This window comes from Oncorhynchus masou, chromosome 6, assembly GCF_036934945.1.
Source record: "Oncorhynchus masou masou isolate Uvic2021 chromosome 6, UVic_Omas_1.1, whole genome shotgun sequence".
NCBI lineage: Eukaryota > Metazoa > Chordata > Actinopteri > Salmoniformes > Salmonidae > Oncorhynchus > Oncorhynchus masou.
Window position 1 is genome coordinate 52237616 of NC_088217.1, and position 53183 is coordinate 52290798.

At 42.6% G+C, this 53183-nt stretch overlaps 2 protein-coding genes across 3 annotated transcripts in view; both read left to right on the forward strand.

Moving 5' to 3' along the window:
• The first annotated feature begins 23715 nt into the window (after positions 1-23715).
• Positions 23716-46894, forward strand: LOC135542256 (CTTNBP2 N-terminal-like protein). Its single transcript, XM_064969088.1, has 5 exons — positions 23716-23951; positions 35877-35984; positions 42267-42500; positions 42692-42799; positions 42887-46894. The coding sequence occupies exons 1-5, from the start codon at positions 23913-23915 to the stop codon at positions 44156-44158; spliced, it is 1761 nt and encodes a 586-aa protein (XP_064825160.1). The 5' UTR covers positions 23716-23912; the 3' UTR covers positions 44159-46894.
• Positions 46895-52614: 5720 nt separating this feature from the next.
• The window catches only part of LOC135542257 (protein Wnt-2b-A-like), a 15344-nt gene continuing 14775 nt past the window's right edge, over positions 52615-53183 (forward strand). For both annotated transcript variants that reach the window (XM_064969089.1, XM_064969090.1), the window contains exon 1: positions 52615-53183. This exon is cut by the window's right edge and continues 540 nt beyond it. The gene's annotated coding sequence lies outside the window, so the exon portion shown is untranslated.

The window sequence follows — 53183 nt, forward strand, 5'->3', positions numbered from 1 at the left end:
CCTACCTAGCTCACAAAGAAAATGTTTTCTCTTCAGCTAGCAGTGTGCTATCAATAGCTAGGCTATTAGCCCATGAGGTGAAACCTAGCTAGCTAAGACCAGGACTAGCTAGCGACATAGCTAAGTGTTGGCCAGCACATGCATAGCCCAGATTTTTACTAGCTTGAGCTATGGCTACTACTACTATCCCTTCACAGGGTGAACCCAGCAGACCCTCTATTCATCCTCACATGTGCCTGTGTGGGTCCTAGATGTCAGGGAGGGACACCCATTCCATTTGTGTTGAATGCTTGGGACTGGAGCATGCCCAGGCAGCACTTGCTAACTCCAAGTCCTGCAAGCACTGCAACGAGTTGCTGAATCCAAGTCTCAAGGGTAGGGTGCGCCAGGCAACAAGGCTCTTCTTCCTCTCAGCATTTGAGCGAAGAGGCAACCCAACAACTCCCAACTGAGACCAGCTGGGCTGAGGTTATGTATGGTTTCTGCCCGAATTTGCTGTTTGTCGAACTAGCATTGGAGGGAGACATGGGGATGGATGAGGAAGAGGAGGACAGTATTCTGTGTGTTTTCCACAATGAGGATGAGGAAGGGGAGGAAGAATATGGGCTAATCCATGTGTTCAAACAGGCTGCAGCCAAACTGAAGATTGAGTGGCCTGCCCCGCGGAGGACAAAAACACTGAAAGAAACTGCTTCAATAGGAAGAGACGTCCATCCTGTACCGACCATGGGAAACAGTGTGTCCCCTCGATACCATGCTTGGCGGAGGCCAAACGCAACTGGGACAAGCCCTTGTCTGGCAAGGTCTCAGTCGAGGACTTTGCTGCCAAGGATATGCATGGTATGGAGGACCTGGAGTTCTGTGACCCAGCAGTGGAACCCTCTCTGGCTAACCACCTGCATCCCGAACGATGTGCCTCCTCCTACTCCGGTGCGTCTCTCTCTGGCAGGATGGAACTTTTCTCCTCATCTATTTCCATAAGGTGTATGCTGCTGGCTGAGATGGGAAGAGATCTGGGTCATCTTGGACCTCACCCTCTACGCCTCCAGGGGCACTATCCAAGGCTATGGGTGCGCCATGAGCCTTGCAGTGGTAAGATAGAGGGCCCTGTGGCTGAACTTGTCCATAGGCAGAGGGTTGAATTCTGCAGGACAGAACACAAGTCTTTCAATTTCTGCCTGACCCTGCAATGAGCCAGCATAGCTTCACTGCAGGAAGAGAGCAATACCTTAATGCCAGGGGCTCCAGGCCCCCGCCATCGCAGCAGACTGTGAACCCACAGTTAAGGTCTCAATGCAGAGGCAGGGCCTGGGGCAAGCTGTCCTTCATCACAGCCATTTCAAAGCTCTGGCGATTCCCCTGGATGGAAAAGGGGAGGCAGTCCTACGTGTCTGTACCCAGAGGCAGAAGGGTGCAGGGCACAGTTCCTATAGTGTCTAGCCGCATCTGCTTTTCAAAAGCCCTATCCCCTTGCACCGACCCATCAGTTTGTGTCCGCGCACAGGGAAGATGGAGGAAGTCCACTCTCCTCCCGAGTGTCCTTCATACTGTAGCTCTCCCCTTGGCACCCTTTTTAGTTGTTAGTTGAGGCCGGAAGATAAAGTACCAGTTGCCACAAAGCACTGCCCCCGTTTTGTGTGCAATCAGTGCCAATTCAAAAAAATATAACTCTGTTGCACCCAGGCGTTTCACAAAGGTCACAGAACAAGTGTATAACCAAAGGCAGATGCCCTATAACACCACCAGAGGGCGCTACGGCACCACTGATGAGCGAGTCATCAGTCCTGTGGGTAATTTGCCACAAAAGCGGACAACTGGCATGCATACACAGTCCATCTCTGGGTCCTGTCCACGGCTATAAGGAGTTACAGGCTTTAGTTCATCATGAAACCACCTATATTCAACGGTTTCAGTAGTGAGCAGTCAAATACTAGAGCAGAAGATCTCCTCTGTGTTGAGCAAAGGGGCGATCAGAGCAGTACCAGCAGCAGAAAGCCAACTTGGCTTCTACTTTCTATACTTCCTGGTTCCCAAGAAGGAATTGGGGACAATGCCCCATCTTCAACTTACAGGTCCTTAACAGCTATCTGAAAAAAATATATATTTCCAGATGCTTACGCACAACCTGTTGTCTCACTCCATTCGTCAACGCGATTGTTTCACTAACGTTGATCTGCAGGATGCTTATTTTCACATAAGCATTCTACCAGCACACAAGAGATTTCAGGTTCGCCTATTAGGGCATGGCCTACAAGTGTCTAGCTGTCCCTTTCAGACTAGCACTAGCCCCTCTGACTTTTATCAAGTGTGTGGAGGCGGCATTAACACAGGTGAGGTGCAGGGGACTCAGGATCTCTGACTACATAGACAAATATTTGCTCTGCTCCGACTTGCAGGAGCAGCCATTGAGAGACACAGCTATCACAAGAGTGAACTTGTTGTCCAGAGGGAATCCCCTATACAGGGATTGGAGACTCCATCCCCAAGTGGTGGCCCAAGTGTGGGAGAAATATGGACATCTCTTCACATTGCGCAAAGACACACACTGTCCTCTGTTTTTTGCACTAGCAAGCGGGCGACACGCCATTAGGGGTGGTACTGGCACACCCATGGCCAATGGTCCAGCTCTACGCAAGTTCTCCTCCCAGTCTGATCCTTCACACTCTATCCAGAGTGAGGGACCAGGGCTTATCTCTCATTCGTATAACCCCTTGATGGCCAGGACAGCTATGGCTGGCAGAGATTATTTCACTCCTCTATGACCAGCCGTGGCAGCTGCCGGTTATGCAGGGACCTGTTGACCCGCTTTTGAATCTTAATGCAACCGGCCTACTGCTCAGAGTAGTTAAGACTATTCAGAGTGTCAATAAGTGCCATGTGTTCGAGCGAAGATGCGACCAGAAAACAGATCATTCCCTTCAAAGGCTCAGTTTCATAGGTGCTATGCTTTTTTGCATGACTGCCACCTCTGCTTGTCATATCAGCTTTGACAATAATACAGTGGGAAAACACCCCTGATAGTGGAGGCTATTATACTGGCTATTATACTGTACTTTATACTGGAGGCTATTATATTGCAAGGTTCTGCCCACTCCACCAGAGGGATGGCTACATCATGGGTATTGTTCAAGGGCAACTCAGTTCAAGAGATGTGTAATGCAGCATGTTGGGCTACCGTCAGCCTACCGTCAGCCTGAAGCTATAGCCTTTACATACAGTGTGGTCACCCGGCAGTCCTGCAAAGAACAGGCTTCACACAGCCACAGACATACATGAAAGTAGTTTGATAAAATGTCATGCTTGAACAAGATACCAGGTAGTATACAGTAGCCTAAAGCCTGGCCAGCAACCCAACATGAAGCATCCCTGTGGTAAAGGAGCAGTTTGTAGATACAAATCACATTTCTGCGAAAATAGGCAATAAACTTGATGTAATCTCTTTAACAGGCTTGACACAGACAGCTAGAGTGAAATTAGTTTGAAAAAATTCTAGCTAGTTTAAAAATACTAAAATTAGATGCCACAGGGAAAAACTAAACAAAAACAAATGTAGGCTACAACTGAAACAATGACACAATGTACGTGGACAACTTAAAGTGACATGCTTTTAGTAAATAGACCAAATGGTCATTCATTTTATACCGTAAAGTTATCTGATCCTACAACCTCATGTGTACAGTATATTATCATATGGTAATATTAATAAAAGCCTATCTTTTATCTACCTCAGCGACATCTGCATGTTCTTTCATGTTTTTCAACTTTAGGATTACTGCAGTTGATATTCGCCAAATCTGGGCAAGGGAGATAAGATGGGAATCTCTGTATGATATTCCTGAAGCTGCCAGGGGTACTTATTGTCACGCCCTGGTCTAAGTATTTTGTGTTTTTCTTCATTTATTAGGTCAGGCCAGGGTGTGGCATGGGTTTTTGTATGTGGTGTGTTTTGTCTTGGGGTTTTTCATAGGTATTGGGATTGTAGCTTAGTGGGGTGTTCTAGATAAGTCTATGGCTGTCTGAAGTGGTTCTCAATCAGAGGCAGGTGTTTAGCGTTGTCTCTGATTGGGAACCATATTTAGGCAGCCATATTCTTTGAGTGTTTCGTGGGTGATTGTCCTTATGTCTGTCGTGTATTAGTTTGCACCAGTATTAGTTTGCACCAGTATTAGTTTGCACCAGTATTAGTTTGCACCAGTATTAGTTTGCACCAGTATTAGTTTGCACCAGTATTAGTTTGCACCAGTATTAGTTTGCACCAGTATTAGTTTGCACCAGTATTAGTTTGCACCAGTATTAGGCTGTTTCGGTTTTCGATATTTTCATTGTTTTTGTAGTATTTGTATTTTGATTTGTGTTTCTTCAGTTTATTAAACATGGATCGTAATCTACACGCCGCATTTTGGTCCGACTCTCCTTCACACATAGAATACCGTAACACTTATGAATGATTTATAGGAGTGAGAGGAGAGGCAAGGCCAGTAATGTTGAGGAAATGCATTCTCTTATTAGCGGCCCATGTCATTTATAGACAGAATTACTTGAAAAGATATCGCCCCATGCTTTGGCGAAATGTTTACTTGAACTGTCTGACTACCTGAAATGATTGTTGAGATGTGGAGGCTGCTAGCATCCATATGTTTTTAGCATGAAATTAGATCCGGGGGGGGATGCGTGTTGATTTGAAAAGACCATCTGCAGCTCAAGTTGTAGTGAAATATTATAATTACAACAGATAGATATGTAAATGGCAACGAGATAACAGTGCTATCTGGATCCACATTCTGTGCTCTGGTAGAAAATCGAATGGTTTTCAAAATACGGAAAATATCGACTCGTGGAGAAAAGGAATTTCCATATGTCTGTACAACCTACTGAATATACGGACTGATTAAGAAAGGGGAATTGTATTTGTCTACACGTGACAACCCTATTATATAGTACCAGTATGTTTTTTAATTTTTTTAAAATTTTTACTATTAATAGGAACATACATTTTGACATACGTTAGTCTACTGTACGTTAGTCTACTGTTTATATTAACCACCATTGTTGTCAGGGTAATATATGAATGCCAGAGTCTCAATTACCAAAGAGATGCAGTCATCATTTGGTTCAGTGAACTGTCACCCATTATGGGTGACGAGACTCATTCATTTTGAAAAGACTTCCATATTAAAGCAGCAGCGACAGCAGCAGCTTACAAACTGTTATCCCCAGCCTCTGCCTTGTGTATTGATCTTGCATATGACATGTAGGGGGAGAGTTTAATGGCAAATGTTGGGACATTTTCTGTCTGAATAACGAAGCATTCAGCATTTAACTCAAACAGCCTCTCTTTCCATTCCCTATGAGGAAAGTTTAATCAACTGTCTCCAACATCTCCTCCGATTACCATCATGACAAAGAACACTGCTGCTTCTAGGTCTAGTGACACGAATGAATCAACAATATAAAAAAACTATTCTATTGACTGAATAGCACTAAAAGCCAAAAGGTATAAAATTGGCTTCTCCGACAAAATAGTCTTGACTTACCGAGACACAGAATCGAAATGTGCTTTTAGTCACTAGGAAGAACGATCTTGAAGAACGATCTGGCCATGAACTCTTATAATGTCACGCCCTGACCTTAGAGAGCCCTTTTATTTCTCTATTTGATTAGGTTGGGGTGTGTTTTGGGTGGGCATTCTATTTTTTTCTATTTCTTTGTTGGCCGGGTATGGTTCCCAATCAGAGGCAGCTGTCTCGTTGTCTCTGATTGGGGATCATACTTAGGCAGCCTTGTTTCCCACCATAGTTTGTGGGATCTTGATTTTGTATAGGTGCTGTATGGCCTGCAGAACTTTACGGTCGTCGTTTTGTATTTTGTTGTTTTCGGTGTTCATTTTAAATAAAGTAAGGTGTACGCCTACCACGCTGCGCTTTGGTCTGATTCTTCCGTCAACGAACGTAACATATAATCTCCATTTGGCACAGCCAGAAGAGGACTGGCCACCACTCAGAGCCTGGGTCCTCTCCAGGTTTCTTCCTAGGTTCCTGCCTTTCTAGGGAGTTTTTCCTAGACACCGTGCTTCCACATCTGCATTGCTTGCTGTTTGGGGATTTAGGGAGGGTTTTTGTGTAAGCCCTTTGTGACATCTGCTGATGTAAAAAAAAAAGGTTTTATAAAGAAATGTGATTGATTGATTAGTTGATTGAAGCATTAGTCCTCTCAGACCCTTGAAACAACAGAGGAAATCATGAAAAACATTACTAGGTTTATGTATTTAGTATAAGATTTTACTATAATCTATGTACACGTGCTGATATAATCCACTGGGCACAGACGTCAATTCAACATCTATTCCACATTGGTTCAACATCTTTTAATTGAAATGACATGGAACAATGTGGGAAAATAGGCCAAGGCTAAGTAAGTAATGTGTCTAATAGGCTATGGTTATGATGGTTATATATAGTTTATTTTGATATTTCAATGTATTGAGTCTGGCATGTCAAGCCTTGAGCCTGTGTTTGCTTTATTGTAAGATTTAATTTTATATTTAATAAACAATACAAGACATACAAATGACAACGTCATATAAACATCAACTACATATCACACCTGGCCAGACCCACTAGCACACACACCCCCATCTCCAACGCCTGCATCACTTCCCACCACATGGCCTGAAACCTCACCATTTTGTTTCTTTTCGTAGCCCACGCACTTTCAATATTTAAATAATAAATTGTGTTAATGATAGCGGATTGATTTCCAACATTTTTGTGTACTTTTTTTTCATCATGAGTAATGAGAAGAGAATGGTCATTCCCGCTTTAAATTACGTACAGCTTATAAAGGCTTTATATTTTGGTTAAACTATCCCCAATTCAATGGAATTGCAACCCTCTGCATACACAGTGCACTCTTCCACCACATCAAATCAAATTGTATGTCACATGCGCCGAATACAACAGTGAAATGCTTACTTACAAGCCCTTAACAAACAACGCAGTTTTAAGAAAACACCAAAAAAAGATAAGAAAAACAAATAATTAAAGAGCAGCAGTAAATAACAACAGCAGGGCTATTATATACAAGGATACCGGTACAGAGTCAATGTGCGGGGGCACCAGTGTCGAGGTAGTTGAGGTAATTATGTACATGCAGTTAGGGTTATTAAAGTGGCTATGCATAGATGATAACAGAGTGTAGCAGCAGAGTAGGGGGGTGCAAATAGTCTGGGTAGCCATTTGATTAGCTGTTAAGGAGTCACATGGCTTGGGGGTAGAAGTTGTTTAGAAGCCTCTTGGACCAAGACTTGGCGCTCCGGTACCGCTTGCCATGAGGTAGCAGAGAGAACATTCTATGACTAGGGTGGCTGGAGTCTTTGACAATTTTTAGGGCCTTCCTCTGACACCGCCTGGTATAGAGGTCCTGGATGGCAGGAGGCTTGGCCCCGGTGATGTACTGGGCCATATGCACTACCCTCTGTAGTGACTTGTGGTCGGAGGCCGAGCAGTTGCCATACCAGGCAGTGATGCAACCTGTCAGGATGCTCTCAATGGTGCAGCTGTAGAACCTTTTGAGGATCTGAGGACCCATGCCAAATCTTTTCAGTCTCTTGAGGGGGAAAAGGTTTTGTCGTGCCCTCTTCACGACTGTCTTGGTGTGCTTGGACCATGTTAGTTTGTTGGGGATGTGGATGCCAAGGAACTTGATGCTCTCAACCTGCTCCACTACGGCCCTCCTTTTCCTGTAGTCCACACTCATCTCCTTTGTCTTGATCACGTTGAGGGAGAGATTGCTGTCCTTGCACCACACGGTCAGGTCTCTGACCTCCTCCATATCGGCTGTCTCATCGTTGTCGGTGATCAGGCCTACCACTGTTGTGTCTTAATGATGGTGTTGGAGTTGTGCCTGGCTGTGCAGTCATGAGTGAACAGGGAGTACTGGAGGGGACTGGGCACACACCCCTGAGGGGCCCCCGTGTTGAGGATCAGCATGGCGGATGTGTTGTTACCTACCCTTACCACCTGGGGGCAGCCGTCAGGAAGTCTAGAATGCAGTTGCAGAGGGAAGTGTTTAGTCCCAGGGTCCCTAGCTTTGTGATGAGCTTTGAGAGCACTATGGTGTTGAACGCTGAGCTGTAGTCAATGAATTGTCCAGCTGGGAAAGGGCAGTGTGGAGTGCAATGGAGAATGCATCATCTGTGGGTCTGTTGGTGCGCTATGCAAATTGGAGTGGATCTAGTGTTTCTGGGATAATGGTGTTGATGTGAGCCATGACCAGCCTTTCAGAGCATTTCATGGCTACAGACATAAGTGCTACTGGTCGGTAGTCATTTATGCAGGTTACCTTAGTGTTCTTGGGCACAGAGACTATGGTGAAAATGTCAGTGAAGACACTTGCCAGTTGGTCAGCGCATGCTCGGAGTACACGCATCCTGGTAATCTGTCTGACCCAGCGGCCTTGTGAATGTTAAATTGTTTAAAGGTCTTACTCACATCGGCTGCAGAGAGCGTGATCACACAGTCATCCAGAACAGCTGATGCTCTCATGCATGTTTCAGTGCCATTTGCCCTGAAGCGAGCATAGAAGTTATTTAGCTTGTCTGGTAGGCTCGTGTCACTGGACAGCTCTCGGCTGTGCTTCCCTTTGTAGTATGTAATAGTTTGCAAGCCCTGCCACATCTGACCAGCGTTGGAGCCGGTGTAGTACGATTTGGTGTAGTACGATTTGGTGTAGTACATTTCGATCTTCATGTGCAGTGCACTCTTCCATCACATGTACTGTACACTAAAGAGATGCTATTGATCCCATACTACTACACTGTCTGAGCCAAGGACTGCATGCTTTCTGGTAAGTTTTGATTACAGTACTGGGTGGGGTGAATATATTTTATTTGACATACATGAGTTTTTGTTAGCTAGTAAATAGTAGCATACAGCAAAGTGTGTTTACTTAATTTCTAACTTGTTAACTTCTCTAGGGTAGGGGGTAGCATTTGGAATTTTGGATGAAAAGCATGCCCAAATTAATCAGCTTTCTACTCAGGCCAAGAAGATAGGATATGCATATAATTAGTAGATTTGGATAGAAAACACTCTAAAGTTTCCAAAACTGTTACAATAATGTCTGTGAATATAACCAAAATGATTTGGCAGAACAATGGAGGGATTAAGAGCAGTCTGAATGAGTGGACCCTGCCGTGTCACAGAGCTTTTTCATGCGTGCGACCAGAGAGAGTGCCTTTCTTGTTTACCTTTTATATTGACAACTTTATTGTCCGGTTGAAATATTATAGATTATTTAGGCTAAAAACAACATGAGGATTGAATATAAACATCGTTTGACATGTTTCTATGAACTTTACGGATACAATTTGGATTGTTTTGTCTGCGTTTGTGCCTGTGGATTACTGAAGAAAACACACGAACAAAACTGAGGTTTTTGGATATAAAGAGAGACATTATTGAACAAAATGAACATTTATTGAATAAATGCATGTCTTTGAGTGCAACAATATGTCCTGTGTGGCTCAGTCGGTAGAGCATGGCGCTTGCAACGCCAAGCGTCGTGGGTTCGATTCCCGCTGGGGCCATCCATATGTAAAAGTAGTGGCTCCAGCCGACTTGTAAGTCGCTTTGGACAAAAGCGTCTGCTAAATGGGATATATTTTAAGATCAAAGGTAAGGGATTAATTTTATCTCAATTTCTGACTTGTGTAACTCTTCCACTTGGCTGGTTACTGTTTGTAATGATTTCGCTGAAAAGGCAGTGCGCGAAATTCAAAAATATTTTTTTGAAATATGTAACTTTCACACATTAACAAGTCCAATATAGCAAATGAAAGATAAACATCTTGTTAATCTACCCATTGTGTCCAATCTAAAAAAATGCTGAAAGCACAACATGTTAGGTCATAGAAAAACACAGCCATTTTTCCGGCCAAAGACAGGAGTCACAAAAAGCAGAAATATAGATAAAATGAATCACTAATCTTTGATGATCTTCATCAGATGACACTCATAGGATATAATGTTACACAATACATGTATGTGTTGTTCGATAATGTGCATATTTATATCCAAAAGTAATGTTTTGATTCCAAAACATCTGGTGATTTTGCAAAAATACAGAATTAAAGAGACTTCTCCTTAAAAACCTCTACTGACTCCCCATCCCGCATGAGGGAGCGTACTCATCGACTGACACTAAATAGCATAACGCAACGGACATAAATATTCCTAGAAAATATTCCTATTCATGAAAATCACAAGTGAAATATATTGACACAGTTTAGCGTTTTGTTAATCACATTGTCATCTCAGATTTTCAAAATATGCTTTACAGCCAAAGCTAGACAAGCATTTGTGTAAGTTTATCGATAGCCTAGCATAGCATTTTGTCCAGCTAGCAGCAGGTAACTTGGTCACGGAAATCAGAAAAGCAATCAAATTAAATCGTTTACCTTTGAGCTTCGGATGTTTTCACTCGAGACTCCCAGTTAGATAGCCAATGTTCCTTTTTTTCCCAAAAGATTTTTGAAGGCGAAATAGCTCCGTTTGTTCTTCACGTTTGGCTGAGAAATCCCCCGTAAATTGCAGTCACGAAAATGCAGAAAAATATTCCAAATTAGCTCCATAATATCGACAGAAACACGGCAAACGTTGTTTATGATCAATCGTCAAGGTGTTTTTCAAATATCTATTCGATAATATATCCACCGGGACAATTGTTTTTCAGTAGGACCGATTGGAATAATGGCTACCTCTGTATTTTACGCGAGAATCACTCTGGGAGCCATCAGGTGACCAGTTGCGCAATGTAGCCGCTTACAGGTATTCTTCAACATAAATGCATAAAACTACGTCACAATGCTGTAGACACCTTGGGGAATATGGAGAAAAAGTAATCTGGTTGATAGCCCATTCACTGCTCAATAGGGACGCATTGGACTGCAGCGCTTTCAAAACATGAGGCACTTCCGGATTGGATCTTTCTCAGGCTTTCACCTGCAATATCAGTTTTGTTATACTCACAGACAATATTTTTACAGTTTTGGAAACTTGAGTGTTTTCTATCCTAAACTGTCAATTATATGCATATTCTAGCATCTTGTCCTGACAAAAATATCCCGTTTACTACGGGAACGTTATTTTTCCAAAAATAAAAATACTGCCCCCTAGTCACAAAAGGTTAATGCAACCACTGTGTCAGATTTAAAAAACAAAACAAAAAAAGCATAATCTGAGAACGACGCCCAGAACCCAAAACAGCCAGAGGAATGTCCACAATTTTGGAGTCAACAAAGTTAGAAATAACACCATAAATATTCACTTACCTTTGATGATCTTCATCAGAATGCACTCCCAGGAATCCCAGTTCGACAATAATTGACTGATTTGTACCATAAAAGTTCCATAAAGTCCATCATTTATGTCCAAATAGCCACTTGTTGTTAGCGTGATCAGCCCAGTAATCCATCTCCATGATGCACAGGCACTTCGTCCAGACAAAAACTCAAAGTTCCTTTACAGTCCTTTATGGAATCAATCTTTAGGATGTTTTTAACATAAAACATCAATAATGTTCCAATTCTCATTCAAGTTTCTAAAGACGGTTGTCTAGTGCAAGCCGTAGGAAGTGCAACTTTATCCATATCTCGATGTATTTTCAGTAGGCCAAGCTTTGAAAAACTACAAACCTCAGATTTCCCACTTCCTGGTTGGATTTCTCAGGTTTTCGCCTGCCATATGAGTTCTGTTATACTCAGAGACATCATTCAAACAGTTTTAGAAACTTCAGAATGTTTTCTATCCAATACTAATAATAATATGCATATATTAGAATCTGGGACAGAGTAGGAGGCAGTTCACTCTGGGCACGCTATTCACCCAAAAGTGAAAATGCTGCCACCTATCCCCAAAATGGTTAAACATCGTTTGACATGTTTCTATGAACTTTTAATGTACTTTGACTTTTCGTTACTGAACTAAATGCACCAATAAAACTGAGGTTTTTGGACTTAAAAAGGAACATTATCGAACAAAACAAACATTTATATTGTCACATGGAGTCCTGGGAGTGCCACCAGATGAAGAGCAAAGGTAAGTGATTAATGTAATCGCTATTTCTTACTTTTATGAGTCCTCCTTGGCTGGAAAATGTCTGTATGGTGTTGTGACTAGGCGCTGCCCTAACATAATCGCATGGTGTGCTTTAGTCGTAAAGCCTTTTACAAATCTGACACAGCGGCTGGATTAACAAGACGTTTATCTTTAATCCTATGTATACCACTTGTATCTTTCATCAATATTTATGATGAGTATTTCTGTAATTTGATTTGGCTCTCTGCAATTTCACCGGATGTTATTAGAGACAATGTATTACTGACCATAACGCGACAATTTAAACGGAGGTTTTTGTACATAAAAAGGGTCTATGAACATTTATTGTGTAACATGGAGTCCTGGGAGTGCCACCAGATGAGGATCAAAGGTTAGTGATTCATTTAATCGCTATTTCTGACTTTTGTGAGTCCTCTCCTTGGCTGTAAAATGTCTGTATGGTTTCTTGTGGCTAGGCGCTGTCCTAACATAATCGCATGGTGTGCTTTCACTGTGAAACCTTTTTGAAATCGGACACTGGGGTTGGATTAACAAGAAGTTTATCTTTAAAATGGTGTATAATACTTGTATGTTTGAGGAATTTTAATTTTGGGATTTCTGCTTGAATTTGGTGCCCTGCAATTTCACTGGCTGTTGTTGAGGTGGGACGCTAGCGTACCAATGATACCAGAGAGGTTAACTACATCATCTCCATCCCTCAATCAGTATTCTACAAGGAACAACAGACACACCGGTCTCTGCATTGCAGAGGAACTGAAGGCAGTCATCAATGACATTGAACCACAGAAGGTATTTGCACTGGTGACAGACAATGCTGCAAACATGAGGCTGCTTGGTCTAAAGTGGAGGAGTCATACCCTCACATCACACCCATTGGCTGTGCTGCTCATGCATTAAATCTGCTCCTCAAGGACATCATGGCACTGAAAACAATGGATACACTACAAGAGAGCCAAGGAAATGGTTAGGTATGTGAAGGGTCATCAAGTTAGAGCAGCAATCTACCTCATCAAGCAAAGTGAGAAGAATAAGATCACCACATTGAAGCTGCCCAGCAACACCCCTTGGGGTGGTGTTGTCATCATGTTTGACAGTCTCCTGGAGGGGAAGGAGTCTCTCCAAGAAATGGCTATATCACAGTCTTCCGATATGGACAGCCCAGTCAAGAGGATCCTCTTGGGTGACATATTTTGGGAGAGAGTGGTAAGCAGCCTGAAACTCCTGAATCCTATAGCGGTAGCCATTGCACGGATTGAAGGGGACAATGCCATCCTGTCTTATGTTCAGCCTCTGCTTACAGATGTAAGAGAAGAAATTGCCCTGCCCACTTCAGTGTTGCTCCAAGCAGAGGAAACTGCAGTTCTGAAATACATCAAAAAGTGTGAAGACTTCTGCCTGAAAGCCATACACCCCGCAGCGTACATGTTGGACCCCAAGTATGCTGGCAAGAGCATCCTGTCTGGTACAGAGATCAACAAGGCCTATGGTGTCATCACTACCGTGTCTTGTCACCTGGGCCTGGATGATGCAATATGGTAGTCGTGCCAACATATCTCATCAGCCACCTGGTGGAAAGCACTTTGTGGATCTGAGGCTCTTTCCCCTGTTGCCTCCATCATCCTCCAAATCCCACCAATATCAGCCGCCTCAGAGTGCAACTGGTCCTTGTTTGGGGAACACACAAACCAAAGCACGCAACAGGCTGACCAACATAAGGGTTGACTATCCTGGCAAATTTGAGTTTTTTTTATCCTGACAACGATCTATCCTCAACAAGGTTGGAAAGTGGCAGTGAAGATGAGGCCTCAGAGTCTGATATTTAAGAGGTGGACATTGAGGAGGTCCAGGGAGAAGACATGGAAGCCTGAGAGGAAGACAACAAAAGCTTAGTTTCTAGAATATCATTTTACAGATACTATATGTTGAAAACGTTTTTGGGAGATGTGATGGATCATTGAGGATCATTCAATATTCCCTTTCTTTTGTTGTTCAGTGAAATCATCCCATGTGAAGAGTCAACTGATTTAATTAAAGTTCAATTCGTAACAATCATTTAAAAATGTTATATTGGAAGGATTTAATAATTTGCTAATATGTCTACTTATGATAAGGTAAAAGGTTTATGTTTGTCTCCATATATGGTAAATATATCCAATTCAAAAAACATCTAGATTTAAATTGTATTAATTTGCATATATTTCCGTTAATTCCCATATTCCCGTTAATTCCCATATATTTCCATGAATTCCCACGGAAGGTTTCCACCTCTGAATATTCCTCCAAATGCGCAACCCTAGTTACAAATAATCTATAACCGTATGTTATGCTTAAGGGTTCATAAATGTGGCATAACTGTGTGACAACCACCAATGTCAAATGTGACATAACCCACTATGTCAAATAAGACATAAACCTGTGCTTTATAAAGGGTAGCATAAGCACCGCTTAATAAAGACTTTATAAATCATATTAAATTGAGGCTTCACAAAGCATGTTTAACCCTGTCATGCATCTTGGTAGAGCATTGCAACGCCAGGAGAGTGGGTTCGGTTCCCAGAACCCATGTCAAAATCTATTCATGCAAGACTGTAAGTCACTTTCAGGCCCATCAGGTCTTTGACACATTCACCCACTCCACCGCTGAAAGATCATCCACAAAATGCTGGCACCATTGTTACAGGTAGTAATCAAGCCCTGGTCTCCAGCATGGGAAAAGAAGAGGAATACCTGGTGCAGTGGTCTCAGCTAGGACTACTTCAAATCATCTTGGCTCTGGCACACACACACACACAAGCTTTGCAGGTCCATCAACCCCTTTAAATAGGTCTCACATCCTACAGTAACCTGTGGATCATGAGAGAACCTTCATTAATCAGCAGAACATTAATAATCTATTTATTGACACTTCATGTAGTATCCTGTTATACTTAGTTTGAAGTGAGATACCGTCGGTCATTCACAACACATTCATAAAGACTCTATTTCGCATGACACTGTACTTCATTTTAAAGTCAGACCCCTTTGGATATATATAACACTCAGCTGCCTTGTATCATATGGTTCACGACTTCTGCCAAAGTCAGCCCCTCTCCTTGTTCTGGCGAAGTTTGGAGATCGACGTCATTGGATTTCTAGCCATCTCCACTCCATTCTTCATATATCCATTTGTCTTGTCTTGTTTCCATACACACCTGGTTTACATTTCCTGAATTAAGCTACTTGTATTTAACCCTCTGTTTCCCATCATGTTTTGTGTGTAGTTGTTTTCAGGTTAGGTAGTGTTAGTTTACGCGCTCTACCTGTAACGGCTTTCTTCTGTTGAAGGAGAGGCAGACCAAAACGCAGCGTGGTTATTTAGATACATCTTTAATAAAGATGAAAATAGAACAATATACAAAAACAAGAACCGTGAAAAACCGAGTGGGTTTGTTTCATGTAGTGCTCTCGTCTTTGGAACTATAATAAAAGTGCGCCTGTTCATTGTATCTGCTCTCCTGCACTTGACTTCGCCTCCAATACACCACCCTGACAATGTGACGCTGTACTTACTATAAAGTCAGACACCTTCGGCCATTCATAACAAATAAATAAAGGCTTAATGACGCAAACACAAATGTATTAACACTTAGGTAATTATCAGGATAAGGTAAGACCCAGATGCAGATCATTTCGAAGTAAAAATGTTTATTACAGCAACAGAGGCAAAGGTAAAGGATGGCAGGCAGGCTCAGGGTCAGGTCAGGCAGTGGTTGGAAATCCAGATAGGGGCAACAGTACAGGACGGCAAGCAGGGTCAGGGGCAGGCGGGCGGGTTCAGGGTCAGGACATGCAAGGGTCAAAAATCAGGAGGGCGAGAAAAAGAGAGGCTGGGAAAAGACAGGAGCTGACAGGACAATCGCTGGTAAGCTTGACAAACAAGACGAACTTGCAACAGACAGACAGAAAACATAAGTATAAGTACACATGGGATAATGGGGAAGATGGGCGACACCCGGAGGGGGTTGGAGACAAGCACAAAGACAGGTGAAACAGATTAGGGCGTGACAGGTAATTATCAATAACAGGTCTTTATGAAGCCTTTATAAGCTGCACTTAATTTAAAGCGAGATCGAATTGTCCAACCCCCCGGTATCTCGTTACACCCCATTGTGCCTTGTCTTGAAAAATGCAGACAGACGGAATCAAAGTAAGTTTGTTTACATTGTAATACTTTTGACAGCCAACTTTCTACCTTAAGCATGTGTTTTCATTACACTAACTCACTGTACATATCAACCCCTCTGTGTCCAGGATTGTTTTTTTATCAGGCAAAGTTGAGCTGTATGAATAAAATGGAACAAAATATTTTCCTTCCCTGACATGTGCATCACCAGAAATCTGGAAGGAGTCAGAGCGTGTGATAAAATTCCCAATCATAATTTTGCGTTATGATACTTAACAGAACCATTTGCCTGATTGTCTCTCAATGTTGGTCTGTGTGGACATGGCTTCCTCGTTTTGTTTTCCCAAATATTACTGAATAGGTACTTTGCGTTTTACTGGGGAAGAACTGAGCCTCAAGGCTTCCATTTCATCCGAACCGCAATGCAGTATTTACACGTAGCTCTTTTTCTCCATGGTCAAATACAATCAACAGACGGGTAGCTCTTTTTCTCCATGGTCAAATACAATCAACAGATGGTTTTGGGTAGTCTAAAAACCCACTACTAGATACTGGCCTATAGATTCCCCTCGCAGGTAACTGCTTTCTGATTTTAGAATAAGAAGTGTGTTTGAATGGGCACGAGTTTGTAAACAGAAACATTGATCAAACAGTGCTATGGTGGATTCGGTTGAATGCAGCCTCAATTTCAGGATTCTCTGTGTCCATTTGTTCACCAGCTTGCAATGGTGACATTTTTTTTTACGACTGTAAGGTGTTGCTGTAGCGGTTCACAATGTCCCTAGACTACAGTTATTATCTCGGCTATGATAAACATTGCACCCAAGAGGTCTTTATCTGGCCAACACTGCCTGTGTAACTTTTGTCCATGATCCTCTACTTGGCTGTCTGCCCTAAACCTAGACATGAGCTATGATCCACATATACTCAGAGTAGGCTATCTGTAACAGAATTCCTCTTCTTCAGAGGAGGAGTAGCAAGGATCAGACCAATGTGCAGCGTGTTAAGTGTCCATAATGATATATTTAATAAATCAACAGAACACTGAACAAAATAACAAAAGTACAAACAACCGAAACAGTCCCATATGGTGAAAACACTAACACGGGATACAACCACCCACAAAACACAATAGAAAACAGGCTACCTAAATATGTCTCCCAATCAGAGATGATGACTGACACCTGCCTCTGATTGAGAACCATACTAGGCCAAACACATAGAAATATAACAACAGAACAAAACATAGAAAAACAACATAGATTGCCCACCCCAACTCACGCCCTGACAAACTAAAATAAAGACATAAAAAAGGAACTAAGGTCAGAACATGACAATATCACACCAGCCGCTCTGCTGTAGTCTACTCCATTCCTGGAAGCTGACCAAAAATCCCTGACTTCATTTAGTGCCTTGAAAGGTTTCAGGTAAAAGCACATGGCAAAGCTGGATACGCAAAAAAAAGCAAGCTATGCCGCTATGGATTTGGTTTTGATATGGGTTTTGGAATTGTACAGTAGTTTCAGCACCAACTTTTCTTTATCAGATTACTGTACTTTACAACAGTATTGAGGACACTTGTGTTGTGTTGCTTTGTTTTGTGACATTTTGTAATAGACAAAAAATATATATATATTGACATTACAGCCATATAATAGCTTCTACAATGCTTTACAGTATATTTCAATGATAAGCCAAAAAGAGGGAAAAAAAGGTATTGGCAGCATTTGTACTTTGTTTACAGTGACAAATAAGCTCTCAAGAGGTATGCAAATATATTCATCAGTGCACTTTCACTCTCAAAGGTCAACCTGCGAGGCAATTAGCACACCATGTGACTGTACAGCTAAAACATATGAATTAGGGCGGCAGGTAGCCAGTAACCGAAAGTTTGATGGTTAATATTCCTGAGCCGACTAGGTGAAAAATCTGTTGATGTGCCCTTGAGCAAGGCACTTAACCCTAATTGCTCCAGTGTCGCTGTCAATAATGGCTGATCCCTGGCTCTGACCCCACTCTCTGAAGGTGTCTCAGGGGGAGTGGGATATGCAAAAAAACAAATGTCCAATTCACACATGTGAATAGGACAAATGTAAGCACCCACCTAAATATCTTATTATAATTACCCAGCATCCCTTTCTTCCAGCATGCAGGTGTGTGTGGTTTGAGGTGTGGCTGTCTAGTTGTGACTCAGGAGGAGTTGCTGAGGGGTAAAATGTTCCTATGCCATTGTGTCCTCTCTACGGCGAGTCAGAAAGACACCGTGACATATATAGAGTGATGAATAACTAAAACCCCTACAGATCTGGGTGTCGGGCAACAGATGCCGATAGCAGCCACAGATTAGGTCTTAGATTGGTGACGGATCCCACCAAAATGGCTATATTTACCACCTTCGCCTCTCCTCCTATATCATCGCTGCCTGTGCTGTGTGTGAGGGGGTCATTGGGTTTTGCCACATTGCATGGAGCACCGAGTGTGAAGTGTACATGAAATATTAATTTAAGAGGTAGAAAGAATGCAGGCTTTTGATAAGTAGGGCAAGGCAGAGGTGGAAAATAGTGGGAGCTCATTCCTGTGTGGAATGCAGGTTTTCAACTTAGAGTCACATGACATAGTGTGATATTAGAATGCCTTTATAGAGTTAACAAGGGGTTATGTGTATTTTATCCTTTATCCTTGTATTTTATCCAAAGATCCTCAAACTTTGTTGGAATCAAAATGTATTTTTCAGCCAAATATGACGACTGGAATCGACAGTGAATTTTCTATGTAAAATTTGCTTCGGGCGTGACTGAAGGCAGCCAGCACACCTAGTGGAGAATGTTTATTGAACATAAATACATTCCTCTCAGCAATTATGCCAGTGGCAATAAGTAGAGAGGAGGACAAGTTTCAGAATTTCAAATGAAAGAAGAAAAATACAAAAATAAAAAGCTATCCCAGCCAGCACATTTGGTTCCTTAGAAGTTGTGGGAATTCACCTGGACATGACTGACCAGGTGAATTCAGGTGAAAGCTGTGTCCCCTTATTGATGCCACATGATAAATCCACTTGAATCAGTGTAGATGAAGGGGAGGAAACAGGATAACGAAAGAGTTTTAAGCGTTGAGACAATTGAGACATGGATTGTGTACAGTGCATTTGGAAAGTATTCAGACACCTTGACTTTTTCCACAATTAGTTGTTACAGCCTTATTCTAAAATGTATTAAATTGTATTTTCCCCTAATCAATCAACACACAATACCCCACAATGACAAAGCAAAAACATGTTTTTAGAAATGTTTGTAAATGTATGAGATATCACAAAATAAGTATTCAGACCATTTACTCAGTACTTTGTTGAAACACTTTTTGCAACGATTACAGACCCAAGTCTTCTTCGGTATGATGTTACAAGCTTGACACACCTGTATCCTCTCAAACTCTGTCAGGTTAGATGGGGAGCGTCCCTGCACAGTTATTTTCAGGTCAATCCAGAGATGTTTTATCGGATTCCAGTCCGGGCTCTGGCTGGGCCATTCAAGGACATTCAGAGACTTTTCTGACAACTGCTGCGTTGTCTTGGCTGTGTACTTAGGGTCATTGTCCTGTTGGAAGGAGAACCAGTCTGAGGTCATGAGCGCTCTGGAGCAGGTTTCCATAAAGGATCTCTCTGTACTTTGCACCGTTCATCTTTCCCTCAATCCTGACTAGTCTCCCAGTCCCTGCCGCTGAAAAACATACCCACAGCATGATGCTGCCACCATCATGCTTCACCATAAGGATGGTGCCAGGTTTCCTCCAGATGTGACAATTGGCATTCAGGCCAAAGAGTTCAATCTTGGTTTCATCAGATCAGAAAAACTAGTCTGAGAGTCCTTTAGGAGCCTTTTAGCAAACTCCAAGCAGGCTGCCATGTGCCTTTTACTGAGGAGTGGCTTCCATCTGGCCACTCTACGATAAAGGCCTGATTGGTGGAGTGCTACAGAAATGGTTGTCCTTCTGGAAGGTTTTCCCATCTCTACAGAGGAACTCTAGAGCTCTGTCAGCGTGACCATTGGGTTCTTGGTCACCTCCCTGACCAAGGCCCATCTCCCCCGATAGCTCAGTTTGGCCGGGCAGCCAGCTCTAGTTAGAGTCTTGGTGGTTCCAAACTTCTTCCATTTTAGAATGATGTTGTCCACTGTGTTCTTAGGGACCTTCAATGCTGCAGCAACGTTTCGGTACTCTTCCCCAGATCTGTGCCTTGACACAATCCTGAGCTCTACGGACAATTCCTTCGACCTCATGGCTTGGTTTTTGCTCTGACATGCACTGTCAACTGTGGGACCTTATATAGACAGGTGTGTGCATTTCCAAATCATGCCCAATCAATTGAATTTACTACAGGTGGACTCCAATTAAGTTGTAGAAACATCTCAAGGATGATCAATGGAAACAGGATGCACCTGAGCAAAATGTAGAGTTTCATAGCAAAGGGTCTGAATACTTAAGTAAATAAGGTATTTCTGTTAATTTTTAATACATTTGCAAAAATGTCTAAACCTGTTTTTGCTTTGTCATTATGGGATATTGTGTGCAGATTGGTGAGGGAAAAAGTAAATTTAATCAATTTTAGAGCAAAGCTGTAATGTAACAAAATGTGAAAAAAATGGAAGGGGTCTGAATACTTTCCGAATGCGCTGTATGTGTGCCATTCAGAGGGTGAATGGACAAGACAAAAGATTTAAGTGCCTTTGACAGGGGTATGAAAGTAGATGCCAGGCGCACCGGTTTGTGTCAACACTTTCCCATTTTTCAAGATTGGACCACCACCCAAAGGACATCCAGCCAACTTGACACAACTTTGGGAAGAATTGGAGTCAACATGGGCCAGCATCCCTGTGGAAGGCTTTCGACACCTTCTATAGAGTCCATGCCCCGACGAATTGAGGCTGTTCTGGGGTCAAAAACATGTGAAACTCAATATTAGGAAGGTGTTCTTAATGTTTTGTACACTCGGTGTATATGTTTTTAATTAAATAACATTCTTAGAGCGTTACTAAAGTTTTCCTATGGTGTTTATGGAAAGTTTTCTTAATGTTCTGAGAATGGAATTTAGGGCTTATTGATGTTGTGTACAATTAAATGTTTTGAAACATTCCCAGAATATTCTGAGAACTACTTTCCCGGACTTGTGTGAACGGTTCTGTGGAAGCACTGAAATTCCCACAGAAGAAGGTTGTTTCTTAAAGTTCTCGGAGCAATTTGAGAAATTGACTTTAAATAGAACTATGAGGAAACCTATAGGAAACGTTAGGCTGAAGTACTGAAATTCCCACAGAAGAACATTGTTTCTTAACATCTGCTGAACTATTAGAGAAAATTGCCAATGCCAAACCAGTTGGAGAACGTTCCTAGAACAACACCAACATTTTAATTAAATGTAACCATATTTGAACTTTTAGGAAACATTCTGTGAAACATTTTTTGTCAAGTTCATTAAATGTGTAGAGAATGTTGACAGAGGAAAGCTACATGATAGAACATATTTTTCAACTATATACAATTTGTTCTTACCATGATCTTCTATCACGTAATATAGACCATTCTGTGGATGCTTTACCTGATTGTAAATGTTTATACAATTCTAGAGACAATCAAAACAATCAGAACACAGTTTAATCACACAGCACTTGATCCCCAGAGCTATCCATCAAAATGCAAATACCAAATCTATTCAAGGTGAGTCGATGAAAACAACATTCCATTTGAAAGAACACAATCTACTCTCATCCTTGTTATTACACTCTAACTTTATCTGGCTCTCGTCCCACAGAACCCTGCAGATAAAGACCAACCATTAAAATGTTGCACCAACGTGACTAACCGGGAGTTGAACCTATTCATGGAAGTGTATTCATCATCATGTAGGTGTTGTTCACTGAATCACCACCGTTACACAAAAACATGTATTATCGCAGACTAACTTCATTCATTGCTCTCTTACACTTCCCTAATATTATGACTTATATGTTTGAAAATAGGCTACCAATCACTATCAGTGTTACTTCCCTGTGATTATCAAATTTTGTGGAGTACTGTAAATTGTGTTTCTACTGGTGATGGGTAGAAGAGTCTACTGAGTTCTATGGAAGAGCCCCATTGGCATTAAGACCATTCATTAGCTTGGCTTGAATAACCTAGCACTGCTCTCTACTGGCAAATAGGGTGTATTACATTTGCAATAGGCAACAGGGGTTCATGAGGCAAACAAATCAAGGATTAAAGTTTTTTAAAATAGAATTCATTGTGTTATGCGGTATAAACTCCCTGCTGTTTATATATTACACCACTGTATTGTTTTCCTAAAGTTAAGAAGCATTCCTAATCCCTACTCAAAAGCTTTCTGAGGAAACGGTATTCTAATAAACAGAGAATGCATGGGTACTAGCCAGGTGGTGATGAGTAAAACATCACACATGGGATGATGTGAGACAATCCTGTCTGAAGTCACAGAGAAGAATGCATCTCTAGTAACGGGCAAGTCAACACCTGCATTTGGGTGACTGCTATGTTGACTGTGCTTTGTTCTACTGGGATATGGACCATTTGAGAGAAACCACAACACAAGACAGGATGGCAGATTTTGACTGGAGTCTGAACCACAGCCAGGCATTTTAGGTTTAGTAAAGATACTTACATGAAAGCACAAGGAGAGAGACTGTTTCACCTTCTCAGTGTCTTACAAACAATATTTGTGTTGTCTCTACCCACCTTGCGGTGTGTAGTAATAACAGATTGGATTATTTTAGAGGAGAGAACTGTAATCCCCCTAATCCTGCTAACAATCCCAGGGATTTTTATGTTAAATGTGTCTGGGAAACAAATGAATGTGAGGGGGTATTGCCCTAATGATCAACTGGTTTATAAAGTCAGGTAGCCATGAGATGTAAACTCACGTGATTCGTCCACTTTTAATTTAATTGATTTGATCACTTTATAAAATGTATGATGATGATTTCGTTCGTTTACATTTCCATATGTCTGTGATTATTAAAGTAGCCTATCCAAAGTGCATAATTTGGAACAGTGAAAAAGAAAGTGTTATGACGTTATCATTATTAGAGTAGCCAATTTGTGAGTGAGTAAAAGTGAGAGTGAGTAAAAGTTACAGATACAGTAGCGTGGCTACTCAGGAAACGTGAATGTTCCCTGATCCCGGCAGATTTGATAGAAATCACAACATACCGTAAAGATCTTTATCGTGTGCTCCTCATATTTTATGAGCTGGCAATGCGACCTGAAAACGTCTCCTTTAAAACTAAACCACCTTGAGCACAGAACACAAAATGTACATGAACATTTCAAGTAAGCACAGTTTGTAAGAGATAAGGCAAAATAACGTAACGTATAAGAAATTAAGGAATACAGATCTTTGAAAGAGGCAAAGATTTAGGGGGGAATTTCTAAACAAAGAAATCCATCCTAACCCATGCAACAGCCTCCTTTCACTGCCTCCGGTGTCTGAGGTAGACTAATCTTATAGGTCAAAACTTTGAATTCGGACTTGCCTATAGGCTGATGGACTTGTCACATTTGAACTAATTTCTTCCGTATCGGAAACTGAAGACGCAAGACAAGACAATCTTTAACAATTGGCAAAGTTGATGTTGGAGTTTACAAAGGCATTGAAAAGACATATGAAGGTATGTTAATTGTCGAGGATGAACTTTTATACAATTATGAATAGCCAGACACTCGAATCACACACAGCTGTCGTAATACAATTGTTTATTCTTAAATTATTGGATTATCAGCAGTAGCCTATACAAGACAATTTAGAGAAGTGAAACATACATGAAACATTGTTGCTCATTAACTCAAGTAAATTTAGAGGGGTTTTGTAGGATCTTCAATGTCCAGATAGAGATTGGCTAATACTATAGAAATATATATCATTTATGTGTTGTGCTTGTTTCTCTGTTTTACTTATCCTGATTTGGTAGACATGCTTATAATCAAAGTCTGTCCTTAATTTAGTGATGTGAAACCGGACTATATCATGTGACTGACAAACGTTATAAATTGTCTATTTATTGTCTAGTGTTATATTTTCTACCTCTGTCATAAAAATATAACCTCACAAAATAGCATTTTACATTGTAACATTGTTGCAACAAATAGACAAGACTACATGAGTAGTTTATCCACTAGTTTTGATGCATCATTGAGACGTTTAGCTAGTATTTCCTAAAGCTGTGAAGTCCGACCATTGAGGTCAGGTCATTGAAATGAACCAGGAGGACGTCAATTAATTATAATAGCTTTACAAAAGGGATTTTTGTTTTGTTTTTGTAATAGCACTGACATGATACTGAAATTCTAATTATTGCACACAGACATGCATGATAACACACATTTCGGTAGCTACAGTATGCTGCTGACTTTGAAAAGGAATGTCAGTTATTACTTTGATCTGATCCCGTCTCTTGACACAAAGAGTTGTCTGTTGTGACCTGCTTAGCCCAAAGGCTGGCAGGTGGCGATATTGAGTTCATTTTACCGTCCAAACGAATTGTCATGCAGCCGGTAATACACTCATATCCCTCGTGAACCGTTTGTTTCTAAAACCTTATTAATTCAAGCTGCAAAGGCTTCAGTTTCCTCCTTAACTTTATTTAATGGTGATAAGGTTGGAAAAAACGGGCAAAATACGCGTACTTTCTTTATGAAACACATTTTTCCACCAACATGATAGAATGGCTAATGCCTCGGAATGCTACTTCCTGATGTTACGCCCCGCGTTCAGCCAGGGGTAACCAACAGACAGCTGCAACCTGATTGGCTAAACGCGATACGCAACTCTGGGATTAGTATTTAGCCGCTCTAGCATTGTGGTGGAAGATTGTGTTTCATAAGGAAGAATGTATATTTTCCTATTTTTTCCCCCCACCTTCTTAAAGTTAAGTAGGAAAACGAAGCCTTTGCAGTCTGAATAGAGGAGAATGTTTTAGATATGAACAGGTCCATGGGAAATATGAGTGTATTGCCGGCTGCATACAACATGTTTGGAGGTAAAATTAACTCAATATCGCCATCTGCCGGCCTTTCGGCTATGACCTGCAGAGACTGAGCCAGTTAGTCAGTCAGTCATCCTGCAGCAGGCCAAAGGCATCTGCTACTTCTGTGCTATGACTCATGGACAGTACTGATTGGCTTAGCCAGAGCTGGGATGTATGTTGGTCAAATCAAATCAAATTTTGGTAGTCACATGCGCCAAATACAACACATTACAGTGAAATGCTTACTTACGTGCCCCTAACCAACAATGTAGTTAAATATATATATATATATATATTATGGATAAGAAGTAAAAGAAACAAGTAATTAAAGAGCAGCAGTTAAATAACAATAGCGAGACTATATACAAGGGGGTACTGGTTCAGAGTCAATGTGCATGGGCACCAGTCAATAACAAAAGTTTATCTCAATACTTTGTTATATACCCTTTGTTGGCAATGACAGAGGTCAAAGTTTTCTGTAAGTCTTCACAAGGTTTTCACACAATGTCGCTGGTATTTTGGCCATTGACGTTTTGGGGCTGTTGCTGGGCAACACGGACTTTCAACTCCCTCCAAAGATTTTCTATGGGGTTGAGATCTGGAGACTGGCTAGGCCACTCCAGGACCTTGAAATTCTTCTTACGAAGCCACTCCTTCGTTGCCCGGGCGGTGTGTTTGGGATCATTGTCATGCTGAAAGACCCAGCCACGTTTCATCTTCAATGCCCTTGCTGATGGAAGGAGGTTTTCACTCAAAATCTCACAATACATGGCCCCATTCATTCTTTCCTTTACACGGATCAGTCGTCCTGGTCCCTTTGCAGAAAAACAGCCCAAAAGCATGATGTTTCCACCCCCATGCTTCACAGCAGGTATGGTGTTCTTTGGATGCATCTCAGCATTCTTTGTCCTCCAAACACGACGAGTTGAGTTTTTACCAAAAAGTCATATTTTGGTTTCATCTGACCATATGACATTCTCCCAATCTTCTTCTGGATCATCCAAATGCTCTCTAGCAAACTTCAGACGGGCCTGGACATGTACTGGCTCAAGCAGGGGGACACGTCTGGCACTGCAAGATTTGAGTCCCTGGCCGCATAGTGTGTTACTGATGGTAGGCTTTGTTACTTTGGTCCCAGCTCTCTGCAGGTCATTCACTAGGTCCCCCCGTGTGGTTCTGGGATTTTTGCTCACCGTTCTTGTGATCATTTTGACCCCACGGGGTGAGATCTTGCGTGGAGCTCCAGATCGAGGGAGATTGTCAGTGGTCTTGTATGTCTTCCATTTCCTAATAATTGCTCCCACAGTTGATTTCTTCAAACCAAGCTACTTACCTATTGCAGATTTAGTCTTCCCAGCCTGGTGCAGGTCTACAATTTTGTTTCTGGTGTCCTTTGACAGCTCTTTGGTCTTGGCCATAGTGGAGTTTAGAGTGTGACTGTTTGAGGTTGTGGACAGGTATCTTTTATACTGATAACAAGTTCAAACAGGTGACATTAATACAGGTAACGAGTGGAGGACAGAGGAGCCTCTTAAAGAAGAAATTACAGGTCTGTGAGAGCCAGAAATCTTGCTTGTTTGTAGGTGACCAAATACTTATTTTCCACCATAATTTGCAAATAAATTCATTAACAATCCTACAATGTGATTTTCTGGATTTTTTTTCTCATTTTGTCTGTCATAGTTGAAGTGTACCTATGATAAATTTACAGGCCTCTCTCATCTTTTTAAGTGGGAGAACTTGCACAGTTGGTGGCTGACTAAGTACTTTTTTGCCCCCAGCATCTTTTTTTTTTATTGATCTAGTCACTGGTGCTTCCTGCTTTGATTTTTGCTTGTAAGCCGGAATCAGGAGGATATAATTATGGTCAGATTTGCCAAATGGGAGACTTTGTATGCGTCTCTGTATGTGGAGTAAAGGTGGTTCAGAGTTTTTTTTTTGCTCTGGTTGCACATTTAACATGCTGACAGAAATTTGGTAAAACAGATTTAAGTTTCAATGCATTAAATCCCCAGCTACTAGGAATGCTGCCTCTGGGTGAGCGTTTTCTTGTTTCCTTACGGCAAAATACAGCTCATTCAAGGCTGTCTTAGTGCCAGCCTCTGACTGCGGTGGTATGTAAACAGCTACGAAAAATACAGATGAAAACTCTTTAGATACAGTTGAAGTCAGAAGTTTACATACACCTTAGCCAAATACATTTAAACAATTCCTGACATTTCATCCAAGTAAAAATTATCTGTCTTAGTTCAGTTAGGATCACCACTTTATTTTAAGAATGTAAAATGTCAGAATAATGGATTGAGAGAATTATTTATTTCAGCTTTTATTTCTTTCATCACATTCCCAGTGGGTCAGAGGTTTACATACACTCAATAAGTATTTGGTTACATTGCCTCTAAATTTTTTTACTTGGGTCAAACGTTTTGGGTAGCCTTCAACAAGCTTCCCACAATAAGTTGGGTGAATTTTGGCCCATTCCTCCTGACAGAGCTGGTGTAACTGAGTCAGCTTTGTAGGCCTCCTTGCTCGCACATACTTTTTCAGTTCTGCTCACAAATGTTCTATGGGATTGAGGTCAGGGCTTTGTGATGGCCACTCCAATACCTTGACTTTGTTGTCCTTAAGCCATTTTGCCACAACTTTGGAAGTATGGTTGGGGTCATTGTCCATTTGGAAAACCCATTTGTGACTAAGCTTTAACTTCCTGACTGATGTCTTGAGATGTTTCTTCAATATATCCACAGCATGATATATTGCACCCCCACAACATGCTGCCATCCCTGTGCTTCATGGTTGGGATGGTGTCCCTCTTTGTCTTCCAAACACAATGATTGTCATTATGGCCAAACGGTAAAATTTTTGTTTCATCAGACCAGAGGACATTTCTCCAAAAAGTACAATCTTTGTCCCCATATGCAGTTGCATACCGCAGTCTGGCTTTTTTATGGCGGTTTTGGAGCAGTGGCTTCTTCCTTGCTGAGTGGCCTTTCAGGTTATGTCGATGTAGGACTCGTTTTACTGTGGATATAGATACTTTTGTACCTGTTTCCTCCAGCATCTTCACAAGGTCCTTTGCTGTTGTTCTGGGATTGATTTGCACTTTTCACACCAAAGTACGTTCATCTCTAGGAGACAAAACGCGTCTCCTTCCTGAGCGGTATGATGGCTGCGTGGTCCCATGGTGTTTATACTTGCGTACTATTGTTTGTACAGATTAACGTGGTACCTTCAGGTGTTTGGAAATAGCTCCCAAGGATGAACCAGACTTGTGGAGTTCTACAATTGTTTTCTGAGGTCTTGGCTGATTTATTTTGATTTTCCCATGATGTCAAGCAAAGAGACACTGAGTTTGAAGGTAGGCCTTGAAGTACATCCACAGGTACACCTCCAATTGACTCAAATTATGTCAATTAGCCTATCAGAAGCTTCTAAAGCCATGACATCATTTTCTGGAATTTTCCAAACTGTTTAAAGGCTCAGTCAACTTAGTGTATGTAAACGTCTGACCCACTGGAATTGTGATACAGTGAATTATAAGTGAAATAATCTGTCTGTAAACAATTGTTGGAAAAAATTAATTGTGTCATGCACAAAGCAGATGTCCTAACCAACTTTCCAAAACTATAGTTTGTTAACAAGACATTTGTGGAGTGGTTGAAAAACAAGTTTTAATGACTCCAACCTAACTGTATGTAAACTTTTGACTTCAACTGTAGATAGTGTGGTCTACAGCTTATCATGAGACACTCTACCTCAGGCGAGCAATAGCTTGATACTTCCTTAGATATCGTGCACCAGTTGTTATTTAGAAAAATACATAGCCCACTGCCCCTTGTCTTACCAGACGCTGCTGTTCTATCCTGCCGGTACAGCGTATAATCAGCTGTACCGGAATCATGGCTGAACGACGACACTTTCAATTGCTCGTATGTTGAACGTGTCATCATTCAGCCATCATTCCGTGAAGAATAAGATATTACAGTTTTGAATGTCACGTTGGTAGTTTAATCTTGCACGTCGGTCATCTATATTATTCTCAAAAGAGAACGTTTGCTAGCAGAATGGAAGGAAGTGTGGGATTATTCGATCTACTACAAGTTCTCACAAGGCATCCCGCACTTTGGGCCCTTTTTCTCCGCCTCCTCTTCACACAAATCACAGATATCTGGGCCTGTTCCTGAAAAAGCAGTATATTGTTCGCGTCGGGCTCGTCAGACTTGTTAAAAGAAAAAAGGATTCTGCCGTCCTGATGTCCAGAAGTTATTTTTGGTCATAAGAGACGGTTGTGGCAAAATTATGTACAAAATAAGTTACAAAAAATGCTAATAAGCAAACAAAAAAACACAATCTGTTGGGGACACGTAATTACGTCTGCCTCTCTTCAATGTGTGAGCCCCACATGGCACAAATAGAGCTATTGGATTCATTTCCAGGAGTCTGACTTGGACACCTCTGTTTTTGCCTCTCATGTTGGCCCCATTATCAAAAGACTTTTTCTCTGCAGTCCTCAAAAGGAATTTGTAGCTCCTCTAATCTTTTGAGAATCAGGGATGCCAAATGTTGGCCCATGGACTCCTCTGCCTCCAAAACCCCCATAAAATGTTCCTTTATGTGGAACTCCCCCAGTGACACAATTCTAGTCACAACTGACAACTGTTCAGTGTGGCTGACATCTGAGGTGCAATCTAGAATGATAGAGAGGAGTTTTTCCAGCTTGACGTCACTCACCATTATTGAAATGACCTTGCTGCTCAACAAATCAATGTGTTCAAATCAATGAGTTCAAAAAGGGACTTGAGGTCCCTTTATGGACACGGTTAAGGTGCTCTTTCATGACTGGATCAAATTGTGCCATCAGTTCAACCTCTTTGAGAAAATGTCCATTTGATGGAGAGTACAGTGTTTCTGTGTGTCCCCTTAGTGCCAGATTTCTAATTGCCAGAGCCTGCACAATAGCAGTCAGACATGTCAACACCTCTCTCCATCTTATCCTCTCAGCCTCCATAAGTGCCATCTCAGGCTTATCAATTGTTTCCCCCTTTTTAAAGGGGGTGTGAAGTCAGCAAATAACTTGCATGTTTCCAGTCTGTCAGTCTTGAGTTTGCTACATTTTCTTATTAGAAAAGAGTTTGCAGCAGAAGCAGAAGAGGCTGTTTCTTTCAGAATACACCAACCATCTTCGAGGGATTTTGTTCACCAATCACCAAGGTCTTCCTGAAATACTGTTGGTGGCAACTTCTTCCATCACTCTCATTCTTGGGAAAACAAAGTTAAGTGGTACCTCACTTCGTCCTCTGCAAACTAGTTGTGTCCGAATTCTGTCAGTCAGAACTGAAACTTAAAACTTTGCAAAAGGGAAATTATTTATTTTGTTTATGTTACGCAGGGATGCACACAAACACATGTGTGTGTACCCACACACACACACACAAGTGCGTGTGCCCATAAACACACCCGAAGAATCCTGCTGGGGAGAAGTGGAAGCAAATGGGTCTTAATCCCCATCCTCAGGCTCAGGCAACATTTGTGAAGACACCTGGCTGAGGTGGATAGCTCCACATCCCGAGACTCCGAGATAATTTCTGAATAGACCTGTCTGGCTGAGGAGATAGATGGCTCTTCATCCTGGCCAGTACCAGAGGGTGCTCCAAAATATTTCAGAAGTCCCCCTGAATTTGCATTGAAAAACAGTATATGAGTCTGACACCCTAAATACATTTGTTGCCCAATTAAACGTCATTATGCACAATTTATCAGACTGTCACGACTTCCACCGAAGTCGGTTCCTCTCCTTGTTTGGTTTTCATTTCCCTCATTTATTGTTGTGTATTTAACCCTCTATTCCCCCCATGTCTTTGTGTGGAATTGTTTGTTGTAAGTGCTTGTGCACATGTTTACTGGTGTGCGTCGGGTTTTGTACCCATCTTGTTGGTTATTTCTTTATGCCGTTGGTTTTGCAACTAAACTGCTCCTGCGTTTCCCTAGTTCTGCTCTCCTGCGTCTGACTTCTCTGCCACCAGTTACGCACCACTTACACAAACATTCAGAATAGGAACCAAATGAACCATACAACCTCCTTGGCTAATTCTAGTCACAAGACACCCCAAAAGACTCAATATATCACAAAAGATACAAAATATCAGCATAATATATATGTATTTTAAGTTAGCTAACAGCATTGGAAATTCCCCTTACTGAGCTCAGGACCTAGTCAATACAATCACAGAACACCTTTATGATGTCACCTCAATGAAAGTTAACCAAATCAGTAATGTGCTAGTATAAGGGCACAGGGCGAGACCCAGATGCCGACACAGAAGGCAGATGGTTCGAGTCTCTGATATTTATTCGTATCCAAGGGGCAGGCAAGAGAATGGTCGTGGACAGGCACAAGATCATAACAAGGTCAGGGTCCAGGAGGTACAGAGTGGCAGGCAGGCTCGAGGTCAGGGCAAGCAGTATGGACACCTGGAGGGGGTGGAGACAAGCACAAGGACAGGTGAAACAGATCAGGGTGTGGCAGCTAGTTAGGTTGTAATCGTTTTGCTGCAGGCTACACACATTATCATGAAGAAACTGTGAAATTATATCCAATGTTATGTAAGCTAGTTGGACAGAAAACTGAATATTGTCGCCCTATATGTTATAGCATAGCAAGCGACATAGCAACAAAGGCTAACAAACATAAGTGTTATACTAGCCTATTTCATTACATGCATAATATTATACTCATAAAGAGATGACATAGCTACCTACCTTTATCTTTTGCACGTTTCTCCTCTTCTTCTTTCCTCTTTTTCCTAAACTTTAAACCTGATGGCTTAGACCTTTTCTTATCCATTTGTGTTGATTTGGCACTCGAGCATCAATACATTACCCATCCCCCAACACTGTCAATCAAGAGTCAAGACTAAACCAATTCACCTTGGTGGTGTGCAGACTGTTTTTATATTATTCGTAACGATTTCACACAAACTAGAAAAAAATGCAACAATATGTCTGTGAAACTGTATATATTCACAGTATTATGAAAGAATTGTGGTTTATTTGATAGCATTTCATAGTGTGACTGATTTTACTAATTGCATTAGTACTGTATAAAGTTAGAGGTGCGCTATTTGATAGATTCCCCCACTCCCCCTACCTCGGGCTTCCAGTGGGAAGACCTGAGGTCAACCTACCCCTGTCCTCCTCCCCATCTCATAGTTCTGAGTGGGAGACCTTCCCAGGCAGTAGCCTGCCTAGCTCACAAACTAGAATCAGGGCGCCCACTCCAACCAGGTTAATTGACCCACAGTCCCACACGGTGACATGATATCATTGACGTGACATAAAAATGAGTGATAGAAAACCAATCACCTCAAATGTCACCATTCCAAATGTTTTTGTGCTGCCTCCCTGGGCGGCTGCCCATGTCGCCCATACCTACATCCACCACTGATAAACAGTAATGGACAGTCAATACCATCATGGGAAGTTTCCCTTTAACCTTTTATACTTGTGCCTAAATTGAAATGTTTCTTAAAGACGAAAATGAAAAGCATATGTATAACCATGGTAGCAATTGAAAGGGAACAGTTTGGAGATCATGGGGAAATTATTAGACCAAAGGTGAGTACACAACAGTTCACCTGACACAAGACAGAATCCAAACATTACGCTGTTGATTTTCTGGACTTGAGAACATGACTTCAAATAGAACCACGAGTAAACCTGTAGGAGTTGTTACGCTGAAGAACTGAATTTCCCACAGATGAACGTTGTTTCTTAACCTTCTCTGAACTATTTGGGAACATTCCCAATGTCAAACCAGTTGGAGAATGTTCACAGAACATTTCCAAAATTAAAATGAAATGTAACCATGTTTGAACTTTTAGGAAACGCTCTGTTAAAGTAATGAAAAAAACATTTCCAGAAAGCTGTGAGAAGGTTGTATGCAAAATAACCATAGGACAACCACGCACTCACCAAGCACAAATAAACATATGGTTCTCAGAACAATATGTGCTAGCTGGGTTCAAGTTAAGAAAACTGACGAATGCATGACAAATCTGGCAACCTGCATAAGCTTGAACACACAGAGAGTGAGAGGGACAGAGAACGAGAGATACACAGAGAGACGGAGAGATAGACAGAGAAAGAGACACACACAGAGAGAGCGAGAGAGAGCCTCAGGTTTAGTTAGAAGTTTGTTATGAGGCAATGTTTGTTTAACGTACCATTACAAGGGGCACATGGCTGACTAGGCTTCAAACAAACAAGGATAAAAGGATTATAGACGCAGGCATTTCTTTAGGAAGCGGAAATGAATGAGTGTGGGAATATTTTGGATTTTCCCATGCATGCCATCTCTTTTAATAACATTACCCATGCTTTCTATTTGAATAACACATTACTAGTGAGTCTATATTCCGTCATACAAGCAGCTGTGAAATTAGCGAGACTGTAAAAGCAGACTGAAGGAAGTGGGAAGTTTAATTAGCATGCTAGCAATGTGGTCAGCCAACAAACCAAACCATGAGGGTCTGGAGAGGGAAGAAAACACATCTAAAGATCATAGATCTGCTACACACCACAGTGTGTTCTCAGATCTGGGATGAAACTGCCAGAAAGAACCATAATGTATTAGTAGAATAACTTTAGTGGAATAATAGATTTAGACGAGAGGAAGCAAATGTTTTGCTTCCTAATATTATTCTGTTCTATTGCTGCTGCTGTATCTTTTGCTATTGTCCCAGAGCTCAGACAAATGAATTGAATTGATTCATATCCCATCGTCTAGACATCCGTTCAGATGTTTTAAGTGTCTTGTTATTTGTATGACAGATGCAGGGAGAGTTTAGCCCCCCATGATGCTGTACAGTAGCAGCTCTAATAAAAGCTCCCATCTCATGATGCAACGCTCAGAGCTCCTGCGGCCCCTCCTGATGACTTCATGATGTGGCAACTTCTACTGGGCGACCACAGAGCTCGTATTGGGGAAGGCCTGCTGAATGCTTAGCGGTTGGAGCAGCATGGCTAACAAAATATATATATAAATATCCCATTTAGCAGACGCTTTTGTCCAAAGCGACTTACAAGTCGGCTGGGGCCACTACTTTTTTACATATGGGTGGTCCCAGCGGGAATCGAACCCACGGCGCTTGGCGTTGCAAGCGCCATGCTCTACCGACTGAGCCACACAGGCTCAGTCGGTAGAGACTGTACTGGGTGGATGGGGAACTAACCAGAGCTTTCGAGCTCTGACGAAGGCCTTGAGGCCGATACGTAAAGCTTAATAAAGAGCAGTGAAAATAGCAAAAGCAGTGTGCGGGTTTCTTATTTGTTCTATTTTCTTTCTCAGGTTTTCTGTAATAGCCATGAATAATCCGATATGGGGATGCTGATTGGGGGAGGTACAAGGACATCATAATAGAGTGTAATGCTCACAGGTTTATTTTGTTTTATTTTTTCTGGTCAGGTCACCTGGTCAGGAAGCACTCCTGGCCCTGTTGGTTCGTCCGAGTTCAACAGAGCACCCTCTTGATTATTTTGTCAAACTGTATTATTTTGTCTCATATGACAGTCTCTTTCCAACCTACTAATAATATCCCATAGAGCACACCGTGAGTTTTCTACTCTTTTAAGGATCCCATCACTTAGTGGGATGCTGTATGAAACTGTATGAACTATTCCAAAGCCTGGCCGGCATGTGTTGGCTGGTCAGAATGTGGTTGTATGTTTGAGGTGTGGATACCACAGAGTTATCAACAGACCCAGGGCAGCTGCACTAAGTAATGAGTGCATGGCGCCTACAAAGACACCACAGCAGATCTTAAACATTCTCTACCCTGCCTTTTAACAGAACCACAAACTCTCAAGAGGCCCAACCAAATGTTGGAGGGAGAGAGGATCGCAAAGCACAACTTGTTGAGTCTTGATATGAACAAAGGGGAATAAATGAGGGCCAACAACTCATTGTCACTTACTTAATATCTTGTCGACAACTTTGTGACAATGTGGATGCAGATTGGGACAGTTTTTTTAAATCTGCTCCACATATGTTGGCCTGTGTGTGTGTGAGGCATTTGTCTTCACGTGTACGATGTTCACAGGCTCCTCACAAAGACAAATGAGCCACGAGAGTGAGTGGAAAATTCAGGGATTTTCTCTGTTTTCAAAAGCTTTTTGCTTTTATTAATGATCGTCCAGGCTCAGTAGGGCCTGGTAAATGCATCTAGTGTTTTATTAGTGGAGCTATTGGATTAAAATGTTGCCTGATATCCAAGTCTTTGCCAGATTTGTACTACATTTTGCACTGTAAAAAATGTCTTAAAAATCGTAGGTCCACAATGAACCACAGGACTCAAGGATGCTTTAAACTAAGTGCAGTATAGGCCAATCATATCCAAATATCATGTATAAATACACAAAGCAAAAAACGTGTTCACATAACTTCTATTTTGGTATATTATAACAATGAGTAAAGGACACAACTTCCTGCACATTGTATTTACAGTGAACATTAGAGAATAGAGAATGAATTGTGCCTCTTGTAATGATCCAGCTCCTGTCCCCTGCCCACAGGAGCCCCAGATGAACATGGAGAGCCTGAGCAAGCCAGAGCTGCTGATGCTCTTCAGTGTCCTGGAGGGAGAGCTGGAGGCTCGTGACTTGATCATCGAGGCCCTCAAGGTAAGAGCTATCCATCGTCTTTCCCCTTGTGTAATTTACAGCGAAGACCCAAAAGCCCCTCAATGATGACACCATTACCCATAATATGAGGTCTGAAGCATAAAGATAAAACTATGATTTATAATTATGTCTGAGGAGTTGTTACCAGGGTTGGGGTCAATTTGGAATTTCAGGATTTAATTCAATTTAAACAATGAATTTGAATTGAATTTGAACTGGCAACACCCCAAAGGAATCAGCATTTTAATTGAAGGAAGTGGAATTGAATTTAAAGTAATGCAAACGCGTTCAACTAAGACATGAAAAATGAAAGTCTTATTCATTTGACAAATACTTTATCAAGGATACACCACTTATTAATGCAACGAATACACATACCATTTCAAATATTTGTTTGATTAAAACTCAGATTTCCTTTATCATGAAATGTTAGATTGTTCCCTTTTATACTGCAGTGTTTGATGTAATGCATTCTGGGAAATGTATTCTGATATTTAAAAACAAGGAAATTATGAATTATCATAGACAACCATAGACAACCCACAACATGATCTTATAATATTTCCAGACCTCTGTAATCATTTTTTATTATTATTAGGAGAATACGTTTTAAAATGTTTCAACCTTATGCTACATGGTATTGGTAACCATACACGATGTCAAAGTAAACATTTATATGGAGATAAATAAGATTAGAATTTGATTGAATTAAATTATACTTCCTTTAATTCTAATTCAAATTCTTCTTCCTGTGGTATGTGGCCATTTCAAATTTATTTCTAATGTTAGAATTGACCCCAACCCAGTCAAGTTGTTTGTTATGCACGCCATTAATCAATCAATGTAACTTGATAACCTTATTTCTATCCTGTATAAAGCTGCCCATTAAAGTACATAATTTAGCAATGTGAAATATATTATTTGAATAATGATTGAGGATTGATGGGTTATTATCAAATGTAACCTACCTTGTGTTTGTTTGAAGCACATGCTATTTCCCTGTTGACCAGCCCTACTGTATATAGGATGCCCATCCACGCATGGTGTCCTACAGTGCTACAATCCGGAGGACGGAAAATATTTGGCAAAAATGTTTAGGGGGTTAGTTGTTTCCCGGAAATCCTGTTACTGAATGCATATCTATAATCCGTAACTCCTTGTCCGTCCATCCAGATTGTATATATGTGTATATCTGTATAGAAACTGTCTGAACTAAACTTTTCTCTAAATCGGCACTGTATAATTCGCCAGTGGTAGACAGTGGTAGGCTATGCGTTATAAAATCCAGACAGATTGACAAGAAGTTACGGATTATAGATATGCATTCAGTGACAGTATTTTCGGAAACAAGTACCCCCCCTTAAAATGTTTGATAAATATTTTCAGGGCTCTGCATTGTACCCACCTAGGACACCATGACACAAGCTAACGGGTGTGTCTTCGTGGAAAACGGTTGTTAATGAGATAATGATGATATGTCTATGGTGGTAAATAATGCATGTATTGTTAGAAATGTATTTTGAGCTATCATGTTGTAACATTCCCAGCAAAGGACGGTTCCTGGAAAGAGTAGGCCTACATTGGCCTTTGCCGGTGAGATAGCAGGTTGGGCAGGTAACAGGTGTCTAGAGTGGAGCTATACCTGTGTTCAGTGATAGGCGTTATACACGATGTGGCCAAAAGTATGTGGACACCCCATGTATTCGTCAATTTCAGCCACACCCGTTGCTGACTGCCATGCAATCTCCATAGACAAACATTTGCAGTAGAATGGCCCATACTGAAGAGCTCAACGTGGCACCATCATAGGATGTTGCAAGAGCTACCCCGGTCAACTGCAAGTGCTGTTATTGTGAAGTGGAAACATCTAGGAGCATCAACAACTTAGCCGGGAAGTGGTAGACCGCACAAGCTCACAGAATGGGACCGCCAAGTGCTGAAGCGCGTAACGCATAAAACTCGTCTCTCCTCGGTTGCAACACTCACTACCGAGTTCCAAACGGCCTCTGCAAGCAATGTCAGCATGAGAACTGTTCATAAGGAGCTTCATGAAATGGGTTTCCATGGCCGAGCAGCCGCACACAAGCCTAAGATCATGTGCAATGCCAAGCATCGGTTGGATTTGGCGGATGCCAGGAGAATGCTACCTGCCTGAATGCATAGTGTCATCTGTAAAGTTTGTTGGAGGAGGAATAATGGTCTGGGCTGCTTTCATGGTTCGGGCTAGGCCTCTTAGTACCAATGAAGGGAAATCTTAGCGCTACAGCATACAACAACATTCTAGACAATTCTGTGCTTCCAACTTTGTGGCAACAGTTTGGGGAAGGCCCTTTCCTGTTTCAGCATGACAATGCCCTCATGCACAAAGAGAGGTCCATACATAAGTGGTTTGTTGAGATTGGTGTGGAAGAACTTGACTGGCCTGCACAAAGTCCTTACCTTAACCCCATCAAAGACCTTTGGGATGAATTGAAACGCCGACTGCGAGCCAGGCCTAATCGCCCAACATCATTGCCCTGCAGCAAAGTTCCAATATCTAGTGGAAAGCCTTCCCAGAAGAGTGGGTGCTGTTATAGTAGCAAAGTGGGGGTACCAACTCCATATTAATGCCCATGACTTTGGAATGAGCAGGTGTCCACATACTTTTGACCATGTGGTGTAGGTGAATGCCTGAACAGTTTTTTTTATTGCTGAGAATATCTTTGATTCATCCAAGTGTTTATGTCATGTTGGTATTTTTTTTTTTACTGGCCAAGTCATACTGCACCTGTAAATATTGTAAATAAAATCCTCCCACTGAGGTGAACCGTCAACATCCTGTCGGACTCCTAACTCTCCACTCCACCGCCTTCGGCTCATGCTTCACAGGAGTCGCGGATGTAAGATAGCCAGGTTAGTGGTCCACAAACTGGTACAGGGGTTTGAGAGCAGAGTTGGCCATTACCCTTATCATGATTCTAGTGGTACTGTACTGTACACACGGGACGGCTGGAGGCGAGACAGACTACCCATTACCTGACCTCTCATGATTTAACCTGACTTTAATTGACAGGATGTCCTTTAGCCAACCAGGGAAAAGCTCTCCTTTAGTTGCCACAGTGTACAGCCACGGTGCTAGCCACTTATGCCAATTCATACTGTCCATGCACCTGGGATGTCAGACTGTCTGGCTGTGGGAAGATTACCCTCCTATCTGTCTGCAGTCTGAGGATTGTCTCTGCCTGATAACCCACATATCCCATTCATCCTTTTTAAGGTAGACTCGGGAAGATCACATTCATATACACAATGTGGTTTACAGATAACGACAAAGAACAGAACAACAGCGGCATAATTCAAATCTGCCAAAAATGCTGCAGGCTCATCCTAACGTGTTATGATTTAGTTGCATGTTCGACAAGTCATGTTGAGTTTAAATTGATCACCGTGACTGCTGATTGGTACCAAGTGAAACACAAAGTGACCTGAGTGACACAACAAACTGTATCCAGGTGAACAAACCACAGAAATCAAGGCCCCCTGGATCATTCATGTGTTGTGTCTAGACCACAATCTACACATCTCCTAGGCGCTGGCCATCTAAGGCAAGGCAGTTTAATGCACCGTGCTGAGTGGGTGGAAGATTACTATGTGAGCAGGGAGACTTGGAGTGAACAAATAAACAAAGGCCTTAACTGGAGCGGTCAGGATGTGTGGCTGACTGTGTCTTCACTGACACTAAATCCCCCGGGTCTGTTAACTCGCTCCTTGGTTGCCTAAGCAGTAGTCTTTCGTGGCCAGCAATGGTTCAGAGATGACCTCAAAACAGTATACACTGGAATATGGAATCTCTTCTAGCACTCACGTGAAAGAAGAGTGCACAGCATTACAACAATGGATCCCATAGTTACTCAAATTGAGAAAGGCTTAGAGGACTATAACAACTTTTACTATTTTGGTTTTCAATAGGTGTATGTTTTCATTTCTCGCTACAAAACAAAGAACCGTGTGTCAGCAAGCATATGAACTCGCCAATATTTGGAGCGGCAGATGATGTGGACAATTCTTATTGCTCAAGGCTCTCAGAGTCTCTTACTAATTCTGAATCACCCCAGTATGTCATGAGAACTATTGAGTATGTGGCTGAACAGAGCAGCCACAAGCTGCCATTGACGTGGTGCTGTATGTGAGTCACTGTCAGTCACTGGGTGATTTCCTTTTTCCAATGAGTCTAAAGGGTTAAGTTTGTTATTTTCCCATTTTTTTTAATTTTTACTAATTTCTTATAATAGCATGGTTTGCTGGGAAATCAAGTTGGGTTAATATGACAGATATTCCTGTGTTCTGATTATACAATGTTTGATGTTAATGCCTGAAGCTATTCTCACTGTTAACTAGTATCCATCCATGGCTCATCTTACCTGCTTCTCCTTAAGCTGTGGCATGCTGCAGAAAGTTGGAGCCCAGCGATGCCCATATTTGGCACACACTAGTGTGGGAAAATAGGAAGTACACCATTTTAGAATTGGGACCGTTTTGTGCCTGTTATCAGCACCACATTAGCGCAGGAATGAGGGAATAAGCTTTGGTTGACCTGGTTGTTAAACATTAACTACATCAGGAATGTGTTTAATGTCAGTCCTCCTCCTCCTCACACTCCCCCCTTCTCGAAAACACCACTGGAACACAAAACAGCCTCCCTTTGTGCTGCAGTGTGTGTGTGTGTGTGTGTGTGTGTATGCGTATGTGCATGTGTGCGTGTGTTTGCGCATGTTCGCGTGTGTGAGCTGGAAACGTTCGAGGCCTGGATGGATGACAACGATTGTCAGAGGAGTTGGCTGTAGCAGAAACAGATCTGGGACCAGGCTTGGTACTTGGTGTGGGGACCATTGCGCTAGACGGTTATGTTATGATGTGTGAGGCTAAGGAATGTTCCCTCTCTCTCCTGGGTCATACAGGTCAGATACAGGACCGGGGTATTGGGTAATGGCTAATGACTAGCTGTCATGCACCAGACTGTGCCCACTGTGTGTTTCAGAGAAATGTTTCAGGTCTTGCAGGACTCCTGTGCTTTCCTGCCTCTCCTTATTTTCCATCCTTTTTGATCTGCTCTCTCATATCCCAACGGACCGGCTCAAATAACAGCATGATCGAGACTTCACAGCCTCTGTATCCCGATATCTTTACCGATGGATAGATATTATATATGACATTGGCATTTGTTTTGTTCCTGCCCAGCAGAGACACACCGGACTCTACTTGCTTAGCCGACTGCTCAGCCGAACGCACCGTTGGGCGCACAATGCCTGCCTTCCAGGACACCTGCAACACCAGGTGTTGCAGGAAGGCCAAGAAGGTCATCAGGGGCCACCTGAGCCACGGTCTGTTTTCCCCGCTTCCGTCACTCAGACGCGGGCAGTATAGGAGCATCATTGCAAAAACTGATAGATAGTCTGGCCAATAGTCTCTACCCCCAGACCATCAGGCTACTGAATAGTCCCCACTAGGCAGCTCAAAGGCAAGTTGCTGAAGTCACCATTGTTCCCCCTGCACTGGCAGAGTAAAGGTCTAGTTAGACCTGGCCCAGACACCAGCAGGAGCAGCCACCCTACAAATGCTCTGACTGAAGACAGACATCTGTTGCTTCTTCCTCTCTCTCTCTCTCTCTCTCTCTCTCTCTCTCTCTCTCTCTCTACCACTCTTTCCTCTTCTGCCTGCTCCCTCGCTCTCCCCCCCCCCTCTCTCTACTTCTTCCTCCTCTGCCTGCTCTACCTCTTTCCCTCTCACCCTCTCTTTCTCTCTCCTATCTCAATCTTCCTGGTAGGGATGGGAATCCCCACTCCCATAGAACATATGGTTGATGTTTCTCTTGGCATGTTATGTTTGCCGCTGTGGCTGACTTCCTGTTTAGCAGGCAGTGGAAGGAAGATTATTGCAGCAGGCCTGAAGGAAGGGAAAGGGCAGCATGCAGAAACTGAACAAGAAACAGATTATGGCTTTTTCTTTTTTACGTTGCTGGGAAACCAGGTTACACTTGTGCATAGTACATGGATTGTTTATAGTACATGTAACTGCATAGTACCAGTGACTGTCTGACGATGATATTTGACTTTCTTATATACTTACAAAACGGTCAAATATCTCAGGGACAGAGTCTGTTTATTCAGCTAGAAACCTAAGTGACTGTTAGTAAAAGCAGATTGAACAATAACAATGACCATTCTACACAATATAGCCCGTTTTGACACACATACAGTTTTCAACCCCAGTGTTTCTCAACCCTCTCCGTCTCTCCTCCCTCAGGCCCAGTGCAGAGACACATATGTGGAGAAGCGCTATGGGAAGTACAACCTGAGCGACCCGTTCCTGGCTCTGCAGAGGGACAGTGAGGCGTTGGGCGAGCAGAGCCCTGGGGTCCACCAGGCTTCAGCCTGCTCTAGCCCCCTGGCTGTGCTCAAGCAGGTGGTCACCCACTGCAGGAGGATGCAGGAGAAGATGCTCGCCCAGCTAGCTGCAGCCGAGAGCAGTCACAAGAGGGTAGGGCTGGGGGTTGTAGCTGGGCTTTGGATGCCAACCCCTCCACTTTTGATTAGATTAAAGATTAACAAAACAAGCTTGCTCCCGAAGGGGTTCTTTTCCACCTGGGAAGTTGTATTTAGTTAGCAGATTATCCTGACCTGGGATCTTATCATTTCTGTGTCTCTATCTCCCCCCTGTGGTTGTGTCAGGTCATTGCAGATCTGGAGGAGGAGAGGAGAAGGCATGCAGAGGACACCGCCGAGGGCGATGATGTCACTTGCATCCTGGAAAAGGAGAGGGAATGCCTCTTGCAACAGGTAGAGTTAACATCAATATCTGAGTGATAACTGCTAGTTATTGCTAGTTTTTACAATTGAACCTATTGTACTCTATTCTGCCTGCAGCTGGAATTTGAGCGGGGCCAGGTGCGTCGTCTGGAGAAGGAACAGAAGAGGGTCCTGGAGCAGCTGGAGGAGGAGCGGGTGCAGCACAAGCAGCTCTCCTCTGCCCTGGCCAAGGAGTGCAAGTGGGCCAGCCAGCGGGCCCTGGAGGTGGACCACCGCCTGGCTGAGGCAAACCGTAGGCTGGAGAAGGAGCAGGGGGAGATCTTGGCCCTGAGGGCTGAGCTACAGAAGGAGAGGAGGAGGTCCCTGCAGATGGAGGCCAGGGTGGAGGAGCGGCTGGCTGAGTTTGACACGGAGAAGGAGCAGCTCTGCTCTCGGCTCAAGAGGGAGGAGGCCCAGTGCTGCCTGCTGCAGGAGCAGGTGGAGGCGCTGAGGAGAGAGCTTCAGGAAGAGAGGGGAGCTGAGGAGGAGGATGAGAGGAGAGACTCTCTTGTGGATATCAGTGGAGGGTCACCACTACTACGACCACCACCACACTCCAGCCAGGAAGAGGGGGGTGAAGAGCCTAAAGTCAACGGTCACGACTGCCTCAGGGAGGACGCCCTTCCACACAGACTGGGTCTGGACAACCGGAGTGAGAACAGCAGCCCTGTCCTGCTGTCCCCTGCCCTCCTGAACCAGAGCCTGTCCCCCTGCAGCACGGGGTCCTCCTCCCTCACCTCCTCCCCGTGCTCATCTCCTCAGCTGGCCAAACGGCTGGCCCTGGCCACCAGTCCCAGCTACCAGTCCTCCTACCAGGCAGGCATCAACCAGCGCTTCCACGCTGCTCGCCACAAGTTCCAGGGCCACACTGATCCAGAGCCACAGCAGGATGGAAGAGGAGGTGGCAGCCTACCCCACTCCCCTAGAGACCTGTCCCCGTCCCCTGAGTGCATCCCCGTCCCTGTAACCAGCCCGGCCAAACATATGGCCCGCAGCACCGTCACCCACGTCCTGTCCCGCTTCACAGTCCAGCAGGGGGCCAAACCTCCGCCACCCAACAGCTCTCCCTTTGGCACTGACTACCGTAACCTGGCCCTGACCCCCTCCTCCCCGGTCATCCCCAGGGCCTCTGGTGCTGCTCTGCCTCTGGGGGTCTGCTCCCCAACCATCCCCCGAGCAGACAGGGGCAACCCGCCCCCCATCCCCTCTAAGAAGCCTGGCCTGGCCCAGTCTCCATCCATCCCTGGTACCAGAGCCAGCCACTTTCCTGAGCTGGCAGGAAGCTGTGGTCTCACCAGCGGCCAGGAGAATGTTAAAGAGCTGGACATGGTGGTTTCCTCCATCAGTTAGCCTAGCCTCCTACTGAGTGCTACTATAGCGCTGTGTTCTTTTATACCGCTCACACGTTCGTGTGCTGAGGCACTCTGCAAAAACACTGTCAAGTTAACTGTATTTATTTCATTTTTTGACATGCATTCTGCTTCATTCTTCTTGTAGCACAATAGATGTATTTGTATTTATGCATTTTGGGTTTGTTGATAATATAATATAAGGAGAATAAGCAGTAATGAAGAGTAATGGGCCAACATGCATGTTAGTTGCTGGGTACTTTTCAAAAGTTTGCTAAGAAAAGCATGTAATGTCATGGGACAACCAAATATCGCTACTTATAATGCAGCTTTTGAATTTGAGCTTGGAAATAAGCATTTCTCTAAATCAAGATTGGGATTTAGCCTAATACCGAACAAAATAAGAGAGCTTATCTTAAACTGCAGAGTTTAATACTGAACCAAGGCCGCTTACAAACACATTATTATAATGTTATATTTCCTAAAATGGCACATGATTATAACTTTCCATATCTTCAAGGCTTAATAAGTTGGCAGTATTCTGTGTATATGCAGTATTCTGTGTATATGCAGTATTATTAATACTACTATGTATTATGTGTAGTGTAACTACTATGAAAATATATCATTTTTGCTCTCATACCAATCGTCTGGTCAAACATTTAGAATGTATATTTTTACATGAGCACAATATATCTCTTTTACACCCGCATATTGGTTTGTCATATACAGTTGAAGCCGGAAGTTTACATACACTTAGGTTGGAGTCATTCAAACTTGTTTTTCAACCACTCCACAAATTTCTTGTTAACAAACTATAGTTTTGGCAAGTCAGTTAGGACATCTACTTTGTGCATGACACAAGTAATTTTTCCAACAATTGTTTACAGACAGATTATTTCACTTATAATTCACTGTATCCCAATTCCAGTGGGTCAGAAGTTTACATAAACTAAGTTGACTGTGCCTTTAAACAGCTTGGAAAATTCCAGAAAATGATGTCATGGCTTTAGAAGCTTCTGAAAGGCATATTGACATAATTTGAGTCAATTGGAGGTGTATCTGTGGATGTATTTCAAGGCCTACCTTCAAACTCAGTGCCTTTTTGCTTGACATCATGGGATGTCAAAATAAATCAGCCAAGATCTCAGAAAACAATTGTAGACCTCCACAAGTCTGGTTCATCCTTGGGAGCAATTTCCAAATGCTTGAAGGTACCACCATCTGTACAAACAATAGTACGCAGGTATAAACACCATAGGACCACGCGGCCGTCATACCGCTCAGGAAGGAGACGCCTTCTGTCTCCTAGAGAGGAACGTACTTTGGAATGAAAAGTGCAAATCAATCCCAGAACAACAGCAAAAGACCTAGTGAAGATGCTGGAGTAAACAAAAGTACAAAAGTATCTATATCTACAGAAAACAAGTCCTATATCGACATAACCTGAAAGGCCACTCAGCAATGAAGAAGTCACTGCTCCAAAACCGCCATAAAGAAGCCAGACTACGGTTTGCAACTGCACATGGGGACAAAGATATTACTTTTTGGAGAAATGTTCTCTGGTCTGATTAAACAAAAATATAACTGTTTGACCATAATGACCATCGTTATGTTTGGAGGACAAAGGGGGAGGCTTGCAAGCCGAAGAACACCATCCCAACCGTGAAGCACGAGGGTGGCAGCATCATGTTGTGTGGGTGCTTTTCTGCAGGAGGGACTGGTGCACTTCACAAAATAGATGGCTTCATGAGGGAGGAAAATGATGTGGATATATTGAAGCAACATCTCAAGACATCAGTCAGGAAGTTAAAGCTTGGTCGCAAATGGGTCTTCCAAATGGACAATGACCCCAAGCATTCTTACAAAGTTGTGGCAAAATGGCTTAAGGACAACAAAGTCAAGGTATTGGAGTGGCCATCACAAAGTCCTCACCTCAATCCCATAGAACATTTGAGGGCAGAACTAAAAAAGCATGTGAGAGCAAGGAGGCCTACCAACCTGACTCAGTTACACCATCTCTGTCAGGAGGAATGGGCCAAAATTCACCCAACTTATTGTGGGAAGCTTGTGGAAGGGTACTCAAAACGTTTGACCCAAGTTAAACAATTTAGAGGCAACGCTACCAAATACTAATTGAGTGTATGTAAACTTCTGACCCACTTTGAATGTGATGAAAGAAGTAAAAGCTGAAATAAATAATTCTCTCTACTATTATTCTGACATTTCACATTCTTCAAATAAAGTGGTGATCCTACCTGACCTTAGACTGGGAATTTTTACTCTGATTAAATGTCAGAAATTGTTTAAAAAAAACTGAGTTTAAATGTATTTGGCTAAGGTGTATGTAAACTTCCAACTTCAACTGTATCTACTATACTGCACATATACATATTTAATTATGTTTTTATATGGTACATTAAATATTGCCTTAGTATATAACTTGGCTATCAGGACTAGTAATCAGCACTGCTGAACGGGGAGAATCTCAATTGCACACTCCTCGCATCCTCTCGCCTCCTTCTCAAAACCCATTGGAGGTGGTCAGAGAGGAGGGACCTCTGGCTTTCTCATCCAAAGGGTTTTGAGAAGGAGGCGAGGAGAGTGGAAGCAAGGAGTAGGCATTTGAGACTATCCCATTGTTTAGTAAGATAATCAAGTATTATAGTTATAGTATTATAGAGAATTTACTGTCATAGCTTGTGTTATTTACCCCATAGCTGTTTTAGCAATGATGAGGGGGTAGTTGTGGGGGGGGGGGGGGGGGGGTGATATCATAAAGTATTATATATTAGAAAACTGTATGCTAATATATTTATTATTATCACTTATTGATTTCTGCTTGCATTTGTTGTTCATTTGATTGAATGTGAGAGAAGTCGGAAGAAATCAGTAGTATGTCAAAGACAGTGAAAAGAGAAAAGGCACTGCATGCTGTTTTTGGTGCTCCCAAAATCATATTTTACAGATTAGTATGTGCTGTATTGCATTGCAAAACCTTTTAGACTTCCATGCATATGATTGAATGTTGATTTGTATTATACCTTGCTTATCATGTGATTTGTTACTGCATTATCCATGACGGATATAAAAGGAGAACACTCACTTCCTCAACCTCGCTGCCATCTATTCATACATGTATATCTATTGATCAATTACTCTGACCCGGTAGTTTTAAATATACATTTACAAATCAACCATGCTTTTCTGTTTTTACTGTCTGTCTATTGCTCTCTTCTGGTTTTTATGTCTTGAATCCTGCTGCTTGTGGTTCTGTACACCAGGTGTCACTGTCTCATTACCTGGCAGTCGAAGGTACTCTCACTGTCTCTCATGTTCGCCGTAGAACCTCCCGCCCCCAGCCAGCAGGTAACACTGTAAAATCACTGTGTACACACACACCTACTACATACACAATGAATGGAGCTCGCTCTAACCACAGCCAACAGAAAAGGATTGGAGGATTTAACTGCTCTGGATGAAGTGGTAAAGTTGCAATTACCACACCACACACACTTCTGACTTTCCCATGAATAAGGTAATCCTGCTCAGTATGAATCAATAGGATCAAACACATCACTCTTCCACTTTGATACAAGCTTTAATAAAAATAAATAGCTACATATTTTCCCTTTGAAATAGTGGTGCTTTTCATTCACACTCAGTGTTATATTTTAAGCTAATTGCAACTTACATTCTTTCATTAGTTCCATATAATAACATGAAACAGTAACATGCACATGAAGAAGTCGGGTTTAATGTTGTGGTATTCAAGGTCACACTTGAACCACTGAGGAACTGATCCAAATTCCATTCTCTATGCGTTGGTCATGACCTGCTGTGTGAGTCTGCGGCCTGGGATACGTGGGCCGCTGGGGCTTGGAGAGGGGAGAGGAGACCTCAACTCCTACCCAGTCACTTCAGCACAGCACAGCAAGTAGTGGCTGATTAGGAATGTGAAGTTAGGAAATTGTTGCACAAATGGCATGTGAAATCATGTGCGTTACTCTGCACCTCATTACCAGTGGTGCTGTTGTTATAACCCAAAACACGCATGTGGTATTCTTGTGGTGTGTGTACATCTGTTGGGTGTTGATTCAGTCTAGAGAAGCGCAAAGGCCGCCACTACATGTTATAAAATTGAGATTCAAATAGTGGGCCATTAAAAAAAAAAAAAAAAACTCAACTTGTTTCATGCGGTCTGTGGTACGGAATGTAACAGTACAGTACATCTATGCAATTGCTGTCTGATCCAAAGTCAGTCCATTAAGCTCAGCTCTCTGTTGCTCATATTTAACATGTCTTTCCTACATGACCCAACATGTTACTTACTTTGGCCCGGTATCTAAAGCCAAAGCCAGATCATTTCAGAGGAACCGTACATTATGTAGTGTAGAGCAGATCAGCACACGCTGACCGTCAGTTCCGGCCGGCCCAGCAGACAGGCGGTTGCTCGTCTCCTCTCCTGCCTGCCTGCATATGAACCGAGCGAGTCACCTTCCCTGCTCAACTCACCTCATTAACATTCCTTCGTGGGACAGCAGGGACGCGTTGTGAGGCCAACACAGACATGTCTGGCCTCCAGCAAAGCTCTCTCAGTAAACACAGACCCTGGATGATGAGCTGTGAGTGGCCAGGTTCGAGCTGCTGTGACGGGCGAGGGCTTGGCCCTCGCAGGGTTCAGGCAGGCCCTATTCGCCGGCCCGGGCCGAAGGCAGCTCAGGGGAGGCAGACTAAGCTCCCATATCTGATGGCAGCCTGTCATTTAACTGAGAGACATTTTTCTGTCCTCTAAGACTTGTTTGCTAATGCAGCACTTTTTCTTCGAAAAGAACGTGGTTCTTTGAGTAAAAAAAGGTGCTACAGATGTGGTTAAATATATTGGCACCCATGCACTTTTCTTAAATAATTCCGTATTTCTTCTCAAATAAGTTGACATTTAAAAAAAAATTGTCCACACCACCTTATTGGATTTTCAACATTGCAGAACCAATTTTATTTTTGCAAACTTAAGTTTACTATTTTCATTAAGAAAATTAAGACAAATGACATGGACAAAATTATTGGCACCCCAGAGCTTAGTAGTTGCTCGCACAGCCTTTGGCCGAGATAACTTCAGACAAATGTTTCTTGTAGCCATCAACAAGCTTGCTGCACCTTTCTACTGACAATTTGGCCCCCTCTAATTCTTTAATTTTTCAGGGGGACCCTTCACCAACTGCTGTTTTCAGATCTCGCCAGAGGTTATGGTTGTGATTCAGATATGGACTCCTCGCTGACAACTCCAGAACAGTCCAGCATCTTTTGATGTGTGTCCTGGGTGCTTTTTGATATGCATTTAGGGTTGTTGTCCTGCTGGAAGACCCACAACCTTCATGGAGACCCCATTTTTGGAAACTGGGTTGAATATTGCACTCCTCCAAAACACATTGATAATCTGCTGATTTCATTTCGCTTGCACACGTTCAAGGCCATCAGTGCCAGAGGCAGAAAAGTAACCCCACATCATTATCAATCCCCCATCTCTGATTGTATGGACATGCTTCATTTATACTGGTAAGTATGTCGGTCAAGTTATGACAGAAATTGGTGCCTGAGAAGTCAAGGTGAACACATTAACTTTCTCGAATTACAAAGAGAATTTACAACCCCTTCGCGGATCTCCAACCACAGACCAAAAATATGCAGAGTGACTGTTCGCACTGTAAGAGGAGATATATTAACTGGCCAAAGGAAGTGACATGCGGTGGTGGCTGGCTCAACCATGTCGTCATCTAGGCCAGGGCAGACATCTGATGTAGCCGGCGGGCACAGGCACAGTCTCTCCCCTTCCCCTGTCCCCATCCCCCTGTCCAAAATTAGCCTGGACCATGAGCCTGGCCCAGAATAGGAGGCGGGTGGCATGGTGGCACGGCGCTAAGCCCTCCGGGTCCACAGCTGGAGCGCTCTAGACAAGGGGCCCGTGGGGGCCTGCTGGCCCATCACCTGCTTCCTGTAAAGCAATTTGTTATAGAGTTGTCACTGTAAAATCTACAGCCTGTCCTGGAGGTAAAGAAAGACAGGGTCACATGTAATGAGGATACCGCTGCCTCAGTCTGGCTGTGATGTAACCGAAGGGAAGGACACACACTCTGGGCTTTGCATGTAGCTGTGGGTAGACTACGTGTGTCTTTGTATGTACAGTAAGGCACATGTGCGCTGTGTTTAAGAATAAAAAAGATTTGCGGGTACAACCAAGATCTATCATGTCATATAATTAGGCAAACAATAATTTCATGAGGTTTCTGAATCACCCCCCCCCCCCCCCGCCCCCTCGCTCCCAGGAGAGACACACACATACCAGCACCACCTCCACTGTCTGTGTGCTGGTATTTTTAGGCAGCTGCTGTATTGTTTTTGACCTTTACTTAGGTGTGTGACTAATGCTTCTGGATTTGTGCTGATTAATAATGACCCCACACACTCACACATGCTCCCATTGTCCAGCGGCCTCTTCCCTAGCTGCACAAAGCCCAAGCACACAGCACCTAGCAACTACAACTGAACCGTGGTAAGTACAAGCCCAGGAGTGTCCTTGAACATAGCTTTGTTTCCACATTAACCAGATGAGCTGCTGAACACTATCTGCCCAGAGTCTTGTCTGTAATGAGGGCAGGATGCCAATACACTTCCATTGAATAAAAAGATACTGTGAACTTGAACTGTGATGTTGAGTATTAAGTCGCCCACTGGGTGTTTGTTTGACAGGTAAGTGGCCATAAGTCAGGAGAAGTGGATGGATCTGACCTCAAGGTCAGGGTGAGTTATGCATGACCAGACCTCTCAAAGTGGAGCAGGCAGGCCAGCAGCAGCAGAGCTTCTGCTCTTCTTCTATATGCAGACCCAGGACATAACTTTACCTGGCCTTAAGGTCAACTTCTCTTGTTCTTCCCCCTAACCTATAGGATCTCCTACCTTCAAACAATAATAGCTCTTCAAATATAGACACGACTACATGAACGTTTTGACCAAGGTCTATTGTCAAGGGGATTCAAGATTGCCATGCTTCAAAGGAAAACATTTACTACGGCATCACAATTGATATGCTAGTCCATAAGATGTTTGTTCTAAAGTATAGAGGTTATAGGTGAGGTTCATTTAAGGTTTAGGGTAAGCGATAGAGCGTTTAAAATCATATATTTGAAAGACCTTGTACTTCCGTCCTTTGCAGTGTGGCCAGATAGTGGCAACCATTTGTTCTCAAAGGCATCCAGCTGAGATCCAATGGCAGGCCAGGCCAGACATGTGCTGAAACAGCCAACCAACCTCTGGGACAGATTATGAGGTCTTTCAGTCTATCACTATGGAGATACCAAGTTCCTGGTTAATGATGTGTCAAAGCATGAAAGCTTGACCTCTCATAGTTGAAGGTGCCCCAAGCGAAACTTTCTCCAGCGCTTGCTGGGCTGACACAATGAAACTCCAGTCACATACCTGTTTAACTCCCACATCATAGCTTACAATGCTATGTACGAAACATAACATCTAGATAAGGAAAGTTGACGTCATCTCAAGAACATCAGTAGTTGTGATTTATGGGAGTTGTCCACCTCATTGGAAAGCTCACAGCCACCCTTTTCGCTATGTCTATGCTCTTGCATGTGCATTCACAGTTGTACAATACGGTTTCAATAACGTTCTGTTTGTTCTCTCGTTTCTGTTTAATTGGTCATTTCACAGATACATCTGATAGGCCTAAGCAGTGTGCCAATGTGCAAAGTTATCTCCTAAAATAAACTACAGATTGTGTGGTCCCAGCTGTGTGGTCCTCATAGTAAATTGTTTTTTTATGGGCTTAACACAACACCACCATTTGCATGTAAGCAGTGAAATATATAAAACCTTTGGGCTGTTTCTTACATTGACATGTATTTAGATAATAAACATTGATGTATTAGGCTGTGTTTCATGAGGGAAATGGTGGACAAAGGAAATTAATTGGATGAAAAGGACACCAACACCAAGCAACGTGTAACGATTTTCTTCTTCCTCTGACGAGGAGTATGAGAGATCGGACCAATGAGCAGCGTGGTAAGTGTCCATAATATATTTATTAAACTGAACACAGAATACAAAAGAACAAGAGAAATAAATGAAAAAACCGAAACAGTTCTGTATGGTATACACAGACACAGAAAACAACTACCCACAAATCATAGTGGGTTAACAGGCTGCCAAAGAATGGTTCTCAATCAGAGACAAGGATAAACAGCTGCCTCTGATTGGGAACCATACCAGTCCAAACACAGAAATACAAAAACATAGAACAACACATAGAATGCCCTCCCCAACTCACGCCCTGACCAAACTAAAATATAGACATAAAAAGGGAACTAAGGTCAGGATGTGACACAACATGAAACTAGAATATCACCACTGTCATCCATAATTTCCTGAACTAATTTCTGCAGTTTTCATTTGGTTGGAGCCACATCATACATGCTCTGTTACTATTTCTTAACTATTATAGGGCGTGTAAAGGAACAATAGGGGAACGTATTGCCTATTCGCATAAGAAATAGTTCGATTCCTTAATTATTTTAGTTCCATATGACTCGGTATTTTTTTTTAAGTAATTGAGATGAAAAACCTATTTGGGTAATTTTCCTCATTAGTGCGCATCGAAACGGTTTGTCATCAGTCAATGAGGGTGTCAAAATCTTTCCAATATGGGGATCATCAATATTTAAACGGCTATGTAGGCTAGATAACTTTTACATGCCGATATCTAAATATACCGAAGTCCCTCACCTCACCGTGCACATACCAGTGTTTGTAATTGTCTAACAAAGGGAGGGGGGGGGGGGGCATGGACAGCTGACATGCTGGTGCAGTGTTTTTTTCCTGCGGCGCATCTTCAGTCCCGACTGAGAAGAGGAGCGCGGAGTAGCTATCTGTCTCATCCTCGGACAGATGAGTGACTGACTTTTTTCAGTGTCATCATTTTTCAGCGTCTGGTATACCTGTGTTTTGGTTGGCAACTTTTT

What these genes read in the sequence shown, in the direction of transcription:
- LOC135542256 (XM_064969088.1), top strand. Translation starts at nt 23,913, where the DNA reads ATGTTGGAGTTTACAAAGGCATTGAAAAGACATATGAAG. An exon ending in CATTGAAAAGACATATGAAG is followed by an intron (nt 23,952 to 35,876) that starts GTATGTTAATTG and finishes CCCTGCCCACAG; the next exon opens with GAGCCCCAGATGAACATGGA. An exon ending in CCGAGAGCAGTCACAAGAGG is followed by an intron (nt 42,501 to 42,691) that starts GTAGGGCTGGGG and finishes TGGTTGTGTCAG; the next exon opens with GTCATTGCAGATCTGGAGGA.